Source organism: Oncorhynchus nerka, linkage group LG14, assembly GCF_034236695.1.
Source record: "Oncorhynchus nerka isolate Pitt River linkage group LG14, Oner_Uvic_2.0, whole genome shotgun sequence".
NCBI lineage: Eukaryota > Metazoa > Chordata > Actinopteri > Salmoniformes > Salmonidae > Oncorhynchus > Oncorhynchus nerka.
The window spans coordinates 54,023,954-54,096,042 of NC_088409.1; the positions used below are offsets into that span (position 1 = coordinate 54,023,954).

Sequence of the window (72,089 nt, forward strand, 5' to 3'; positions counted from 1 at the left end):
TCACGTCTGTAGTCATGAAGTGCTTTGAAAGGCTGGTCATAGCTCACATCAACACAACTATCCAAGATACCCTAGACCCACTCCAATTTGTATACCGCCCCAACAGATCCACAGATGATGCAATCTCTATTGCACTCAACACTGCCTTTCCCTCCTGGACAAAAATAACACCTATGTGAGAATGCTATTCATTGACTAGAGTTCAGCGTTCAACATCGTAGTGCCCTCAAAGCTCATCACTAAGCTAAGGACCCTGGGATTAAACACCTCCCTCTGCAACTGGATCCTGGACTTCCCGGCAGGCCGCCCCCAGGTGGTAAGGGTAGGTAACAACACATCTGCCACGCTGATCCTCAACACAAGGGCCCCTCAGGGGTGCTTGCTCAGTCCCCTCCTGTACCCCCTGTTCACCCATGACTGCATGGCCAGGCACGACACAACAGTGGTAGGCCTGATCACTGATAACGATGAGACAGCCTATAGGGAGGAGGTCAGAGACCGGGCCGTGTGGTGCCAGGAAAACAATCAATCAATTATTTATTTATTTATTTTCTTACATCAGCTGATGTCACAAAGTGCTGTACAGAAACCCAGCCTAAAACTCCAAACAGCAAGCAATGCAGTTGTAGAAGCATGGTGGCTAGGAAAAACTCCTTAGAAAAGGGCAGAACCTGGGAAGAAACCTAGAGAGGAACCAGGCTATGAGGGGTGGCCAGTCCTCTTCTGGCTGTGCCAGGTGGAGATTATAACAGAACATGACCAAGATGTTCAAATGTTCATAGATGACCAACAAGGTCAAATAATGATAATCACAGTTGTTGTCGAGGGTGCAACAGGTCAGCACCTCAGGAGTAAATGTCAGGACAGTTGTGAACAGGGCAAGACAAAGCCTATTCCGCCTCAGGAGACTATATTTGGCATGGATCCTCAGATACTCAAAAAGTTCTACAGCTACACCATAGCAACTGCTCGGCATCCAAACGCAAGGCACTACAGAGGGTAGTGCGTACGTCCCAGTACATCACTGGGGATAAGCTTCCTGCTTTCCAGAACCTCTATACCAGCCCCTGTCAGAGGAAGGCCCTAAAAATGATCAATGACTCCATCCATCCTAGGCATAGACCGTTCTCTCTGCTGTCGCACGGCAAGCGGTACTGGAACGCCAAGTCTAGGTTCAAAAGGCTTCTTAACAGCTTCTACCCCCAAGTCATAAGACTCCTGAACAGCTAATCAAATGGCTACCCAGAGTATTTGCATTGGCCCCCCCCTTTTACGCTGCTGATACTCTCTGGTTATTATCTATGCGTAGTCACTTTACCTCTACCTACATGTACATATTACCTCAATTACCTCGACTAACCTGTGCCCCACATTGACTCTGTACCGATAGCCAACCTATATGGCCTTGATACTGTTTACTGCTGCTGTTGAATTATTTGTATTGTTTTAACTTAACACTCATTTCTCAAAAAATGGCATTGTTGGTTAAATGCTTGTAAGTAAGCATTTCACTGGAAGGTCTACCCCTGTTGTATTCGGCGCATGTGACAAATAACATTTTTATTTTATATGGGGAGTTTCTCCCATTCTTCTCAGCAGATCCTCTCAAGCTCTGTCAGGCTGCTCAGCTATTTTGAGGTCTCTCCAGAGATGTTCGATCGGGTTTAAGTCCGGGCTCTGGCTCCGCCACTCAAGGACATTCGCAGACTTGTCTCGAAGCCACTCCTGCGTTGTCTTGGCTGTGTGCTTAGGGTTGTTGTCCTGTTGGAAAGTTAACCTTTGGCCCAATCTGAGGTCCTGAGCGCTCTGGAGAAGGTTTTCATCAAGGATCTCTCTGTACTTTGCACCGTTAATCTTTCCCTCGATCCTGCCTAGTCTCCAATTCCCTGCCGCTGAAAAACATCCCCACAGCATGATGCTGCCACCACCATGATTCACCATAGGGATGGTTCCAAGTTTCCTCCAGACATGACGCTTGGCATTCAAGCCAAAGAGTTCAATCTTGGTTTCATCAGACCAGAGAATCCTGAACTCCAAGCAGGGTGTCATGTGCCTTTTACTGAGGAGTGGCTTCAGTCTGGCCACTCTACCATAAAGGCCTGATTGGTGGAGTGCTGCAGAGATGGTTGTCCTTCTGGAAGGTTCTCCCATCTCCACATAGGATCTCTGGAGGTCTGTCAGAGTGACTGTCAGAGTGACCATCGGGTTCTTGGTCACCTCTCTGACCAAGGCTCTTCTCCCCCGATTGCTCAGTTTGGCCGGGAGGCCAGCTCTTGGAAGAGTCTTGGTGATTACAAACTTCTTCCATTTAAGAATGATGGAGGTCACTGTGTTCATGGGGACCTTCAAAGCTGACAACATTTTTTGGTACACTTCCCTAGATCTGTGCCTCGACACAATCCTGTCTCAGAGCTCTACGGACAATTCCTTTGACCTCATGCCTTGGTTTTTGCTCTGACATGCACTGTCAAATGTGGGACCTTATATAGGCAGGTGTGTGCCTTTCCAAATCATATCCAATCAATTGAATTTACAACAGGAGGACTCCAATTAAAAAACATCTCAAGGATGATCAATGGAAACAGGATGCACCTGAGCTCAATTTCAAAGGGTCTGAATACTTGTGTAAATAAGGTATTTCTGTTTTTAATTTTTAGTGCATTTGCAAACTTTTCTAAAAACCTGTTTTCGCTTTGTCATTATGCGGTATTGTGTAGATTGATGAGGAACATTTTTATTTAATCCATTTTAGAATAAGGCTGTAACGTAACAAAGGGAAGGGATCTGAATACATTCCGAATGCACTGCATCTCTATATTTACTGTAATCTTTCTGTTAACCCTGTCTAACCCTGTCGTTGCAAAGTCATGTCTAGTCCATCATTAGCGATGAATAGGTCTAAACTGGATCTAACTGCATAGATGTAGATATGTGCTCTTCAGTTAATGAGACAAGACAGAGGTGAAATCAGTTGCAGTTCAAAACATCCTGTTAGATTTTCACAACGCAGTACCCAGGATGCTCCATCTCTGAGAGGCAATCATCCATCCAGCATACTCCCTGCAGCACAGCAATCACTAGTCAGAGCAGCACGACTTCACAGCTCACGCTGGAGGTAAATGGCAATGGCTGATCTAGCAATCACATGGAAAGCTCTGACACAAAGTCCATTAAGAGCCTTTCAGGCCGCCTGATCACAGCTCGGGTGTGGAAACTTTTCAATAATGCAGTGTCTGGCAAGCCTTCTTCACTCAGTTCATTAAAGGGCCCCAGTGTTGGAACACACACCACCACTACTACTTTATTTGAACATGCCAATCACTGGGGCTCAGGCATGCCTTAGGGTGATAGCAGGCGAGGAAAAGGGGAAAAGTCGCTTCAGAGATCAGAGGAAGAGGGATATACACTGGAAGGAGGCAGGCACTTGCGAGGCTAAGGGAGGCCTATCCCTGTCCTCCCCTGATGGTTTGTATTAGGGCTGTGCAGAGATTATACAGTGTTTCCAGTTGTCCCTCGAGGTAAGTGCTTGTCAAAAGTTGCCGTTGATGTGAATTAAACTTGAGGAGAATCAATGTCACAGACCATTCAATGTTGCGTAAATCTTAGACAACACAGTGGAGGCCTGACTGTGTCATCATCACGGATGGAGGGGAGGACATTCAGATTGACAGTGACAGGGGATAGTACATGTATGGTTGGTATTGGGGTCATTGAAGGTGATATAGCATCTGAATAACAGGATTTTGAAGACTCAGGGTGCTGTTTGAATTGGGGTCCTGGGGACCTCCTTAAAATGTGACACATGGCCAGGGACTGGATGCTGGTTGTAGGAAACGTCTAGTATTTACAAAAAAATTCTAAGGGACAGCCTGTTACAGGGTAAGGATGATGAAAGAGAAAGGTAACTATTCAATCGGCTCTGGCACAGATGAACCATGGCTAAAGTGTAAATCAAAGTACCCAGAATAACACAGTAGCCTGTGATGGGACGCATAGTGTGACGACAGAATGTGTCTGAATGCCAAACAAATTCAGACAAGGTATACAAAGGCACATTACTTGGTCAGAAAAAAACAACGACAAGGTTGTGGGTTTAAGTCCCACAGGGATGAGACAGACATTCTAAAAGTGTATGCTCTCATTGTACTGCAAGTCCATTTGGATTTTAAGGAAACGTCTGGTAAGTGTCATCACTATCCTACCAGTACAACAATGGGGTTCTGTGTGTGACCGCTGGTACAGCTCTATTCTTTACTATTGTTGGTGGTATCAGGCCAGACAGCCAGGGTATACTTTCAGTGCAGTGAGGAGCCATTTTATGGGGTAGTGATGAGGGACTTGATATGTCAAGACAGGTAGCTCGTGGGGCAGAAAATCTTGAGGGTTCAAGATTACACATTAATTATGGGATGAGGCATCCCTTTTACACTGAAGACATAACTATTTATGCGCTGTCATCAGAAACTGTGGCTTTGACCTTATGTAGAGAGACTAACCACAGTCTCTGATAATGGTTACCATGGGACTAATGACATTATAACATCCTACGAGATGGGGCCTGTAGATCAAGCTGTGTCATGGCACATAAACCATAGACTAGGCCTAGGGGGCTTTGACACTAAAGACTTGCTCTTGATTTGTCTTTTTGAAATGGATAGATATATTGTATTCGATTTTTCACAATAATGGAAATAAAGTAATATTCAAACATGTTTTGTGTGTCCCACTATGGTTTCCTGCAAAGAGAACATTAGAATCATCTGCAGAAAACATTGATATGGAATAGCGCGAGTCCCTATTTTTTAGTTGGAACTACATAATTGCCATATTATTTTTTGCTGTGTATTTACAGGAAAATAATGAACGCCCTCTCGACCAATCATAATAGAGTATTCAGCCTAGTAGTGGTATAACGATTTTGCATTGTACTATTATATTAGTTATTTATACAGTATTACATTATATAAACAGTATATAGAGTACCAAAGAATAACACATTTACATAGCACAGCACGTCTCATTACTTCATTTATTGGACATAGTTTTTTTGTTGTTGTCAAACTTACATTTCATGAGAATCCATATAAAGGAGCATTGCAACATGCATCAAATTTTCATTGCAGGCATTTAATCACATAGAACAGGTTTATAAAAAGCATTTACAGCAAATGTAAATAATAATTGCTTAAAAACCTTATTCATGGTCCTTCCGAGCCAGATAGGAACAATTGTCACGTGGTGGATGTAAGTTGTTTTGGTATAATAATAATAATTAAATGTATCACAAACATGTGCCTGTCTTGCCAAGTGGACCAGTGAGAAAACCATGAGTCAAAATGTTTCATCTCTATGCAACACACATTTTATTCTGTGGGTGGTTTAAAGCTGCAGAGCTCATAGATGGATGACCAGTTTAATATGATCAGGTTTAATACTGAGATGAACACTGATTTGTTGATATCTAGTTGTTCTTTGCAGGATTCAGCCATGATCAAAATACATCATATACACAGATTAAATAGGTGGTTTGCTTTAGTGTTTTTAAGCACATCTTCTTGTGTTTTCTTTACATTTCCTGGAGTGGACAGTTCTTAAGTGACAAGCACGATGGTTAAGACCAACATGACATTTCCAAGAGACAGTTCATTGATAAAATACATTATTCCTCGATATACATTCATGTGGGAGATCATAAGTCCACAAAATAATCAAACTAAAGTCCCCAGGTCTTCATGTGTGGCATTTACTCAGTCTCTCCATTTCTCAAAAGATCATCACTGAGACTTATGGTCACGTGCAGAGTCCTCATGTGGATGAGGTATATTTTAGTAGGCTATAAGTTATGCTTTTCTTCATTTCAGCTCCCTGCTGAAAATGCCAACCTTAGCAATGCAGGATCTTGATGAAAGCTTTTCTGAACTCTATATTGAAAGTGGTGTATATGATGGGGTTCACCGCACTGTTCACATACCCCAGCCACGTGAAAGCATTATACATCTCCGCAGGAACCTTGCATGTGGTGCAGTGGGTGTTCAATATATGAGTGATGAAAAAAGGTAGCCAGCATATGATAAATACACCTAAAGAGAGAGAGAGAGAAGACAAAATGTGAAGAGATCGGAGAAACCCTGGTACTGGATTGATGCTGACATTGAATCATGTCCTGAAGTTAAACTTGATTAAAAAAAGTCCTTCTGATGTATGAAAGTTTAAAACGGTTTCCTTTTGTTGCAACATTGTCTGCCTCGTTGCCTGTAAGCTCTTTACAAGTTAAGGATTACTAAGGGACTATAATATACCTATACAGGCCATCAGAAAGCTACAGCTAGTAAAATAAATATATCAGCTACATTTTATTGAGTTCTCTTACTGCTTATGACGTGTGAAAGGAAAATAGACTTTACCCCAATGTTTATATCCCTCCTCTCTCCTGAAAAGTTCAACAGTACCTTCAAAGTGGTATTCATGTTAACAACTTACCAAGGACTATGGCTAACATTTGAGTGGCTTTCTTTTCCTTCTGTTGGGAGATCTTCCTCTTACTCATGAGAGTGGGTTGCTGCTTGATAGACGTCTGGGTTTTGCCGTTGGGTAAGGCCTCGGTCTGAAACACTTTAGCCACTTTGGGCACTTCCGCCAGTATGTCCTTCGAGTCACTGTTCTTCTCCACTTTGAGGGAGCCCTCAGGCGGGGAGGGGGACACGGAGGTGGGGCTGGTGTTACCCTTGGTTGGCGGGAGGAGCTGGTGGCTGACAGGCGTGGTGGTAGCAGTGTCCACATTCTTCTGTTTCTGAGGGTTGCAATTGGTCCTCTCGTCCAACTCCATGTCGTCCCCTTCGTGGGCCACCTCTTTGATGAAGATCTGCTGACAGAGATCAACAACAATGTAGTAGTAGTAGTAATACTATTAATAGAGCAGTAACTTATTTATCTTGCTTATGGGGAGAAATGGGAACGATAGAGGAGACACTGCATTAACTGCCTTTGAAAGTAAATACATTTCCTTCTGAGAGTTACTCTGTAAAAAATAGCACAACAAATACTTGACGCACCACTTTTTTCTTGTTGACAGGAAAGCTCCCATTAGGTTTCACAATCACAGTGCACAGACTCACATCTCCTGGGTGACTGCACTTCTCCTGAAACAACAACAGGGGAAAGAAGCCGGCACACAGTCACTGCACATGCACCAAATGGTCTCCGAGTCGCTCTTTGAGAGGGCACAATTCTAAAGAACAAACTGTAATTCTATTGAGCGTACACCGTTATTTGATTCCCATTCGAATCATTACATCCATAACACTCAATAGGGCAGAAATAAAAAGTCCACGGAGTTAAACTGACAATATTGTTTCAGAAATAGTTTATTGACTCTCAGTATAAAAGTGATGAGGACTATTTTTCTTGCAATTGCCCAGTACCTTGTGAATTTATTTTCTCTTCGCTCTCCCTTCCCCACACCAAGACAAAAGCATGCATGTACATGAGTAATGTACAGGGGTGAGAGAAACACGTCTTCTTTTCCTGTATTGATCCACTTTAATGTCACTAAAATCAATATCCAGAAAAGGTCACTTAAAAGGCACATCATAATTACTGTTGCATTTCAGGTCTCCTCCTAATCTAGTAGACCAATGTAACATGGCCAAGTGGGATTTGTCGCGTGAAATGACCAATTACAGCACAATATGTTGCTAACAATCTCATTGCACAAAAGATAACCATCTTAAAAACACCTTAGGATAATTGAGTGTGCCCTTTTCATCCCAGCTAGAAAGCTATCTCGTGTGTATTTCTTGCCCCCTCTAACAAGATCATTATCTACAGTTGAAGTCAGAGGTTTACATACACCTTAGCCAAATACATTTAAACTCAGTTTTTCACAATTCCTGACATTTAATCCTAGTAAAAATTCCCTGTTTTAGCTCAGTTAGGATCACCACTTTATTTTAAGAATGTGAAAGGTCAAAATAAAAAGAGAGAGAATGATTTATTTCAGCTTTTATTTCTATTATCACATTCCCAGTGGGTCAGAAGTTTACATACGCTCAATTAGTACTTGGTAGCATTGCCTTTAAAATTGTTTAACTTGGGTCAAACGTTTTCGGTAGCCTTCCACAAGCTTCCCACAATAAGTTGGGTGAATTTTGGCCCATTCCTCCTGAGAGAGCAGGTGTAACTGAGTCAGGTTTGTAGGCCTCCTTGCTCACACATGCTTTTTCAGTTCTGCCCACAATTTTTCTATGGGATAGAGGTCAGGACTTTGTGATGGCCACTCCAATACCTTAACTTTGTTGTCCTTAAGCCATTTTGCCACAACTTTGGAAGTTTGCTTGGGATCATTGTCCATTTGGAAGACCCATTTGCGACCAAGCTTTAACTTCCTGACTGATGTCTTGAGATGCTGCTTCAATATATCCACATAATTTTCCCCCTTCATGATGCCATCTATGTTGTGAAGTGCACCAGTCTCTCGTGCAGCAAAGCACCCCCACAACATGATGCTGCCACCCCCGTGCTTCACGGATGGGATGGTGTTCTTTGGCTCCCCCTTTTCCTCCAAACATAATGATGGTCATTATGGCCAAACAGTTCTATTTTTGTTTCATTAGACCAGGGGACATTTCTCCAAAAAGTACGATCTTTGACCCCATCTGCAGTTGCAAACCGTAGTCTAGCTTTTTTATGCCGGTTTTGTAGCAGTGGCTTTTTCCTTGTTGAGCAGCCTTTCAGGTTATGTCGATATAGGACTCATTTTACTGTGGATATCGATACTTTTGTACCTGTTTCATCCAGCACCTTCACAAGGTCCTTTGCTGTTGTTCTGGTATTGATTTGCACTTTTCGCACCAAAGTACGTTCATCTCTAGGAGACAGAACGTGTCTCCTTCCTGAGCAGTATGACAGCTGTGTGGTCCCATGGTGTTTATACTTGCGTACTATTGTTTGTACAGATTAGCGTGGTACCTTCAGGCATTTGGAAATTGTTCCCAAGGATGAACCAGATTTGTGGAAGTCTACAATTTTATTCTGAGGTCTTGGCTGATTTCTTTTGATTTTCCCATGATGTCAAGCAAAGAGGCACTGATATTGAAGGTAGGCCTTGAAATACACCCACAGGTACACCTCCAATTGACTCAAATGATGTCAATTAGCCTATCAGAAGCTTCTAAAGCCAGGATATAATTTTCTGGAATTTTCCAAAATGTTTAAGGGCACAGTCAACTTAGTGTATGTAAACTTCTGACCCACCTGAATTGTTATACAGTGAATTATAAGTTAAATAATCTGTCCATAAACAATTATTGGAAAAATTACTTGTGTTATGCACAAAGTAGATGTCCTAACCGACTTGCCAAAACTATAGTTTGTTAACAAGAAATTTGTGGAGTGGTTGAAAACGAGTTTTAATGACTCCAACCTAAGTGTATGTAAACTTCCGACTTCAACTGTATGTGTTTGGCCTCATGTCTGGGAAGAGCAAACACTTTATGGACAATATTTTGCTTCCTCCTGTAAGATTACATTCTCCAAAAACACATGACGTGTTGTTGACAAAGTATTTCATTGAATTGGCTCTCCTAAGTGTTTCGAGCTCTTCATTTTTGAAAAACATGATTTGCAGCCTAGTCACCTTTAATGTGACGCCTGTGTCGCGGTCGCCTGTCCCTTGACACGGGCGCTTTGTGTTGACCCGTTTTCGCCGCTTGCGAAGCACCACATAAATTTGCACGTAGACCAGCAGAGTGATGATGAAGGGAATGTAGAAGGACACAATGGAGGAGTACACCACAAAGGCCGGGTTGGCGATGATGCACAGGGACTCGTCGCGAGTCGCTAGGGAGGAAAACAAAATGACAGAAAACAACAATACTAGTCAAACGTACAGTGGCAAGAAAAAGTATGTGAACTTTGAAATTACCTGGATTTCTGCATAAATTGGTCATCAAAATGGATCTGGTCTTCATCTAAGTCACAACAATAGACAGACATAGTGTGCTTAAACTAATAACACACAAATTATTGTATTTTTCTTGTCTACCCTAAATACATATTTTAAACATTCACAGTGTAGGTTAGAAAATGTATTACTTCTCCAAAAGCTAATTGGATCCAGGAGTCAGCTAACCTGGAGTCCAATCAATGAGACGAGATTGGATATGTTGGAGCTGCCTTGCCGTATATATAAAAAATAAATACAATTTAAAAAATAAAAAAGTATTATTTACTTAAAATCTGAAATTACCAATAGAAGCTAGCCAGAAGCTAGCCAGTTTACTGTCTAACGTTAGTATTCAGCTAACCACGGTTTGTGGTCATCAGCTATCCTTTAGCTCGAAAAGCTATCACCAGTTTTGTACAACGCGACTCAGACCAGAACATACCGGACCTATTTTTCTCTCCATATCCCCGGATTTCAACCGCAAGCTCTGGACATATACACCTGTATCTCGCAGCTAGCTAGCTGCTATCCATGTGACTATTGGCTTACGTCGATCCCGGAGCAAACATCAATTATTCCGGAGCTAGCCAGCTGAAGAGTTCAATCAGCCACTCCTGGGCTACAATCACCTAACCGGATCCATTTTACTGCCGATGCGGAGCCCCACCGGGTCTTCACGATTGGACTACCGACATTATCTGCCCGAGGGAGTTATCCAACTGGCCCCTCCGTCACAACATTACATGAACACCCATCTGCGGCCCGCTAATCGTTAGCTGTCTTATCGGCTGCTATCTGAATAGGTCTATCAGACAATTTTTTCTTGGGTCACTATAACTATTTTGCCAATTGGATTGATCCCCTCTACCACACGGAACCCCCCTAATCTACTGACGGAAACACACGAGGTGGCTAAAAACAGACCTTCATCCTATGCTAGCTTGCTACCGATGGCCCGGCTAGCTGTCTGAATCGCCGTTACCCCAACCAACCGTACTACTCACTGGACCCTTATGATCACTCGACAAAAGCATGCCTCTCCATAATGCGAATATGCCTTGTCCATTGCTGTTCTGGTTAGTGTTTATTGGCTTATTTCACTGTAGAGCCTCTAGCCCTGCTCATTATACCTTACCCAACCTTTCAGTTGCACCACCCACACGTGCGATGACATCACCTTGTTTCAAGGATGTTTCTAGAGACAATATCTCTCTCATCATCACTCAATACCTAGGTTTACCTCCACTGTATTCACATCCTACCATACCTTTGTCTGTACATTACACCTTGAATCTATTTTATCACCCCCAGAAACCTCCTTTCACTCTGTTCCGGACGTTTTAGATGACCAATTCTCATAGTTTTTAGCCGTACCCTTATCCTACTCCTCCTCTGTTCCTCTGGTGATGTAGAGGTGAATCCAGGCCCTGCAGTGCCTAGCTCCACTCCTATACCCCAAGCGCTCTCTTTTGATGACTTCTGTAACCGTAATAGCCTTGGTTTCATGCATGTTAACATTAGAAGCCTCCTCCCTAAGTTTGTATTATTCATTGCTTTAGCACACTCTGCCAACCCGGATGTTCTAGCCGTGTCTGAATCCTGGCTTAGGAAGACCACCAAAAACTCTGAAATCTCCATTACTAACTACAACATTTTCAGACAAGATAGAACGGCCAAAGGGGGCGGTGTTGCAATCTACTGCAAAGATTGCCTGCAGAGTTCTGTCCTACTATCCAGGTCTGTAACCAAACAATTTTAACTTCCACTCTTAAAAATCCACCTCTCTAAAAAAAGTATCTCACTGTTGTCGCCTGCTATAGAGCCCCCTCTGCCCCCAGCTGTGCTCTGGACACCATATGTGAACTGATTGCCCCCCATCTATCTTCAGAGCTTGTGCTGCTAGGCGACCTAAAATAGAACATGCTTAACACCCCAGCCATCCTACAATCTAAGCTTGATGCCCTCAATCTCACACAAATTATCAATGAACCTACCAGGTACAACCCCAAAGCCGTAAACACAGGCACCCTCATAGATATCATCCAAACCAACTTGCCCTCTAAATACACCTCTGCTGTTTTCAACCAAGCGATCACTGCCTCATTGCCTGCATCCGTAATGGGTAAGCGGTCAAACGACCTCCACTTATCATTGTCAAACGCTCCCTGAAACAGGCGAGCAGGCCTTTCTAATCGACCTGGCCGGGGTGTTCTGGAAGATATTGATCTCATCCCGTCAGTAGAGAATGCCTGGTTATTTAAAAAAATGCCTTCCTCACCATCTTAAATAAGCATGCCCCATTCAAGAAACTTAGAACCAGGATCAGATATAGCCCTTGGTTCTCTCCAGACCTGACTGCCCTTAACCAACACAAAAACAGCCTATGGCGTTCTGCATTAGAATCGAACAGACCCCGTGATATGCAACTTTTCAGGGAAGCTAGAAACCAATATACACAGGCAGTTAGAAAAGCCAAGGCTAGCTTTTTCAAGCAGAAATTTGCTTCCTGCAACACAAACTCAAAAACGTTCTGGGACACTGTAAAGTCCATGGAGAATAAGAACACCTCCTCCCAGCTGCCCACTGCACTGAGGATAGGAAACACTGTCACCACCGATAAATCCACTATAATTGAGAATTTCAAAAAGCATTTTTCTACAGCTGGCCATGCTTTTCACCTGGCTACCCCTACCCCGGTCAACAGCACTGCACCTCCCCACAGCAACTCGCCCAAGCCTTCCCCATTTCTCCTTCTCCCAAATCCAGTCAGCTGATGTTCTGAAAGAGCTGCAAAATCTGGACCCCTACAAAATCAGCCAGGCTAGACAATCTGGACCCTTTCTTTCTAAAAAATGATCTGCCGAAATTGTTGCAACCCCTATTACTAGCCTGTTCAACCTCTCTTTCGTGTCGTCTGAGATTCCCAAAGATTGGAACCAGCTGCGGTCATCTCCCTCTTCAAAAGGGGGACACACTCTTGACCCAAACTGCTACAAACCTACATCTATCCTACCCTGCCTTTCTAAGGTCTTCGAAAGCCAAGTCAACAAACAGATTACCGACCATTTCGAATCCCACCATACAATCTGGTTTCAGAGCTGGTCATGGGTGCACCTCAGCCACGCTCAAGGTCCTAAACGATAGCTTAACTGCCATCGATAAGAAACAATACTGTGCAGCCGTATTCATTGACCTGGCCAAGGCTTTCAACTCTGTCAATCACCACATCCTCATTGGCAGACTCGATAGCCTTGGTTTCTCAAACGATTGTCTCGCCTGGTTCACCAACTACTCTGATAGAGTTCAGTGTGTCAAATCGGAGGGCCAGTTGTCCGGGCCTCTGACAGTCTCTATGGGGGTGCCACAGGCGTCAATTCTTGGACCGTCTCTCTTCTCTGTATACATCAATGATTTCGCTCTTGCTGCTGGTGAGTCTCTGATCCACCTCTACGCAGACGACACCATTCTGTATACTTCTGGCCCTTCTTTGGACACTGTGTTAACAACCCTCCAGGCAAGCTTCAATGCCATACAACTCTCCTTCTGTGGCCTCCAATTGCTCTTAAATACAAGTAAAACTAAATGCATGCTCTTCAACCGATCGCTGCCTGCACCTGCCTGCCCGTCCAACATCACTACTCTGGACGGTTCTGACTTAGAATATGTGGACAACTACAAATACCTAGGTGTCTGGTAAGACTGTAAACTCTCCTTCCAAACTCACATAAAACATCTCCAATCCAAAGTTAAATCTAGAATTGGCTTCCTGTTTCGCAACAAAGCATCCTTCACTCATGCTGCCAAACACACCCTTGTAAAACTGACCATCCTACCGATCCTCGACTTCGGCGATGTCATTTACAAAATAGCCTCCAATACCCTACTCAATAAATTGGATGCAGTAGTCTATCACAGTGCCATCCGTTTTGTCACCAAAGCCCCATATACTACCCACCACTGGGACCTGTACGCTCTCATTGGCTGGCCCTCGCTTCATACTCGTCGCCAAACCCACTGGCTCCAGGTCATCTACAAGACCCTGCTAGGTAAATTCCCCCCTTATCTCAGCTCGCTGGTCATCGTAGCAGCACCCACCTGTAGCTCGCGCTCCAGCAGGTATATCTCTCTGGTCACCCCCAAAACCAATTCTTCCTTTGGCTGCCAATCCTTCCAGTTCTCTGGTGCCAATGACTGGAACGAACTACAAAAATCTCTGAAACTGGAAACACTTATCTCCCTCACTAGCTTTAAGCACCAGATGTCAGAGCAGCTCACAGATTACTGCACCTGTACATAGCCCATCTATAATTTAGCCCAAACAACTACCTCTCCCCCTACTGTATTTAATTATTTATTTAGCTCCATTGCACCCCATTATTTATCTACTTTGCACATTCTTCCACTGCAAATCTACCATTCCAGTGTTTTACTTGCTATATTGTATTAACTTTGCCACCATGGCCTTTTTTTGCCTTTACCTCCCTTATCTCACCTCATTTGCTCACATTGTAATATAGACTTATTTTTCTACTGTATGTTTGTTTTACTCCATGTGTAACTCTGCATTGTTGTATGTGTCGAACTGCTTTGCTTTATCTTGGCCAGGTCGCAATTGTAAATGAGAACTTGTTCTCAACTTGCCTACCTGGTTAAGTAAAGGTGAAAGAAAAAGAAAAGAAAAAGAAACTCACAAAAATTGAGTTTGCTATTGTCATGACTGTCCTGACCAGGTAAGGTTACAGGAGACCACAACCCTACAGATTATCTCTCAACCCCAATAGAGGAGGGGTCTGAAGATGTGGGGGGTTTTATGACCGCTCACACCCCTGGTAAATCTCAGGCCACAGACAAATTCCTTTGTCCTGTTACTATGGAGAACCAGCCTCAGAACATTAAACATGAAATAAAGGGACTTTGGAACAATGGTTTCCGTCAGCAACAATGGTGGTCATGACGATAGATGGAATATGAAAATGTATGACATTTTTGTTTTGTTATTAAAGGTTAATAGATGATGTTATTATGAAAACATTGTAACGTGAAGAGTTTTCCTAGTAGATGTTTGATGTTTATACATTGTACGTTGTATGGAAAATTTCCAAATCAAAGAGAATGTTTTGGGGAAGATGAAATGTTAAGTTAGTTGTCTAAAATAATATAAAATAAAATCTAGACCTTGCCTCGTTTACTTGGTACGCCCAGAGAATTGCCCTAAAGACGGTTACGCCCACTTCTGACCCAAGGGTATAAAACCTGTGAGTATAGAAGACTACGTGACCCAAGCTGTAGCAACGTCTAAAAAGTCAATGAACCCAGAACGCAACGCAAGTTTGAAGACAAAGAAATCATTTTCTACCCAAGCTACGGATGAGTAGCTGTGTCTAAGCGGGTGAATTCAAGTCAAACCACCTAGCCTCCATCTCCCATCGAATCGTGGTATCTAAAGGGTTTCATTCCTATGCTGTTAGCTCTGAGCTACAGAACTGTGTCCTCAGAAGACCCCTTCCAGAGCAAAGGGTGAGGGAACAGACTCCTAAGCCAAAAGGACACTGACATCGGGAGGACGATCAGTGAGGTGCGCCGGAGTAGTGCGTCATCGAGCAGTCTGGACGGTCCATGCAGAGAATCTTCGGAGATCATCCCCATGTAATTACATCATTATATTCTGACCCATAAGAGCGGCAGTTTGGGGCAAGGCTAGGGTTAAAATAGCATAGCTGACAAATTCACCCAAATGTATATTTCTCTCGTGTACTTTATTTTTTCTCTCTCTCTTTGAAATCCCCATTTTGGGTAACACGCGCCATAGTGTGTTGGCCCGTTATTCTAAGTTCTAATCAATAGCCTATAATGTGTTTTGTCTATGTGTATCTTTTATCATCATTTTAGCTTTTTAGTAAATAAATATTCAACTAAGATTGGTGTGGTACGAACTCATCGTGCAGATTCACTGGCTATACGACGTTCAGAACGAGATTGGTAGAGGCAACTGGTTAATTAGCGGCCGTTGTAAAATCGATATTCTAATATTCTTTGAGTTCATTTGGAAAATAGAAACTCAATAAAAACTAGTTTTCCTATGGTGTCCCAGGTTAATGAGTTAATAATTTCTTGATTCAGTTAATCACGCAATTAGAGACTTTAATCATTCGATGAACAACAGTCGTCACATTATCTAATACAACGTCACGACACTATTCACAAGAAGCATTGCCTGATGTGAACCATGCCTCCAACAAAAGAGAGCTCAGAAGACCTAAAATTAAGAATGGTTGACTTGCATAAAGCTGGAAAGGGTTACAAAGGTATCTCTAAGAGCCTTGATGTTCATCAGTCCACGGTAAGAAAAATTGTCTATAAATGGAGAAAGTTCAGTACTGTTGCTACTCTCCCTAGGAGTGACCGTCCTGCAAAGATAATGGCAAGAGCACAGTGTAGAATGCTCAATGAGGTTAAGAAGAATCCTAAAGTGTCAGCTAAAGACTTAAAGAAATCTCTGGAACATGCTATCATCTCTGTTAACGAGTCTACGATATGGAAAACACTAAAGAAGAATGCTGTTCATGGAAGGACATCACAGAAGAATCCACTGCTGTCCAAAAAAACAATTTTTTAAGTTTGCAAAAGTGCACCTGGATGTTCCACAGCGCTACTGGCAAAATATTCTGTGGACAGATGAAACTAAAGTTGAGTTGTTTGGAAAGAACACACAACACTGTGTGTGGAGAAAAAAAAGGCACAGCACACCAACATAAAAACTTCATCCCAACTATAAAGTATGGTGGAGGGAGCATCATGGTTTGGGGCTGCTTTGCTGCCTCAGAGCCTGGACAGCTTGCTATCATCGAAGGGAAAATTAATTTTATCAAGACATTTTGCAGGAGAATGTTAGGCGATCTCTCCACCAAATGAATCTCAACCAAAGTTGGGTGATGCATCAGGACAACGACCCAAAACACAGATGTAAATCAACAACAGAATGGCTTCAACAGAAGCTCAGTCAGAGTCCTGACCTCAACACGATTGAGATGCTGTGGCATGATTTCAAGAGAGCAGTTCACACCAGACATCCCAAGAATATTGCTGAATGCATGTCTGATCAGCAACTGCAGAAAACATTTGGTTGAGGTCATTGCTGCCCAAAGCGGGTCAACCAGTTATTAAATCCAAGGGTTCACATAAGTTTTCCACCCCAAACTGTAAATGTTTACACAGTGTGTTCAATAAAGACATGAAAACGTATAATTGTTTGTGTGTTATTAGTTTAAGCAGGAATGTCTGTCTATTGTTGTGACCTAGATGAAGATCGGATACATTTTTTGGACCAATTTATGCAGAAAGTCAGGTATTTCCAAAGGGTTTACATACCTTTTCTTGCCACTGTATGTAAGGAGCCTTGCACGAGCGAACAGGAACAGCTCATTTGAGCAATAGTCATTCTCTGTAGCATGAAGCAGCTTGATGTATAAGTACAACCCCTGGACAGGACACTATTCTATTGCAGTCTTATCCCCAATGTACCTCCTTAATTCTGAGTGCCAAGCTGAGACGCATCGGGTACCATATAAACAGGGTGTGGTATTACTCAGCCGATGAGCGGTCTCCCAACCTTTCAATCTCAGGGTGGGTACTCTAACCACAAGGCAACGGAGTTGGTCAAAACAGTGCAAAATACATCAAATTGACATTTTGAATGAATATACAGTCGTGGGCAAAAGTTTTGAGAATAACACAAATATTAATTTCCACAAAGTTTGCTGCTTCAGTGGCTATTTGTCAGTTTTTGTTTGTCCACCTGCCTCTTGAGGATTGACCACAAGTTCTCAATGGGATAAAGGTCTGGGGAGTTTCCTGGCCATGGACCCAAAATATTGATGTTTTGTTCCCTGAGCAAGGTGCTCCATCATGCTGGAAAAGGCATTGTTCATCACCAAACTGTTCCTGGATGGTTGGGAGAAGTTGCTCTCGGAGGATGTGTTGATACCATTCTTTATTCATGGCTGTGTTCTTAGGCAAAATTGTGACTGAGCCCACTCCCTTGGCTGAGAAGCAACCCCACACATGAATGGTCTCAAGATGCTTTACTGTTGGCATGATACAGGACTGATGGTAGCGCTCACCTTGTCTTCTCCGGATACCCCAAACAATCGGAAAGGGGATTCATCAGAGAAAATGACTTTACCCCAGTCCTCAGAAGTCCAATCCCTTAACTTTTGCAGAATATCAGTCTGTCCCTGATGTTTTTCCTGGAGAGAAGAGGCTTCTTTGCTGCCCTTCTTGACACCAGGCCATCCTCCAAAAGTCTTCGCCTCACTGTGCATGCAGATGCACTCACACCTGCCTGCTGACATTCCTGAGCAAGCTCTGTACTGGTGATGCCCTCATCCCGCAGCTGATTCCACTTTAGGAGACGGTCCTGGCGCTCGCTGGACTTTTTTGGGCGCCTTTTTTGGGGGGATTCAGTTCATTTGCATGGCAAATAGGGACTTTGCATCTAATTGCAATTCATCTGATCACTCTTCATAACATTCTGGAGTATATGCAAATTGCCATCATACAAACTGAGGCAGCAGACTTTGTGAAAATTTATATTTGTGTCATTCTCAAAACTTTTGGCCACGACTGTACTCTGTGTTTGAAAGAGGAGCATTCAAACTAACCACCACACTGTTAACCCCCATTCACAGCAGTCATACAGTTTAGTATTACATATCATTGTCAAATTGAGTCTACTCCTTAGTGCCATGAAAGCCAAAACACAGTGGAAGCACAGAGCAATAGCACAGATTACAGTGCAGCAGAGCAAGGTAGCTCACAGTTCCTGCTATTACCTGTGTTATTTAGGCCGAACAACAGGGGGCATGATATTGCAAAGGACAGAACCCACACCACTGAGATCATAACAGTGACTCGTCTTCTGGAGCTGTAGCGTGTGTTGTACAGCATGGGCATGGCGACTGCTGTGTATCTGTTGTGGAAGGAAGCAGATGGGGGAAAAGACAAGGGAAAAACACAGTAGGAATAGACAAACTGGCTTTTCTACTGTGCAGACTACACGTGGAGTAACAGACAACATCTTTCTCCATCTTCTTTTAGTAGGTACATCAGGGATGTATGGGTAGAAAAAAGGTGGGTAAACTCTGACATGATGGGAGACGACTAACATACAGTAAACGCAAAAAAACTCTAATTTAGCATAACAGGTAAATGCTATTCAGGAAATAAAACGGTGCTTAATGTGCATTAACCCTTGTGCATTAAATGTGTTTATATGAATTAACCCTCCACTACATCCCTGGTAGGGAACCTTATCAATTAACCTCTAGCCTGCTGTGTGACCTTATTAGTGAGTTAGAGAATTTCTACTTCCTAAGGATGTCAACTAACAGACTTACTTTATTGATTTCATTGTAATTTGGTTTGGAACCTTAAGGTACGAAGCCGAAGGCGACTTAAGCACTTAAAGCTATAATCCTTAGTTGCTAAATACATTGGACTTAGAAATGAATGATATCAAGCACCAGTCAAAAGTTTGGACACACCTACTAATTTAAGGATTTCTTTATTTTGACTATTTTTTACATTGTAGAATAATAGTGAAGAAATCAAAACTATGAAATAACATATGGAATCATGTAGTAACCCAAAGTGTTAAACAAATGAACAAATATTTTATATTATTCAAAGTAGCCACCCTTTGCCTTGATGACAGCTTTGCACACTCTTGGGATTCTCTCAACAAGTTTCATAAGGAATCCAACAGTCTTGAAGGAGTTCCCACATATGCTGAGCACTTGTTGGCGGCTTTTCCTTCACTCTGCGGTCCAACTCATCCCAAACCATCTCAATTGGGTTGAGGTCGGGTGATTTTGGAGGACAGGTCATCTAATGCAGCACTCCATCACTCTCCTTTTTGGTGAAATAGCCCTTACACAGCTTGGAGGTGTGTTTTGGGTCATTGTCCTGTTGAAAAACAAATGATAGTCCCACTAAGCGCAAACCAGAAGGGATGCCGTATCGCTGCAGAATGCTGTGGTAGCCATGCTGGTTAAGTCTGCCATAAATTCAAAATAAATCACAGATGGTGTGGGAGTGCTTTGCTGGTGACACTATCACACCTCCTCCTCCATGCTTCACGGTGGGAACCACACATGTGAAGATCATCCGTTCACCTACTCTGCGTCTCACAAAGACATAGCTGTTGGAACCAAAAATCTCAAATTTGGACTCATCAGACCAAAGGACAGATTTCCACCGGTCTAATGTCCATTGCTCGTGTTTCTTGGCCCAAGCAAGTCTCTTCTTCTTATTGGTGTCCTTTAGTAGTGGTTTTATTGCAGCAAGGCCTGATTCATGCAGTCTCCTCTGAACAGTTGATGTTGAGATGCGTCTGTTACTTGAACTCTGTGAAGCATTTATTTGGGCTACAACCTGAGGTGCAGTTAACTCTAATGAACGTATCCTCTGCAGCAGAGGTAACTCGGTCTTCCTTTCCTGTTGCTGTCCTCATAAGAGCCAGTTTCACCATGATGGTTTTTGCGACTGCACTTGAAGAAACTTTAGAAGTTCTTGAAATATTCTGGATTGACTGACCTTCATGTCTTAAAGTAATGATTGACTGTAATTTCTCTTTACTTATTTGAGCTGTTCTTTACATAATATGGACCCAAATAGGGCTATCTTCTGTATATCACCCCTACCTTGTCACAACACAACTGATTGGCACAAACGCATTAAGATGGTAAGAAATTCCACAAATTAACTTAACAAGGCACACCTGTTAGTTGAAATGTATTCCAGATGACTACCTCATAAAGCTGGTTGAGAGAATGCCAAGAGTATGCAAAGCTGTCATCAAGGCAAAGGGTGGCTACTTCACATATAAAATATATTTTCATTTTGTTTAACACTTTTTTGGTTACTACATGATTCCATGTGTGTTATTTCACAGTTCTGATGTCTTCGATATTATTCTACAATGTAAAAAATATAAATAGTAAAGAAAAACCTTGGAATAAGTAGGTCTGTCCAAACTTTTGACTGGTACAGTACATAATAACCATTGATTCTTGAAAAATATAATAATAATAATATTGTGAGCTTAGTTCCATTGTTGTACCACATCAGAACACAACATTAGCTTGTTTTACTGCAATGTTTGTAAACAATTTAACTATAAACACCATATAGCTTCAAATCACAGTAAAACTGTACATTTGATATCATGGAGCGACAGTCCTTTCATCCATAGCTCTGTCTATGAATTTGAGAGTGGTTGTTGTTTCAATTAAGGACTAGCTTTATGGGTACTCTTTATTCAATATTACAGATCACATGACACAGGACTATATAGGACTATTCTATATAGGACTATTCTCTTACTCTAAAATAAGTATCTGCAGTATAAACAACTCCAAGATTTTCTGCACACATACTGAATGTGCAGACATTTTGTATTCAAATACAAATTACTTCAATAAATATTTAAATCACCTCTGAGTTATGTATTCACATAACCAAGGTGGTGTTCTGAACATGCATTTGAGTGACACGAAAATCAGTGAAGTGGAAAATCATTCAAAATGAAAAGTGGCATACTGCATAGTCCATAAATAATGGCATTGGTATTCAATAGAAAGTACCAGCTGGGTTATGCAAGTAGGCCTTTTAGGCCCAGACTCCAATGAATTTGCTTAAAGATTTTCACTGCAAATCCACAACGGCACCTGCCTCCAGCCACGATTCAACAATTTCAAGAACACTTACCGATCAATGCTGATGGCACAGAGATTGAGGATGCTTGCAGTGCACATCATGACATCTAGGGTGACAAAGATGTCACAGTGGATTTTACTAAACCTCCACTCTCCCACCACCTGAAAGAAAGATGTTCCAACATTTAGAGACAACAGAAATATTTGTTTTATCCCCCTTAAGCACAGACTCAAACACTGACTGTTTTTCAGTTGCAGTTTAGTCAGATACTAAAAAGCACACCTTACATGTTCCTGAATAAATGTTCTTATCTTTTCAGCTGTTCTCAAGAATCTTCCAATGCCTGCTCCATTCACTATCAAACAATTCTAAAAACCTGTTTTTGCTGTGTCATTGCTGGGTATTGTGTGTAGATTGATGAGGGGAAAAACAATTTCCATTTTAGAATAAGGCTGTAACGTAACAAAACGTGGAAAAAGTCAAAGGGTCTGAATACCTTCTGAAATCAATGTATATACAGTATATACACATAGTGTATGCTGATCTTTCCATGACAGACTGACCTGGTGAATCCAGGTGAAAATGATGATCTGCTATTGATGTCCCTTGTTAAATCCACTTCAAATCAGTGTAAATGAGGGGAGGAGACAGGTTAAAGAAGGATTTTTAAGCCTCGAGATAATTGAGACATGGATTGTGTACATGTGCCATTCAGATGGTGAATGGTTAAGATACAAGATGTGAGTGCCTTTGAACGGGGTATGGTAGTAGGTGCTAGGCACACTGGTTTGAGTATGTCAAGAACTGCAACGCTACTGGGTTTTTGACGCTTAACAGTTTCCCGTGTGTATCAAGAATGGTCCACCACCCAATGGACATTCAGCCAACGGCAGGCCAGTTGTCGAAAATGTGTCATTGATTAACAAGGACAAAGGAGGCAGACACAAATTGTGCAGAGCAACAGAGGGGCTGTTAGTCAAGAACAACATTGGTGCCCAAAGACCCATAAAAGAAAGCACATATCATTGTACATTGACACAAATGGGTTATGGCAGCGGATGACCTGACAGAGTTCCACTTCTTTCAGCAAAAAACAAGACTGCGGTTGCAGTGGGCTCAGGAACGAAAACACTGGAGAATTGGAAAAACATTGCCTGGTCTGATGAATCTCGGTTCCTGCCGTTTCAGGCAGATGGGAGGACAGGGGAATGGAGAAAACCACATGAGTACATGTATCCATCACGAAGGGTGTCAACGTTGCAGGCTTACGGTGGTGGTGTGAGGTGTGTTTTTAATGGCACACATTGGGCCCCTTCATAAAGGTGGAGCAATGTTTGAATGACACAGGATATCTGAACAACATTGCCATCAGGTACATCCCAGCATGGCAGCTAGAATTGTCCAGAAATGGTTCCACAAACATGACAGTGAATTGAGCTTATTGCAGTGGCCTGCCCAGTTACCAGATCTCAATGCAATTGCATCGGTGGAATGAGATGGAACAAGGTATTCACTACTAGCCAACTTGACACAACTGTGGGAAGCATTAGAGTCAACGTGGTCCAGCATCCCTGTGGAACGCTTTCGACACCTTGTAGAGCCCATGCCCCGACAAATGGAGTCTGTTCTGGAGGGAAAAGGGAGGAATTGCAACTCAATGAGGAAGGTGTTCCTAATGTTTGGTATAGTCAGTGTATATTAACTCAGTGCCAAGTTTATTAGGTACAGCCAACTATTACTGGGTCCGATCCTCTTTTGCCTACAGAAGTTATCACTTTTCTATTTATTCCTTATGTTATTTTTATTTATATATTTGTATTTTTTCTACTATTTCTCTTTTTTTATTATTATTGTTGGGAAGGGCCCATAAGTAAGCATTTCACTGTTGTTTACGTAGCACATGACAAATACAATTTGAACAGCCTTAATTCTTCGGAGCATGGGTTGATTCTATTTTCAAACATTTCTCAATTGGTATCAAAGGGACCTAACGTTTGCCAGGAAAACATTCCCCACACCATTACACAACCAGCATGTACCATTGGCATCAGGCAGTATGGGGCCATGGACTCATGCTGCTCGCGCCAAATTCTGACTCTGCAATCAGCATGACGCACAGGAACTGGGATTTGTCAGACCAGGCAATGTTTTTCCACTCCTCAATTGTCCAGTGTTGGTGATCTCGTGCCCACTGGAGCCCCTGATAGGAGTGGAACCAGGTGTGGTTGTCTGCTGTAATAGCCCACAAGGACCGACGAGTTGTGCATTCCGAGATGCCGTTCTGCACACCACAGTTGTATTGAGCCGTTATTTGCCGGTTAGCCTACACGATTCTTGCCATTCTCCTTCAACAAGCTGTTTTCGGCCCATAGGACTGCCGCTGACTGGATGTTTTCTGTTTGTTGCACCGTTGTTGATAAACCCTAGACATTGTTGTGTGTGAAAAGCCAAGGAGTCTGGTCGTTTCTGAGATACTGGAACCGGCGCAGCAGGCACAGACGATCAATACAGTACCACGCTCAATGTCTCTTAGGTCACTCAAATTTGCCCATTCTAAAGTTCAATCGAACAGTAACAGAATGCCTTGATGCGTGTCCGCCTGCTTTATATAGCAAGCAAATCGGGTTTTACCTAATAAACTGGCCACTGAGTGAATGCATGTACACACACAACTGGTAAACAGTTTTAGAACACGTTTTAGAACTGAACTCATTCAAGGGTTTTTCTTTATTTTTACTATTGTCTACATTGTAGTAAAGACATCAAAACATATGGAATCATGTAGTTAAATCAAAATATATTTATATTTGAGATTATTCAAATAGCCACTTGATGACAGCTTTGTAGATACTCTTGGAATTCTCTCAACCAGCTTCACCTGAAAGGCTTTTCCAACAGTCTTGAAGGAGTTCCCACATATTCTGAGAACTTGTTGGGTGCTTTCCCTTCACACTTTTTTGGTTACTACATGATTCCATATGTGTTATTTCATAGTTTGATGTCTTCACTATTATTCTACAACATAGAAAATATGAAAAATAAAGAAAAACCCTTGAATGAGTAGGTGTCCTAAAACTTTGACTGGTAGAGTGTGTGATATATATATTGTAGCAGGCTCAATAACGCACCAGTAGCACAACTAGAACGCAAATAGGGAGTTTATTAGGGATTTTTATACACTGGGGAAAAGGGTGGGAATTCAACTATTTCACAGTCCACAAACCGGTCTCGTTGTCCATTCCGTTCTCCAGGGGTAATCCTAAAACTCAGGTCCTCAGCCAATCCTGTTTGGTACACAAGGGGGGTAATCAGACAGTCCGGGTCACAACGGGTTAACACACAGATATTGCTCTCTCTTCTCCCACTCTTCATCACGCACGCTTTGCTATCCATTCTCTGCCCCTTTGTGCCGGCTGCTTCCTATTTTATCCCCAAGCACTCCCTGGCTTAATGATCCACAGTCTCGCCTCGTTGGGGCAGGAAGTCCATATAAGACTTGGGAGTGGAGCCAGCGGGCTGCAAGATATCTCCCTTCAATAACCACTCCCCTCACCTCTCCCTGCTGTCTGCCCCACACACACCCCAGCTCCGACCGGGAGGGAGGGGCGGTCCAGCTCCCTAGAGCATCTCTTCTGGAGAGGGCATCGGCATTTCCATGGGCTGCACCTGATCTGTGGATGACAGGGAAAGCAAAGGGCTGTAAGGCTAGGAACCAGCGGATGACCTGGGCGTTACTGTCCTCATTCGGTGACATACAAACCAGTGGTCCATGGTCCATTATGAGGGTGAAGTGCCGTCACAATAAGTAATACTTCAGCGTTTCCAGTGCCCACTTGATCACTAGATATTCTTTCGCCACAGTGGAATATCTTTGTTCCCGCAGCAACAGCTTCCAGCTAATGTACATGACTGGTGTTCCTCACCTTCTTGTAGCTGTGACAGGACGGCACCCACCCCTGTTTCGGACACATTGGGCTGTACCACCAGTGGTTTGGAGAAGTCGAGGGTCACCAGCACGGGTCCAGAACAGAGTGCTCCCTTTAGGTCCTGGAAGACTTTCTCCATCTTCTCGGTCCACGTCACTTGAGCGGGCAGATGGCTCCTGGACAGATCTGTAAGGGGGCTGGCTAGGGAGGCAAAGTGGGGAATAAATCTCCGGTAATAACAAATCAACCACACAAACGTGCGTAGCTGCTTCTTGGTGAGGGGGCGAGGCCAGTCCCGAATCGCCTCTTTCCTCACCTGGGGTTTGACACGTCCCCTCGCAATCGTGTACCCAGGATACTCAGCCTCCCGTAGGCCGAGCATACAATTCTTTGGGTTTGCTGTTAGCACCGCCTCCCATAAGGCCTGCAGTACCACGCTCACCTATTTTAGATGTGTCTCCCACTCGCTCCCATGTATCACACTATCGTCGATATATGCCACCGCATACTCCCGATGGGGTCGGAGAACCCGGTCCATCATCCTCTGGAAGGTGGCCAGGGCCCCATGCAGCCCAAAGGACAGCTTCTTGTAATGGAACAGCCCGCCAGGGGTGGCAAAAGCAGTTTTCTCCCGTGTCTCGGGAGTTAAGGGCACTTGCCAATAACCCTTCGTCAGGTTGAGCGTGCTGATAAATCGGGCGGTCCCTAGCCATTCCATTAATTCATCAACTCAAAGCATGGGGTAGGTGTCGAACTTTGAGATTTCATTTACCTTTCTAAAAATCATTACAGAAGCGAATGGGGCCGTCTGGTTTCGGCACCAACACTATGGGACTGCACCACTCACTATGCGACTCTTCGACTATATCAGCTTTCAACATAGTTATTTCCTCGGTCCTGACAGCCTCTCTCGTTGTTTCCGGTATGCGGTCTCAACTTCACCATCCCGGGTTCGGTGATGATGCTGTGTCAGATCGGTGTGTCCTAGTTCACTGGAAAACACAACCTGGTTTTGGCAAACCAACTCCCTCAGCTCCTGCTTCGGTGTTTGGCTCAGCTGCTCCCCCAGTGGCACCTCTGCCGGCTTGGTCTCTGTGGTAACCTTCTTCGGGGAAATAGAGTAGAGTGCATCACGTGCATTCCATTTCTTTAGCAAATTCACATGCTAAATCTGGGTTAAATGCCTAAGTCCCAGCTATCTGACCCTATAGTTAACTTCACCCACCTTCTCAATGACTTCGTATGGGAACAACACTTTGTCTTCTGGCTGGAAGTCCCTTCATTGTGCCCCACTGTTGTACACCCGCGCTTGGGCCTCCTGTATGTGTTCCCGTACCAGGGAACACAGGGTTGCCATGCGGTCTATCAAGTCTTCCACGTGCTCCACCAAAAGCGTGCCTTGAGCCTGTCTAAGGTCTTCGACACCCATAGGTGAGCCCCAAGAAGGTGGGAGTGCGCCAACTGTAGGACAGATGGTAAAGGGACGGGGCACCAACAACAACTCCATACATTCATCATTCTTCTTCACGACCTGACATAGCAACTTTTTCTTTATAGAAAAATTGGGCATCGCCTCGTTGCGGCAGGAAGTCCATATAAGGCTCTGGGGTATATACATACATACACACACACACACACATACATACATACATACAGTGGGGAGAACAAGTTTTATTTATTTATTTTTATTTCACCTTTATTTAACCAGGTAGGCTAGTTGAGAACAAGTTCCCATTTACAACTGCGACCTGGCCAAGATAAAGCATAGCAGTGTGAACAGACAGAGTTACACATGGAGTAAACAATAAACAAGTCAATAACACAGTAGAAGAAAAAATAAAGAGTCTATATACATTGTGTGCAAAAGGCATGAGGAGGTAGGCGAATAATTACAATTTTGCAGATTAATACTGGAGTGATAAATGATCAGATGGTCATGTACAGGTAGAGATACTGGTGTGCAAAAGAGCAGAAAAGTAAATAAATATAAACAGTATGGGGATGAGGTAGGTAAAATTGGATGGGCTATTTACCAATAGACTGCAGCGATCGGTTAGCTGCTCAGATAGCAGATGTTTGAAGTTGGTGAGGGAGATAAAACTCTCCAACTTCAGCGATTCTTGCAATTCGTTCCAGTCACAGGCAGCAGAGAACTGGAACGAAAGGCGGCCAAATGAGGTGTTGGCTTTAGGGATGATCAGTGAGATACATTTACATTTAACATTTACATTTAAGTCATTTAGCAGACGCTCTTATCCAGAGCGACTTACAAATTGGTGCATTCACCTTATGACCTCCAGTGGAACAGTAGTGCATCTAAATCTTTTCAGGGGAGGGGGTGAGAGGGATTACTTTATCCTATCCTAGGTATTCCTTAAAGAGGTGGGGTTTCAGGTGTCTCCGGAAGGTGGTGATTGACTCCGCTGTCCTGGCGTGGTGAGGGAGTTTGTTCCACCATTGGGGGCCAGAGCAGCGAACAGTTTTGACTGGGAGGATGAGCGGGAACTGTACTTCCTCAGTGGTAGGGAGGCGAGCAGGCCAGAATGAACGCTAGTGCCCTTGTTTGGGTGTAGGGCCTGATCAGAGCCTGGAGGTACTGAGGTGCTAGCCAGACAGCTCCGTAGGCAAGCACCATGGTCTTGTAGCGGATGCGACCAACTGGAAGCCAGTGGAGGGAGCGGAGGAGCGGGGGTGACAGGAGAGAACTTGGGAAGGTTGAACACCAGACGGGCTGCGTTCTGGATGAGTTGTAGGGGTTTAATGGCACAGGCAGGGAGCCCAGCCAACAGCGAGTTGCAGTAATCCAGACGGGAGATGACAAGTGCCTGGATTAGGACCTGCGCCGCTTCCTGTGTGAGGCAGGGTCGTACTCTGCGGATGTTGTAGAGCATGAACCTACAGGAACGGGCCACCGCCTTGATGTTAGATACACCTGCTGGAGTGCGTGCTACGGGTGGGTGTTGCCATCGTGACCAGTGAACTGAAATAAGGCGGAGCTTTACATAAGATGGACTTGTAGATGACCTGGAGCCAGTGGGTCTGGCGACAACATGCCCTCCGAGGGCCAGCCGACTGAACATACAGGTCTGCAAAGTGGTGGGTAGTATAAGGTGCTTTAGTAACAAAACGGATGGCACTGTGATAAACTGCATCCAGTTTGCTGGGTAGAGTATTGGAAGCTATTTTGTAGATGACATCGCCAAAGTCGAGAATCGGTAGGATAGTCAGTTTTACTAGGGTAAGTTTGGCGGCGTGAGTGAAGGAGGCTTTGTTGCAGAATAGACTCTAGATTTGATTTTAGATTGGAGATGTTTGATATGAGTCTGGAAGGAGAGTTTACAGTCTAGCCAGACACCTAGGTAGATGTCCACATATTCTAGGTCGGAACCATCCAGGGTGGTGATGCGAGTCGGACGTGCGGGTGCAGGCAGCGAACGGTTGAAAAACATGCATTTGGTTTTACTAGCGTTTAAGAGCAGTTGGAGGCCACGGAAGGAGTGTTGTATGGCGTTGAAGTTCGTTTGGAGGTTAGATAGCACAGTGTCCAAGGAAGGGCCGGAAGTATACAGAATGGTGTCGTCTGCGTAGAGGTGGATCAGGGAATCTGCAAAGAGCAACATCATTGATATATACAGAGAAAAGAGTCGGCCCGAGAATTGAACCCTGTGGCACCCCCATAGAGACTGCCAGAGGACCGGACAACATGCCCTCAACACTAGCCACTTTAAACAATGCTACCTTATATAATGTTACTTACCCTACATTATTCATCTCATATGCATATGTATATACTGTACTCTAGATCATCGACTGCATTCTTATGTCACTAGCCACTTTAACTATGCCACTTTGTTTACTTTGTCTACATACTCATCTCATATGTATATACTGTACTCAATACCATCTACTGTATGCTGCTCTGTACCATCACTCATTCATATATCCTTATGTACATATTCCTTATCCCCTTACACTGTGTATAAGACAGTAGTTTTGGAATTGTTAGTTAGATTACTTGTTGGTTATCACTGCATTGTCGGAACTAGAAGCACAAGCATTTCGCTACACTCGCATTAACATCTGCTAACCATGTGTATGTGACAAATAAAATTTGATTTGATTTGATTTGATTTGAACCGAGGCTACTGAGTCTGCCGATAAGAATATGGTGATTGACAGAGTCGAAAGCCTTGGCCAGGTCGATGAAGACGGCTACACAGTACTGTCTTTTATCGATGGCGGTTATGATATCGTTTAGTACCTTGAGCGTGGCTGAGGTGCACCTGTGACCGGCTCGGAAACCAGATTGCACAGCGGAGAAGGTACGGTGGAATTCGAGATGGTCAGTGACCTGTTTGTTGACTTGAAGACCTTAGGCAGGGCAGGATGGATATAGGTCTGTAACAGTTTGGGTCCAGGGTGTCTCCAATCCTTGGGGATCTCAGACGATATGAGAGGTTGAACAGGCTGGTAATAGGGGTTGCGACAATGGCGGCGGATAGTTTCAGAAATAGAGGGTCCAAATTGTCAAGCCCAGCTGATTTGTACGGGTCCAGGTTTTGCAGCTCTTTCAGAACATCTGCTATCTGGATTTGGGTAAAGGAGAACCTGGAGAGGCTTGGGCGAGTAGCTGCGGGGGTGGGGGGGGGAGCTGTTGGCCGAGGTTGGAGTAGCCAGGAGGAAGGCATGGCCAGCCGTTGAGAAATGCTTGTTGAAGTTTTCGATAATCATGGATTTATCGGTGGTGACCGTGTTACCTAGCCTCAGTGCAGTGGGCAGCTGGGAGGAGGTGCTCTTGTTCTCCATGGACTTTACAGTGTCCCAGAACGTTTTGGAGTTAGAGCTACAGGATGCAAATTTCTGCCTGAAGAAGCTGGCCTTGGCTTTCCTGACTGACTGCGTGTATTGGTTCCTGACTTCTCGGAACAGTTGCATATCGCGTGGACTATTTGATGCTATTGCAGTCCGCCACAGGATGTTTTTGTGCTGGTCGAGGGCAGTCAGGTCTGGAGTGAACCATGGGCTATATCTGTTCTTAGTTCTGCATTTTTTGAACAGAGCATGCTTATCTAAAATGGCGAGGAAGTTACTTTTAAAGAATGACCAGCCATCCTCAACTGATGGGATGAGGTCAATATCCTTCCTGGATACCCGGGCCAGGTCGATTATAAAGGCCTGCTCGCAGAAGTGTTTTAGGGAGCGTTTGACAGTGATGAGGGGTGATGGTTTGACTGCGGATCCGTAGCGGATACAGGCAATGAGGCAGTGATCGCTGAGATCCTGGTTGAAGACAGCGGAGGTGTATTTGGAGGGCCAGTTGGTCAGGATGACGTCTATGAGGGTGCCCTTGTTTACAGATTTAGGGTTGTACCTGGTGGGTTCTTTGTTGATTTGTGTGATAGAGGGCATCTAGCTTAGATTGAAGGACTGCCGGGGTGTTAAGTATTTAATACACTGCCAATTTTGCAGGTTTTCCTACTTACAAAGCATGTAGAGGTCTGTCATAGGTACACTTCAAATGTGAGACGGAATCTAAAACAAAAATCCAGACAATCACATTGTATGATTTTTAAGTAATTCATTTGCATTTTATTGCATGACATAAGTATTTGATACATCAGAAAAGCAGAAAAACATAATATTTGGTACAGAAACCTTTGTTTGCAATTACAGAGATCATACGTTTCCTGTAGTTCTTGACCAGGTTTGCACACACTGCAGCAGGGATTTTGGCCCACTCCTCCATACAGACCTTCTCCAGATCCTTCAGGTTTCAGGGCTGTCGCTGGGCAATACAGACTTTCAGCTCCCTCCAAAGATTTTCTATTGGGTTCAGGTCTGGAGACTGGCTAGGCCACTCCAGGACCTTGAGATGCTTCTTACGGAGCCACTCTTTAGTTGCCCTGCCTGTGTGTTTCTGGTCATTGTCATGCTGGAAGACCCAGCCACGACCCATCTTCAATGCTCTTACTGAGGGAAGGAGGTTGTTGGCGAAGATCTCGCGATACATGGCCCCATCCATCCTCCCCTCAATACGGTGCAGTCGTCCTGTCCCCTTTGCAGAAAAGCATCCCCAAAGAATGATGTTTCCACCTCCATGCTTCACAGTTGGGATGGTGTTCTTGGGGTTGTACTCATCCTTCTTCTTCCTCCAAACACGGCGAGTGGAGTTTAGACCAAAAAGCTCTATTTTTGTATCATGAACTCCTCCCATTCCTCCTCTGGATCATCCAGATGGTCATTGGCAAACTTCAGACGGGCCTGGAAATGCGCTGGCTTGAGCAGGGGGACCTTGTTTACACTGCAGGATTTTAATCCATGACGGCATAGTGTGTTACTAATGGTTTTCTTTGAGACTGTGGTCCCAGCTCTCTTCAGGTCATTGTAGTTCTGGGCTGATCCCTCACCTTCCTCATGATCATTGTTGCCCCACGAGGTGAGATCTTGCATGGAGCCCCAGACCGAGGTTGATTGACCGTCATCTTGAACTTCTTCCATTTTCTAATAATTGCGCCAACAGTTGTTGCCTTCTCACCAAGCTGCTTGCCTATTGTCCTGTAGCCCATCCCAGCCTTGTGCAGGTCTACAATTTTATCCCTGATGTCCTTACACAGCTCTCTGGTCTTGGCCATTGTGGAGAGGTTGGAGTCTGTTTGATTGAGTGTGTGGACAGATGTCTTTTATACAGGTAACGAGTTCAAACAGGTGCAGTTAATACAAGTAGTGAGTGAAGGTACGGTGGAGAAAAACTAACGGGTATATGAGAGCCGGAATTCTTACTGGTTGGTAGGTGATCAAATACTTATGTCATGCAATAAAATGCAAATTAATTACTTTTTAAAAAATCATACAATGTGATTTTCTGGATTTTTGTTTTAGATTCAGTCTCTCACAGTTGAAGTGTACCTATGATAAAAATTACAGACCTCTACATGCTTTGTAAGTAGGAAAACCTGCAGAATCGGCCATGTATCAAATACTTGTTCTCCCCACTGTATGTATGTATGTATGTATGCCTGTATATAAATAAACAAACAAACAAACAAACACGGCAAAAAAATAAACATCCGCTCACTGTCAACAGCATTTATTTTCAGCAAACTTAACATGTAAATATTTGTAGGAACATAAGGTTCAACAACTGAGACATAAACTGAACAAGTTCCACAGACATGGGACGAACAGAAATTGAATAATGTGTCCCTGAGTAAAGGGGGGAGGCTCAAAAACAAAAGTAAGTCAGTATCTGGTGTGGCCACCAGCTACATTAAGTACTGCAGTGCATCTCCTCCTCGTGGACTCCACCAGATTTGCCAGTTCTTGCTGTGAGATGTTACCAAACTCTTCCACCAAGGCGCCTGCAAGTTCCCGGACATTTCTGGGGGGAATGGCCCTAGCCCTCACCCTCCGATCCAACAGGTCCCAGACGTGCTCAATGGGATTGAGATCCGGGCTCTTCGCTGGCCATGGCAGAACACTGACATTCTGGTCTTGCAGGAAATCACGCTCTGTCTTGGGTGTCTCACAGTACGGACATTGCAATTTATTGCCCTGGCCACATCTGCAGTCCTCATGCCTCCTTGCAGCATGCCTAAGGCACATTCACACAGATGAGCAGGGACCCTGGGCATCTTTCTTTTGGTGTTTTTCAGAGTAAGTAGAAAGGCCTCTTTAGTGTCCTAAGTTTTAATAACTGTGACCTTAATTGCCTACCATCTGTAAGCTGTTAGTGTCTTAACGGCCGTTCCACAGGTGCATGTTCATTAATTTGCTCCATGTGTAACTGTGTTGTCTGTTCACACTGCTATGCTTTATCTTGTCCAGGTCGCAGTTGCAAATGAGAACTACCTGGTTAAATAAAGGTGAAATAAAATAAAAAATAAATAAAGATTGTTTTTGGTTCACTGAACAAACATGGGAAACAGTGTTTAACCCCTTGACAATGAAGATTGTGAAGTTATTTGGCTTTTTATGAATTATCTTCGAAAGACAGGACCCTGAAAAATGGAAGTTAATTTTTTGCTGAATTTATACATACATAATATTACACACACACACAAGTTTGGGGTCACAGACATTTTTTTGTCCAAAATAACATCAAATTGATCAGAAATACAGTGTAGACATGGTTACTGTTGTAAATGACTATTGTAGCTGGAAACAGCAGATTTTTTATGGAATATCTACATAGGCATAGAGGCCCATTATCAGCAAACATCACTCCTGTGCTCCAATGGCACGTTGTGTTAGATAATCCAAGTTTATTATTTTAAAAGGCCAATTGATCATTAGAAAACCCTTTTGCAATTATGTTAGCACAGCTGAAAACTGTTGAGTATCTGGAGCATCAGCATTTGTGGGTTCGATTACAGGCTCAAAATAGCCAGAAACAAAGTACTTCCTTCTGAAACTAGTAAGTCTCTTCTTGTTCTGAGAAATGAAGGATGTTCCATGCGAGAAATTACCAATAAACTGAAGATCTCGTACAACACTGTGCACTACTCACTTCACATAATAGTGCAAACTGGCTCTAACCAGAATAGAAAGCGGAGTGGGAGTCTCAGGCGCACAACAGAGCAAGAGGACAAGTACATTAGTGTGTCTAGTTTGAGAAACAGAAGCCTCAACTGGCAGCTTCATTAAATAGCACCAACAAAATACCAGTCTCAACGTCAACAGTGAAGAGGCGACTCCGGGATGCTGGCCTTCTAGGCAGAGTTCCAAAGAAAAAGCCATATCTTAGACTGGCCAATAAAAATGAAAGATTAAGATGGGCAAAAGAACAGACACTGGACAGAGGAACTCTGCCTAGAATGCCAGCATCCCGGAGTCGCCTCTTCACTGTTGATGTTGAGACTGATGTTTGAATTTAAGCTTACGGACAATGTCAAATGTGATATAGCGAAGCACCCGAGTGAGTTGGGTGCGCAATTACGCAGGTACTTTCCCGAAACGGATGACATGCCCCGCCTCCAGTCCACTTACCGATATCTGAACAAGAGAGCCTAATCCAAATTGCAACAATCGGTTCTGTGAAAATGTAATTTAAATTAGAAGCCACTGCCAGATTTCTGGATTTTTTATGAATTTATTTGCAAATGGGGGAAAATAAGTATTTGGTCAATAACAAAAGTTTCTCAATACTTTGTTATATACCCTTTGTTGGCAATGTGCATCCTTTCAAGCACACCCTTCTCATTAACCTGTAGTGAGTTATTGACAATTTCCGATGAACAAATAAGGTTTTATATGTAAGATGGTTAATAAAAGAGCAAAAATGTTGATTATTTGTACATTATTATTTGTGCCCTTCCCACCAGCCGGGTTGTGAAAAAAACTCACACTCATTCGTATGTTTAATAAATCTATTGTATAGTGCGTGTGTGGCAGGCTTACAATGATGGCAAAAAACAACATTTGAGGGTGCGCTGACCCTTGCATTAGAGGGGGTAGGCAGCTGGAGGTTGAATGTTTGAAGAGGTACGGGACTATAACAAATATGGGAACTACTGTTCTAGACGATTCGGTGCTTTGAACTTTGTGGCAACAGTTTGGGGAAGGCCCATTCCTGTTTCAGCATGACAATGCCCCAGTGCTCAAAGCGAGGTCCATACAGAAATGGTTGGTGTGGAAGAACTTGACTGGCCTGCACAGAGCCCTGACATCAACCACATCGAAAACCTTTGGAATGAATTGGAACGCCAAGTTCCAGACCTAATCACAAAACCTTACTAATGCTTGTGGCTGAATGGAAGCAAATCCGCACCGCAATGTTCCAACATCTAGTGGAAAGCCTTCCCGTAAAAGTGGAGGCTGTTATAGCAGCAAAGGCAGGGACCAACTCCATATTAATGCCCATGATTTTGGAATGAGATGTCAGACGAGCAGGTGTCCACATACTTTTGGTCATGACAGAGAGAGAGAGAGAGATTTTAATAACCGTAGCCGATGCTTCTACTTCATTCCCAAGAGCCTGATGAACCCATTCATATTCACAAACCACCTCCACATGAACAGGGCTGCCATGGTCTAGCTACTAGCTAATATCCCCGCATGACTGACAGTGCGCTTCGAAGCCTGCCCATCGTGGCAGATCCTAAGCCTTTCCCCTGCACCACTACTGAGAGTGGTGCTTTGCTTCTCACTCAATCATATTGGAGTCGTCAAGCTCAGAGATATCTGCATCTCACCTTTTTCTTTTTTTAAACCAGAACTGCAAAGCCGCTCTCACAGAGACCTGTCTGATTAATCTCTGTCCTGAGGCAGTGTGTTATTAATTATGCCAAACTCAGGCTTGAAGAGGGTTATGTCTTTGCTCCTGGTTGTCAGTCTGCAGCCCTGCCAGTGATTAAAGAATGATCTGACAAACCTAATGAGAGACTCTTTATACCAGGCTCCACAAATCAGCCTCCTAACACACCTCCCAAACTGGTAGGAATGGAGATCATTATGAACACCCATAGACATCAGGGTAAGGGCTTATTGGAAACATATATCTACCTTCACCATGATATAAGTGATGCTGGAAAATGTTGGATCGATTTGGTCGGTGACTGCCCTGACATCGTAAAAATAAAACGTAGCGAGAAATCCAATTGCTATGTTAACGTCAACTGCGGCCCGATACATATTTTCTGATTTAGTCCTGACGTTTTGTTTTTCTCATTTTGCGCCGGATTGTACATTAGAGCTCGCACTTTCTCAGAAATGTCAACATTTCGTTTGCCATCTGCACAGACACTTTGTTTAACATACTGTGAGGCTGGCTGGGAGGAGAGAGGCTAAGCATCTTTCCCAGCTGCTCATCAAAGCCAATAAACATCTGAAGACCTAAGGTCATCTAGCATATGTCAAGAAGAGGCTCTTAATATACCACATTTGGCGTGGTCGAACTAAGGCATAACATATTCATAATTAATGCAAATGTAGCATTTAGTGAGAAAGGGCAACAGTGCTCCTGCAGCAGACTGTGACCAACACATTACCACAGCTTGTTGTTAGACTAGGAAGATAAATGAACCTGAACAAGATCTCAGCAAGATGAAAACAAATAGACAATGGTCACGCAGCAAATGACAATGTTCTCCCGGGAGAGGGACGATAATCCAAAACACGGCATTGTAATAAAAGATCAACGTGTTTATTTTCGTTGTGTCGAAGCATAATCCTACATGACATCTCTTTTCTCTGCTAGAAATCGAACGTTTCATGAGTGTGAATCATCCCAAAAAATCCACCAGTTTCACTTAAGGGCAGTGCTTATTCTCATGCTAACACTAAGCCCTTGTTATGTTGCCAAGCTGCAGCCTACTGCATAAGAGGCACAGATTTTAATTTGTGCCATTTCCATAGCATTGTAAAGGCTGGTTATGCTACTATTAGTCGGTAAGACAAATAAAGGGATTTGTGCACAACAAACCATCAAATCTCCTTAACTTCTTGTTAAACCTGTACTAATCCACACAACCTTAAACTTGGTATCCTTTGTAATACAATTGAGAGGCCCGTTTGAAGGGAGCTGAGGGTCACTGTGGAAAGGTTGTGTAACGAGTTAGCCTACTGTATGTGGCATTTCTCAACTTTTAGTCAGATGTAGCCTAGCGGTTTAGAGCGTTGGGCCAGTAACCAAAAGGTCGCTGGTTTGAATCCCCGAGCCAACTACGTGAAAAATATGTCAATGTGCCCTTGAGCAAGGCACTTATCCAGAGCAATTTACAGGAGCAATCGGGGTTAAGAGCATCTGCAAAATGACAAGATTTTTAAATGTAAGTTGACCAGAGGAGAATTATTGGTGTTTTCTTGGATGCTTAGAGCAAGAGATCAAGTCACAGTTTTTCTCCCAAGCACACGACAGACTATAATTTTAGAGTGTAACTTAATAGCCCTGGTAAATCAGGAGGCAGGCTCATTGATACACACATAGGAGGATTATTTCGCTGCAGTCTTGGATAGCCTCTCACGTCACTGGCCAAAGACCACGGTAAAAAAATAACATCCTAACACAGCGAGGTAAAATAAAGAGTTTTTCCTCCGAAACCTGTACTACTTCCTGCTCTCAATTGATTTGCTGGAATGAGGTTATTGTATTGCTGCCCAAGGCTACCATTCTGCTGTTTTACGTCGCAAATGTCACTGGGCATTGATTCAACCTTGTGGTTTACACAGCACACACCTAGATCACACAAGACAGTTTTAAAAGTCACATCACAAGATAATACATAATAATTCACCAATGTTGTCTAACCTAGCTATAGCTGGGAAAGAGTACACTACCATTCAAAAGTTTGGGGTCACTTAGAAATGTCCTCGTTTTTTGAAAGAAAAGCACATTTTCTGTCCATTAAAATAATATCAAATTGATCAGAAATACAGTGTAAACATTGTTAATGTTGTGAATGAATATTGTAGCTGGAAACGGTAGATTTTTTAAAATGGAATATCTACATAGGCCCATTATCAGCAGCCATCACTCCTGTGTTCCAATGGCAGGTTGTGTTAGTTAGCCTTTTAAAATTATAAACTTGGATTAGCTAATTGATCATTAGAAAACCCTTTTGCAATTATGTTAACACAGCTGAAAACTGTTGTCCTGATTAAAGAAGCAATAAAACTGGGCTTCTTTAGACTAGGTGAGTATCTGGAGCATCAGCATTTGTGGGATCGATTACAGGCTCAAAATGGACAGAAACAAAGACCTTTCTTCGGAAACTCGTCAGTCTATTATTTTTTTCTGAGAAATTAAGGCTATTCCATGCAAGAAATTGCCGAATTGCAGAAATTGAAGAAACTGAAGATCTAGTACAACACTGTGTAATACTCCCTTCACAGAACAGTGCAAACGGCTCTAACCAGAATAGATAGAGGAGTGGGAGTCCCCGGTGCACAACAGCGCAAGAGGACAAGTACACATTTATAAATTATCTTTGAAAGACAGGGTCGTTTCTTTTTTTTGCTGAGTTTAGATAGCTTTGTAGGTACAGTGCCATTTATTTTCATAATGTGAATTTATTAATTTCCTCACTTTGCTCAAACTTAATTGTCTGACCTCCTGTATACAGTAGACATTTGATCAACATTACAGCCTATTTGCTACAGTGATAACTTTTTCATTGAGTGACTGATTAAACTGTCAGTTATAATATGCAATACTATCTTAATTATTATCTATTAAATTCCATAATTACATTGTATGGAACCATAATTACTTACATATTTTCTTGTTGACAGGGAAACATTTTTGATGGATTTAAACTTTAATATTTTATTGCGTGGTAAATTGGCATCATAAAATGCAATAACATTTATGTACTTTTTTTAAATGGCAGAGCTATTATTTCTCATGCACTTTTAAGCCACGCAGAACATTTTATTTGTAATATTTAAATTGTATTTATTACTCATTTAGTTCAAATGAACATCTTTAACCAGTTATGTGGAGAAGATACACAATGAAAACAGACACACATTGCATTCACATTGTTCCAGCAATGGTAGTTGTTGCCTTTATCCTTTCTGTTTGTGTAATGCTCATTGCTTCAATGACCGACATCTTGGGAAAGCTGTTGCATTACCAGACCTTTAATAAAGTAGCACTGTGAATATATTATTTTCAGATCAATAATGTGGCCCTAAAGGTTTGTTTTCATTTTGGAGGACTGAGGAGGGTCAATGCAAGGGCAAAATCCAAGAGGAAGGGTAAAAGGAACCCTGATTGGCATAAGCGTAATCAAACAACCTCTTGTTTATGTGCATTTGTTTTGCTTCAGCTATGTATGCAATTTGCTGTGCAACCTCATCTGAAAGAATACTACACTGCACCTTTAAGCCTTTAGCCAATGACAAATGTGCATGAGTGTACAGGAAGCCTACCTCCAGCAACCACAGGGTAAAAAACGAAACTATCTTTAGCTTCAAGCCTTTCTGCCAATTAAAAAGCATGCGTGGGTGTGTAGGTAACCTACCTCCAGATAGACCACCCAGGGCATAACCAAGGTGGCCACCAGCAGGTCAGCCACGGCCAGGCTGACGATCAGGTAATTGGTGGTGGACTGGAGGGCCTTCTCCCTGGACACGGCCATGCACACCAACACATTGCCAAAGACGATGACGAGGATGAGCAGCGTCAGGAGCATGGCATAGTAATTGTACGGGTGCTTCTGCCCACTCTCCGTGTCATTGAAGCTCCCATTCCCATTGTCCCAGAAACTCTCATTGTAGGCATACTGTGTGAGGACATCCATTAGCTGTGAGTGACGAAGGCCGAGAACGGGCCCTGAAATGGACACAAAGAAAAAGAGGTAATTAAAGCTAAATATGCAAATTATAAGAGCTGTGTGTGTGTGTGTGTGTGTGTGTAAAATACATAAATTGGGGATTGCGCATTTACTTGATTGTCTTCATCTCTCTGTACGTGTGTGCATTTTTTGTGCGTACGTGTGCGTGCATTCGTGTCTGTGTGAATGCACGCATCGGTGTGTACGACGGTGTGCGCCGTACATGAGGAACTTTCTTTCGACTCAGCAGCCGAGAGGTTGGCTCTGGGATTCTATCCCCCTCTCTCTCTCCCCCTTCCTCACGTGCTCCTGCCTACCTGAAAGCATTGCACCGGGGACCCAGGCCTGTGCCTTTACCCTGCAGATGCCCTGTGCTGTCTGATCTCATTTATTTGCCCACTCCAATTCTTTATTTATGAGAGATTGTTCTCACTGCTGTCCTGAAAGCTTGTGTTTGAACTGGTTGTCCTTGCAGTGCTCACTGGGGCAGTAACAGCATCCAGCCGTATCCCTGCAGCGCATCATGTACGCTTATTCCAAGATGAGAGATCGCTCATTGCTACTATCATTGCTAGCCGTTGCTACTATCTCCCAATCGCATACACAGAGTTCAGGGTGTGCTAGGAGGTTGAAGTCAGGGGGCTAATCCTGAAGGTCGTACAGATAAAACTAGTGGATTGTGTCAAGGTATAACCAGACATTCAGGCCCTATGGTTCACTAGGAGCTAAAATGAATAAGCCAAGCCAGATATGACCATTGATTGACAATCCATGGATTTACAGAATTTTTTGTTGTTTTGAAAACCATACAGATGCAATATCATACGTTCTATTGAATTATATTGCTGATAACCTTTATAAGAAACACAGTGTGTTTCTAGTAGTGTCTCCTCTCCGGCATCGTTTGACATCAAATGACTCCATATCCAATCATAAACTGACCGCATAACCTTGACCTACATCATCCATGAGCAGGTGACCTGCCATGAAGTGCTGACCTGGATGAACACTCAACGACCCCTGTCTAACCACAAGCATCCATACACCTTGCATAGCCTGCTATGTCTTACTCCCATAGCAGCACAGATGACTGGAGCCTAGATAGAAGATGATGATTGGAATGTGTGTATATATATGGAATACAAGTGTGTGAGAGTGGGAAAAACCTCCAGTAGATACCAGCTGTTCGGGGAAAATGCCAGATGGGCTGATCTTTAGCCCAGTGGGCCTGCAAAATGTTTATTTTATTGCCGAATTATCAATATTTGGCCAATAATGGGGCCTTGAGGAAAAAAATTGGACAGTGTGGGGGCCTCAAGTAATAAAATGGTCCGGTGTGTTAGAAATGCTTGGGATGATTTCTGGTCCCAGTCTGCCCTTGTCCTAGATAGTCATTATACTGCATACCCATTTTACCTCTGTCTGGCTACCTACTGACATGCTTTCGGTAGGTAGTCATCATTTAGCCATTTACTAAGCAGGGTCATTGTACCTCTACTGTGCAGAGAAGAAAAAGCCCTCCCTGGCCTGCATACAGTAGCAATTACAGTCTCTTCCCTTTATCTTATTTATCTTCTTAGTGCAATTATTTCCTTCAAAATGGTTACATCACTAAGAATAATTACCACCCTTGCCCTCTAAAATGTGCATCTATTCCAGTTTGGAACCTTTCCCAGATAAAAAAAAAACAAGAGAAAATTGGAAAAAGTGAGAATTGATTGCATTAATAAAATAGTAGAAGCTTTTCCAGATACAAAATGAATTCACTGTATCATCTTAGAAAATATTGGGTCCTCGATTTGAACAAAGACTGGGGAGTGTTTCCAGAGTAATAATGATCTAACATTTCTCAGGCTCCAACTCAAAGTACGACCTGCAACAAGGCTCTTTCAAGGTCCAAAAGAATATGGCTCACAAATTGTTTTTCGAATCCAAGAGGTGTTGGGTTTAGTGAATCAAATAACAGCTGGTCAGAAATGGCTGAGTAACTCTTTAAGCCTCCAAGGGGATGTTTGAACACGAGCAGCACTCCATCACTCTATAAATGTTTACAGAGGAGATTTGCAGGTCACATATTTTACAACTCGGGAAATTGTTAGTTTACACTTTGATGAATGCTGCAAACATTGACCAAGAAAAATGCTCAGATGTTTACGATTTACACTTCTTACGATTGATACTAAATGTGTCCGGTGAAGGCTTATTAATTCCAATACACTGAGAGCTAAGATTTAAATTGTGGCCATATCGTGGTAGGACAACATAGGAATAAAAGGCGTTCACTTCTGATAGTATCCGACTAATTAAATATTTATAAATCTCCTGATGGATTCAAGAAGACAAACAAAGTTCACACCAGCTGAACTGACTCATAGATTCCATAAACTGCAATGTAAGCATTGGAAACCAATAGCCTTTTAATAAACACTTAACTTTAGACATGCTATCAGAATATAACAGAAGCAAGGTACTAATTCTGCTGATTTTAGCTAGTAGCTACTCAAATAAAGTAGTCTGGGAAGCTGTGGAGCATCTGCCTTCTGGAGGCATCAGAGAAGGGGGACGTTAAGCGAGCCTCTAATGACCTCATTAGGTTGTGGGGAAGCTCTTTCCTAACACCTAGCCACGCCTCTGCTGAGATTCTCTGCCTACTTTCCTACTCAGCTGTCTGCATAGGAGGCCCAGGTGAAGCTCATGCTTGTAGGTAAAGCCCTACCTGAAGCAGCTAGCAACAGAGAATGACAGAAAACAATCCATTGAATTCTGCCTTGAACCTGTTTGAGATGTTTGCCATGGGTTTGTGAATAACATAGGTCGTTTTTTGTTACTAAAGAATTCAATTTGTGTATGTAGTCACGCTGCTACTATAAAATGTCCCTTTTTGCTTTTCTGATATGGTTTTCCCTTTGATCAGTTGTATCGCTTTGCCATTTTTTTTTTTTCTATTGTCCCCGATGCAAGTTCAATAAATACCCAACATTCTATGGTAAAATCATTGCATCTTGTGACTTTGACATCAACTCACTCAACGGTCTTGCAATATTTGATGAAAAGCACACTAACAATTGTGCTTGATGCCACAGTGTTCTCCAGAAGTCACACCAAAGACACAAAAAAACAGAACACAGTAAGTGTTTATTGCGCGGTCTGTACTAAAAGCAGCAACATCATTTCAGCCATTTAGTTTCTTACTTGTTTCTGATTGAAAAGTTCTGTTATCGAAATCCCTAATTTGTGTAGGAAAAACATTCCCTATTCTCTCAACCGTTGCTCTCTTTACGTGAAACATGTAAACATCCATGCATGTAACCAATAGGGCCTGACCTATAGCCTATCATAAACACATCAATTAATCACGTGGCAGAAAAAATGGATGCAGAGGACATACTCTAAAACGGGAAAATGTTGACTAGCTGCTCAGGAGGGAAAGGGGAAATCCGATCTGTGGAAGACATTTGACTTAGTTGTGGAAACTATTGGAGATCAAGAGAAAGGAGGGTATAGGAGCAAGAGTTGAGTGAGTATTATGTGTGCCGAACAGTTGCTTTTAGGTTACAATATTATTACTTTTTCTGACCATTTGGAACAGTGTAATCACCAAATACGTGTACCAGAGAGTGTTCTTACAGGGGGAAAAATGATATATAAAAGCCTGTATTACATCACACATTCATGAATTGCTGTTTTTTCATGTTCAGGCTAATTATACAAAGCTCCCCTTGTTATTGAATTGTAAAACTAAAATGCTTGATTGCATTTCAAAGCATGAATGTCTCGTATGTTGTGTGATGGCATGAATAAATGAATGAATGATACAGTAGCCTATATATTGAAATATAGGCCTAAGTTACGGCATTAAGACTAAACAGGACACGCACTTAGGCCTACAGCTCGATGGTGGTTATACAAAGCTACTACACAAAGCTTACTAATGATTAGGACATTATTATTATTATTATAATAATAATGATAATCATAATAATAACAACAATAAGGAGATCAAGAAAAAGGAGGGTATAGGGGCGAGAGCTGCGTGCATATTATGTGTGACAAACAGGTGCTGTTAGATTACAATATAGTTTTTCTGCATGTTTGGAACAGAGTTAACACTAAAATCAATAAGTACTAACAGTTTTTTTAATTTTTTTAAATGTAAAGCCTTTATTGCAGTATAGCAAAGATTTTTAAAAACTGACGAATCGGTGAAATTTCTTGATCCAACATTTTGCAGTTGCATAAGGCTTGGTGCTCACGGAATTAGTAGGCTATTAAACAAACAAACACTCAAAGAAGCAACAGAATCAAGATCTGTCTTATTTATGTAGATATATACAGTCGGGCAAAAAAGTATTTAGTCAGCCACCAATTGTGCAAGTTCTCCCACTTAAAAAGATGTGAGAGGCATGTAATTTTCATCATAGCTACACTTCAACTATGACAGACAAAATTAGAAAAGAAATCCAGAAAAATCACATTGTAGCATTTTTAATGAATTTATTTGCAAATTATGGTGGAAAATTAGTATTTGGTCACCTACAAACAAACAAGATTTCTGGCTCTCAAAGACCTGTAAGTTCTTCTTTAATAAGAGGCTCCTCTGTCCACTCGTTACCTGTATTAATGGCACCTGTTTGAACTTGTTATCAGTATAAAAGACACCTGTCCACAACCTCAAACAGTCACACTCCAAACTCCACTATGGCCAAGACCAAAGAGCTGTCAAAGGACACCAGAAACAAAATTGTAGACCTGCACCAGGCTGGGAAGACTGAATCTACAATAGGTAAGCAGCTTGGTTTGAAGAAATCAACTGTGGGAGCAATTATTAGGAAATGGAAGACATACAAGACCACTGATAATCTCCCTCGATCTGGGGCTCCACGCAAGATCTCACCCCGTGGGGTCAAAATGATCACAAGAAAGGTGAGCAAAAATCCCAGAACCACACGGGGGACCTAGTGAATGACCTGCAGAGAGCTGGGACCAAAGTAACAAAGCCTACCATCAGTAACACACTATGCCGCCAGGGACTCAAATCCTGCAGTCCCAGACGTGTCCCCCTGCTTAAGCCAGTACATGTCCAGGCCCGTCTGAAGTTTGCTAGAGAGCATTTGGATGATCCAGAAGAAGATTGGGAGAATGTCATAACTTTTTGGTAAAACTCAACTCGTCGTGTTTGGAGGACAAAGAATGCTGAGTTGCATCCAAAGAACACCATACCTACTGTGAAGCATGGGGGTGGGAACATCATGCTTTGGGGCTGTTTTTCTGCAAAGGGACCAGGACGACTGATCCGTGTAAAGGAAAGAATGAATGGGGCCATGTATCGTGAGATTTTGAGTGAAAACCTCCTTCCATCAGCAAGGGCATTGAAGATGAAACGTGGCTGGGTCTTTCAGCATGACAATGATCCCAAACACAACGCCCGGGCAACGAAGGAGTGGCTTCGTAAGAAGCATTTCAAGGTTCTGGAGTGGCCTAGCCAGTCTCCAGATCTCAATCCCATAGAAAATCTTTGGAGGGAGTTGAAAGTCCGTGTTGCCCAGCAACAACCCCAAAACATCACTGCTCTAGAGGAGATCTGCATGGAGGAATGGGCCAAAATACCAGCAACAGTGTGTGAAAACCTTGTGAAGACTTACAGAAAAGGTTTGACCTCTGTTATATAACCTTTGTTGGCAATGACAAAGTATTGAGATTAAGTATTTGGTCAATAACAAGTTTTTTTCCACAATAATTTGCAAATAAATTCATTAAAAATCCTACAATGTGATTTTCTGGATTTTTTTTCTCATTTTGTCTGTCATAGTTGAAGTGTACCTATGATGACAATTACAGGCCTCTCTAATCTTTTTAAGTGGGAGAACTTGCACAATTGGTGGCTGACTAAATACTTTTTTGTCCCACTGTATATGGTTGATTTATAAAGCCAGGCACATTTAAAAGTTAGGCTATTGATTATAGATCTCCTCAATTTGGAGACAGGCTAAAGCAAGGGCCGTTTCCTTGTCTCTGCTGCTGCTGCTTCCGCCCAATATGTTGGTTAACTTTGCTGTTATGCACATAGCAACATAGGGAAATAAGCTAATTCTACCGCTCACTGAAGATTGTCCGCGGTTCTGAAACAGCGACCATATCCAACGTGGGAGAAACCCCATTTGTCCTCCATGCTAGGTAACGCTCCGCCTTATATCTCAGTTCACTGGTCACGATGGCAACACCCATCCGTAGCACGCACTCCAGCAGGTGTATCTCATTGATCATCCCTAAAGCCAACACCTCATTCGGCCGCCTTTCGTTCCAGTACTCTGCTGCCTGTGACTGGAACGAATTGCAAAAAAACAACAAAAAAAAAAATCGCTGAAGTTGGAGACTTATCTCCCTCACCAACTTCAAACATCAGCTATCTGAGCAGCTAACCGATCGCTGCAGCTGTACATAGTCTATTGGTAAATAGCCCACCCATTTTCACCTACCTCATCCCCATACTGTTTTATTTATTTACTTTTCTGCTCACCAATATCTCTACCTGTACATGACCATCTGATCATTTATCACTCCAGTGTTACTCTGCAAAATTGTAATTATTCGCCTACCTCATGCCTTTTGCACACATTGTATATAGACTCCCCCCTTTTTTTTCTACTGTGTTATTGACTTGTTAATTGTTTACTCCATGTGTAACTCTGTGTTGTCTGTTCACACTGCTATGCTTTATCTTGGCCAGGTCGCAGTTGCAAATGAGAACTTGTTCTCAACTAGCCTACCTGGTTAAATAAAGGTGAATATTTTTTTTTTTTTTTTTTAAATAACATTAGATTTATTGCACCATTATTTTTTACATAATATAAGCATACAGTTTCAGTATCACGTCTTAGAGTGATGGACTGTTCCATCCCCGTGGCCTCCACAATGGATTAGTCCACTGAGACAGGCGCGATTCAGACGCGTGTCTTGTGCACCATGAAGAAATTATTGTGACTGCTCGACTAAAAAAAAAAAATCTCAGTCGACCAACAGCCTATCGACCAAACAATTTACCAGTCTACTAAATGGAGTCAGGCCTACCCTGTATATAGTATGCTTTCTTACTTATCGTGTTTTTCATATTTCTTATTATTGCTCATGTTTTTTTCTAGTATTACATTGTTATTGATCATTGCGTTGTTGGGTTTTGAGTGTGCAAGAAAGACATTTCACTGTATGTGACATAAAAACTTGAAAATGTAAACTTGAAAATCTGTGTGTAAGACAGTTCAATCAGAGAGATCAAGGACTAAATTATGAAAAGGGGAGCCTATGGAGAGTATGAATCCCACACAGGAGCAATTACAGAGATATTATTCATTTAACAACACTAAACCCTTTAATGAATGCCTGTGATGTTGAGGTTATGGGCCAAGGTCTAAATGGGTACATGCTATTTCCAGATGTAAATCTTTAATAAGAACATATTTGATTGGACCATTATTTTGTATGTATCAAAGCCCACAGTAATGGTCACACAGTAAGGTTTTGTGCCAGTTGGGGGAACATTTCTAAACTGCAGTTAAAAAGCTATTTAAACTATACACACTCTAACCCACACTGTGTAGTCTAACATTGAGATCTTATTGAAACATTTCCAGACTAACATCACAAAAGAGAGGATCTGCACTTCAAACCTGGGTAAATGTTGTTCCCTACACACCTCGGGGTCTGTCAATGTCACCAACCATCTGTTTGCACCAAGGCTTAATCTAAAGCTAGTCATTCTGACTAAATGTCTAAGGGGACCAGCCCACATCTAGTGCCACATTCACAGTTAATGGTCCTTTGACTGAACAGCCGTACACAAGCCTAAGATCACCATGCGCAATGCCAAGCGCCGGCTGGAGTGGTGTAAAGCTTGCCGCCAATAGACTCTGGAGCATTGGAAACGCGTTCTCAGGGGGGAGAAATCACGCTTCACCTATTGGCAGTTGGACACGCAAAAACTGGTTTGACGGATGCAAGGAGAACACTACCTGGCCGAATGCATAGTGCCAATTGTAAAGTTTGGAGGAGGAGGAATAATGGTATGAGGCTATTTTTCATGGTTTGGGCTAGGCCCCTTAGTTACAGTGAAGGGAAATTTAAATACTACAGCATACAATGACATTGTAGATCAGTGGTCACCAAACTACGGCCCGCGGGCCGGATACGGCCCGTCAGCACATTTGGCCCGGCCCTCTGAACAATAGGAATTTTTTTCCTATTTGGCCTCCAGAAAAAAAATCCTAGGCCCGGCCCTGTCAAAGAGAGAACGGAATAATGGCGAAAAGGTTAGGTAAGAGAAAAATTGATTCAGAATGCAGGGTATTTAACCTGCAGTGGACAAACATTTTTTTTTTTTGTTCAATGCAAAGAAAAGGCTGTTTGTCTCATCTGTCAAGAGACGGTGGCGGTATTCAAAGAATACAATCTTCGCCGACACTATGAATCCCGTCACAAAGACAAGTACGATAGCTTGCAAGGCCAAATACGAGCAGACAAACTCTCAAAGCTAAAAAGCGGACTACTATCTCAGCAGAATACATTTGTACGCCAAGCTCAGCTGAACCAGGCATCCGTTCGGGCCAGCTTTCGGGTTGCTAAACTGATAGCAAGAAGCGGTAAGCCTTTCACTGACGGAGAGTTTGTTAAGAAATGTATGGATGCTGTCGCGGAGGAGGTGTGTCCCGAGAAGAAAGATGCATTTAATGCCGTAAGTCTGTCGACGAGTACAATCACCAGACGCGTTGAAGAAATCGGGAGTAATGTATATGCCCAGCTGCAGCAGAAGACGAAAGAATTCGAAAGAATTCTCATTTTTATTCGTGGAGTTAGCGCAAACTTTGAGATATGCGAGGAGCTGGCAGCCCTCCAAAGTCTCAAAGGGACTACAACGGGAGAGGATATTTTTGACAAAGTGTGCCAAACCATGGAGAAGTTGGACCTGGACTGGTCAAAGCTAGCTAGCATCACGACTGACGGGGCTCCTAGCATGGTGGGCGAAACTCGCGGTCTAATAGGACGCATGAACCGGGAGTTGGAAAAAGGGGTCTCACCGCCCCGCTACGAGTCCACTGCCTAATTCACCAGCAAGCACTGTGCTGCAAAGTGTTGAAGTGGGATTCTGTAATGAAGGTTGTGGTGTCGTGCATAAACTTCATCAGAGCAAAGGGACAAACACAGGCAGTTCCAAGAATTCCTGTCTGAACTGGAGTCTACGCACGGAGATGTGCTGTACTACACAGAGGTCCGATGGCTGAGCCGGGGCAGAGTTTTGAGGCGTTTTTACGAGCTGCTACCCGAAATTAACGCATTTCTTCATTTAAAAGACAAAACGGTCCCAGAGCTGATCGACCCAGAATGGAAATGGCACCTCGCATTTTTAACAGACGTGACATAAATACTTAACAGCCTTAACTTGCAGCTTGCAGCAACAAGGCGAGGGGAAACTCATTTGCGACATGTATTCACACATAAAAGCATTTGAGGTGAAATTAGCGCTGCTTTTGGAACAAGTGAAAAAGCGCAACTTCGTCCATCTTCCTGCTACCCAAAACCTGTCGACAGAGAACCCAGCGGTCCCGTTCCCAGCTGAAAAGTGCGTGGAAGCACTGGAAATGCTGAAGGCGGAGTTCGGTGTGCGATTCAGTGAACTACATGTTCATGCAAAAGAAATCCGTCTTTTTCAGAACCCCTTTGTTGCCGACATTGATGAAGCCCAGCCTTCATATCAGTTTGAGTTGGCTGAGTTACAGAACTGTGATGTTCTGAAAGACGCATTCAAGCCCAACAGTCTCATTGACTTCTATGCCGCCCTCCCAAACGACACATATCCAAACATCAAAAAACACGCAATGAAAATGTCCACAGTTTTTGGCAGCACGTATATCTGCGAGAAAACCTTTTCTCTCATGAAACTGCTGAAAACCCCGATGAGATCAAGATTGACAGATGAACATTTGCATCAGTGCTTGAGACTGGCTGTAACTAGAATGGAACCTGATATTCAACTTCTCACCAGCCAGATGCAGGCCCACAGTTCACACTGATGAACATACATAGGTAAGCTCACTTTTCTGACTTGAATGAGTCATTCTGAGCATAAACAAATATAATCATAATAAAATCTACTGGGATAAAATCCATCTTTACAACCATACTGGTAGTGAAATGTATTGTGCTGTGTAGGTGCTGTATCACTTAGTTCAGTTTCTCAACCTGCTTCTTTTGTGGTTTTCACAGGGAAGTTGATGAGAGAGAGCTGCAAACAGCGGTGTCTACAAGCCTACTGGAACCTACAAAAGGATTATAAGGAAGGAACACAAGAACTTTAAGAGACTGCTCATATGTGTCAGAGAGATTCTGCTCTGACAACTGAGCTGAACTTTTATCTGTTAAGATTGTGCATGGCACGACAGAAAGTTAATGTTCCATGGCTTTTTTTTTCTATGAAGAACCCAGAGAGAGTTATTTAGTTATTATTTATTTCCTGTTTTTTTCTGTGAAGAACTCAGAGAGGGTTATTTAGTTATTATTTATTTCATTAATAGTGTTATTATTTGTTTCCTGACTTTTTTTCTGTAAAGAACCTGGAAAGGGTTATTTGGTTATGTGTGGCTTTCTGGAAAACAATACATTTTTTAAGCTCCCCTACGATCGTCACACTTTTTCTGTTACAAACTGACACCGGCCCCCCATCAGAGAAGGGAAAAGTTATGTGGCCCTCACAGGAAAAAGTTTGGGGACCCCTGTTGTAGATGATTCTGTGCTTCCAACTTTGTGGTAACAGTTTGGGGAAGGCCCTTTCCCATTTCAGCATGACAATGCCCCTGTACACAAAGCGAGATCCATACAGAAATGGTTTGTCGAGATTGGTGTGGAAGAACTTGACTGGCCTGCAAAGAGCCCTGACCTCAACCCCATCGAACACCTTTAAGATTAATTGGAACACTGACTGCGAACCAGGGATAATCACCCAACATCAGTGCCCGACCTCACTAATGCTCGTGGCTGAATGGAAGTCCCCACAGCAATGTGGAAGGCTATTATAGCAGCAAAGGGGGGACCAACTCCATATTAATGCCCATTATTTTGGAATGAGATGTTTGACTAGCAGGTGTCCACATACTTCTTTGTTATGAGTGAGAGAGAAATTTTTACATATAGCCTATGCTTCTACTTCATTCCCAAGAGCCTGATTAACCCATTCTTATTTCACAAACCACCTTCACTCTCCACATGAACAGGGCTCCCATGGTGTAGCTACTAGCTAACATCCCGGAATGACTGACAGCCCGCCCATCATGGCAGATCCTAAGCCATATCAACACTGAACCCTTTAATGAATGCCTGTGATGTTGAGGTTATGGGCCAAGGTCTAAATGGACACATGCTATTTCCAGATGTAAATCTTTCATCTTTAATAAGAACATATTTGATTGGACCATTACTTGTATGTACCAAAGCCCAGAGTAACGGTCACACAGTAAGGTTTTGTACCAGTTGGGGGAACATTTCTAAACTGCAGTTAAAAAGCTATTTAAACTATACACACTCTAACCCACACTGTGTAGTCTAACATTTAGATCTTATTGAAACATTTCCAGACTAACATCACAAAAGAGAGGTTCTGCACTTCAAACCTGGGTAAATGTTGTTCCCTACACACCTCGGAGTCTGTCAATGTCACCAACCATCCGTTTGTACCAAGGCTTAATCTAAAGCTAGTCATTCTGACTAAATGTCTAAGGGGACCAGCCCAGTTCTAGTGCCACATTCACAGTTAATGGTCCTTTGACTGAACATGTTGCCACATTGAGATGTTGTTGAGAGATTTCATGTCACTCAGGCACTTTTCTTCTCTCTCTTTTTTGTGCACAATAGTCTGTTATTTGGACAATCGTTGTCTCGAACTTGTAGGGAGCTTAACATGCATCTTTTTGTATTTAAAAAAAAAACCTGTGCAGTGGTGTGTATTCATGGCTGCCAAGAGAAGCCAGGCTTCCCCTAAACATTTACAAATCGTTTCTGTGTTTCATGAATTTCCTTCAATTCGCAAGAAGCGGAATGTATCTCACCGGAGAAAGCGTCCGAGCAAACAAAACAGTACCCCTCTGTCTCAGTATGTGTAGCCCATCCATCTGATGCGGTCTGGTCAAAAAGGGTATGATATTGTTGCCATTCATAGCATTGGATGCACAGCAAGCTAGCGATCATTTGGCCTCCTTAGATAAAACAATAATTTTCCAATCAGAGTTGAGCTAATCTGAGTGAGCTCATCTTTGAATGTTACTGGCGCACAAAAAAAAGTGTCAATGGAAGCCCGTTTGGATTTGGCTTCATACCAATCACGTCACACCAGAAGCTAAACGTCATTGACAGAAAACACTTGCATCAGGTTGTGTCGTAGTCCTCTGGTGGCTGCATACGGGACCCTATTCCAACTAAACTACTGAAAGAGCTGCTTCCTGTGCTTGGCCCTCCTATGTTGAACATAATAAACAGCTCTCCATCCACCGGATGTGTACCAAACTCACTAAAAGTGGCAGTGAAATAGCCAAACTTTGACCCATAATTTTTTTTTTTTATTAAAAAAAAAATGGGAATCTCCCATTCCTCAAAAGAAAAATTGAAAAAGCTGTTGCGCTTCAACTCACTACCTTCCTGAAGACAAACAATGTTTTAGACCCCATCATAGCACTGAGACTGCACTTGTGAAGGTGTTAAATTACCTTTTAATGGTGTCAGACAGAGGCTCTGCATCTGTGCTCCTAGACCTTCGTGCTGCTTTTGATACCATCGATCACCACATACTTTTGGAGAGATTGTAAACACAAATTGGTCTTCACAGACAAGTTCTGGCCTGGTGTTGATCTTATCTGTCGGCTAGATATCAGTTTGTCTCTGAAGAGGGTTTTTCCTCTTACAAATCAAATGTAAATGTTGGTGTTCTTCAAGGCTCCGTTTTAGGGCCACTATTGTTTTCCCTATATATTTTACCTCTCGGTGATGTTATTCGAAAATATAATGTTAACTTTCACTGCTATTCGGACGACACACAGCTGTACATTTCGATGAGACACGGCGAAGCCCCAAAATTGCCTTCCCTGGAAGCCTGTGTTTCAGACATAAGGAAGTGGATGACTGTAAATGTTCTACTTATAAACTCAGACAAAACAGAGATGCCAGTTCTAGGTCCCAAGAAACAAAGATCTTCTGTTGAATTTGACAATTCATCTTGATGGTTTTATTGTCGTTTAAAAAAAACTGTGAAGGACCTCGGCGTTACTCTGGACCCTGATCTCTCTTTTGACGAACATATCAAGACTGTTTCAAGGCCAGATTTTTTTTAATCTACGTAACATTGCAAAAATCAGATACTTTCTCCAAAAATGATACAGCAAAATGAATCCATGCTCGTCACTTCTAAGTTAGACTACTGCGATGCTCTACTTTCCGGCTACCCGGAAAAAGCACTAAATAAACTTCAGTTAGTGCTAAAAACACGGCTGCTAGAATCTTGACTATAACCAAAAAATGTGATCATATTACTCCAGTGCTAGGCTCTCTACACTGGCTTCCTGTTAATGCTAGGTCTGATTTCAACGTTGTACTGCTAATCTATAAAGCATTACATGGTCTTGCTCCTACCCATCTTTCCGATTTGGTCCTGCCGTACATACCTACATGTATGCTACGGTCACAAGACGCAGGTCTCCTTACTGTCCCGAGTAATTTCTAAGCAAACAGTGGAGGCAAGGCTTTCTCCTTTAGAGCTAAATTTTTATGGAATGGTCTGCCTATCCATAGGAGAGAGACTCGGGCTTGACCTTTAAGCCTTTATTGAAGATTGTCTTATGGTCTTCAGTAGGTCCTATTATTGAGTGTAGTCTGGCCCAGGAGTGTGAAGATGAACGGAAAGGCACTGGAGCAACGAACCGCCCTTGCTGTCTGCCTGGCCGGTTCCCCTCGATCCACTGGGATTCTCTGCCTCAAACCCTATTACAGGGGCTGAGTCACTGGCGTACTGGTGCTCTTCCATGCCATCCCTAGGAAGGGTGCGCCACTTGAGTGGGTTGAGTCACTGACGTTATCTTCCTGTCTGGTTTGGCGCCCCCACCCTTGGGTTCGTGCCGTGGGGGAGATCTTTGTGGGCTATACTAGGCCTCGTCTCAGGGTAGTAAGTTGGTGGTTGAAGATATCCCTCTAGTGGTGTGGGGGCTGTGCTTTGGCAAAGCGGGTGGGGTTATATTCTGCCTGGTTGGCCCTATTCGGGGGTATCGTCGGACGGGGACACAGTGACTCTCGACCCCTCCCGTCTCAGCCTCCAGTATTTATGCTGCAAAAGTTTGTGTCAGGGGGGCTAGGGTCAGTCTGTTATATCTGAGTATTTCTCCTGTCTTATCCAGTGTCCTGTGTGAATGTAAGTATATTTTCTCTCTCCCTCGCACTCAACCCTAGTACCATGCCTCAGAACTACCTGGCCTGATGACTCCTTGCTGTCTCCAGTCCACCTGGTCGTGTTGCTGCTCCTTTTTCAACTGTTCTGCCTGCGGCTATGGAACCCTGAACTGTTCACCGGATGTGCTACCTTGTCCAAGACCCGCTGTTCTCAACTCTCTAGAGACAGCAGGAGCAGTAGAGATACTCTGAATGATTGGCTATGAAAAGCCAACTGACATTTACTCCTGAGGTGCTGACCAGTTGCACCTTCTACAACCACTTTGATTTATTATTTGACCCTGCTAGTCATCTATGAACATTTGAACATCTTGGCCATGTTCGGTTATAATCTCCACCCGGCACAGCCAGAAGAGGACTGGCCACCCCTCATAGCCTGGTTCATCTCTAGGTTTCTTCCTAGGTTCCGGCCTTTCCTAGTTTTTCCTAGCACACTTTGTAACATCAGCAGATTTAAAAAGTGCTTTCTAAAAATGTCCGAAACATGAACTTGCTTGACCATACTGTAGGTTATGTAACTGTTTGTTGCATGCAATATATTTTCTGGACTTGAATTTATTCTGCCACTGTGTCTTCTTATTGTCTCGGCCTTAGGGCTAGATATAGATATATATAACAGTGCCAAGGCATATGAACTAACAGGCGAACGACACAATTATCACAACACATAGGTTGTAATATAGATTTTTTTCCTGGCTTGGCTTCACTGGTGATTTTACCCACGCACTGCTCCTGTACCTGTGATACTTTATCATGCCAGCCAGAAGTAACCATAGAGGACACCCATATGAATGTGTGTGTGTGTATGCCTGTGTGTATTGTTGTGTGCACGTGTTCGTATGTCTGTGGAGAGAGCTTTGACAATTTAGCCTGACTGTGACTAAAAGGAGTTAAACGTCTCCCAGGGGAGCATTGTCTCTTTATAATCCTGCAGTGGATGAGAGAGAGATAGAGGGGGAGAAAGGATCTCTGCTTCTAAGAACCCAAAATAACCAAGACTGCTTACTTATGATAAGGCAAGGATTTCACCGTGGACCATTTGTTTAGATAAGGTTTGTCAGGGAGCATTTAAAATCAAGTTTGATGCCAGATGTATGACGTTTTGATCAGCTTAGGATAAGAGTTCAAAAGGGACTAAGGGCCAACTAAAGGTTTATACGGTCCCTCCCTTCTGACCTTCTCCTCCAATGGGTTTTGAGGAGAAATGAGAGAGGACGTGAGGAGTATGCAATTGAAATCTTCCCTATGTTATCATGTAAAAATGTACTCCTCTGTGTTTCAATAAGAAGAGTTGTTATCCAGACAGTATACAGTAGATGGTATTTTGGATGCAACAAATACTAGGGATACTGTACATCAGACCTGGGTTCAAGTAGTATTCATTTTCTATAAAATAATTGAGCTGTGCTTGATTGAGCTTGTATGACACATTGCAACCAATGGAATAAGTCTTAAAAGTGTATACCCACCCAACTGGCAGACAATCAAACACTCATTATTTTAATTTGGAAGAAAACAAATGCTATTTGAACCCAGGTTTGTCTGAACATATGACACATGCCATAAATACCATTTAAAATGCATAACATTTTCATTCCTGGTCAGACACTTTACACCCCCTTCATCGTGTTGGCCCTTATAGCCCCTTAATGACCAGACAGATGCACTGTGTCAGTGTATGACTAACCTGCACCATCATAAGCAGACCATACATTTTATTGGTTTTTGGACTTAATTGCCTCCTCCATTTCCAGTCCTTTCTGTTAGCATTGCTTGCAAGAGATGTCCGGCAGTTGACACACTCAGGAAAAGGTACTCGAAGTGGGAATATCAGTTCAGTTGTTTACCAATACAATTAAATGATTGACATGTAAAAAACCCCAATGTCACATAACGTCTACCCACACCAGAAAATGATGTCTTAATGTGTTATTATTTTAAGGTTGTGGTTATTGAAACTGAAGGTATGGAAACATGAGCCATGATGTATTGGCAGACTACAGTACTATTGTGGTGGTGTCTCAACTATTCAAATGGAGGTCTTCATAAATCATGGGAGACAGCTAGCTATCTGCAAGGGGGAAATCTGCTGAAGCCTACAGTCTACCTCCAAACAAACCAAACATGACTCAAGCGTGTAAACAAAGCTAGATTGTTCGAATCCTTCTCATTTAGAAAATAAGGTAGGCAACGTGCACCCTCCTGGGTTTTGCCCTAGTACTTCACAGTGGATTCAAATAACCAACTCATAGTCAAGCTTTGATTACTGAGTTTGGGAAACCCCTGATCTGTAGGGTAATTGCAGCAGCTTGGATTGCCATCAGCAGCACAAGAGTGAGATACAGTACAGAGTAACCAGAGAGGATCGTATTGAGATGGTATGGGGCTATAGGCTTCCGACCTGCCAGTAAGCAAGACAATGGACAGCACACACACAGAAATAATCATAAGAGTAGCATAACATAGCTTGATCAGACGCAAAATCACTGCAATTCAGTTGTAACAACAGTTGCTATTTTCTGTGGCTTAAATTATTATTGCACACAGTGTGTCCATTTATTCCTGTCTCTCCGCAGTTTGCATTTAAAGATGTTTCTCTGCAGTTGGAGAGTATTGAGTCATTTTAATTTGTCACCAATCAGGCTAATTAGGTATTTCTCAGTAATTGTGTAATTGTTTTAAATATGTTCCAAAAGCCTGCTGGCATTTTATGCTAAAACAGTGTTTGGTCCCTCACAAGTAAATTATTATATGAGCAATGATGAAAATAGCAATTATCATCATCTTTTGTCATGAGTACGACTGTCGGCTGTGGATTCCACCTTGTTATTTTTATCATTGCTCATATAATAATTTACTTGAGGGATTAAACATTGTTTTAGCTAAATTAGATATATATTTTAAAAAACGGATTAAAAAAAAGACCTTATGGAACAGCAGAGATTGTGAAGAGACACACACACACACAGGCACAGACATGCACACACGCACGATAAAATACACACATACAGATGGATTTTGTGTTGTAGATATGTGGTGGTAGTAGAGTAATGGCCTGAGTGCATACACTTGTTGTGAAATCTGTTGTGAAATCTACGTTGTTGTATAATTGCCTTAATTTTTGCTGGACCCCATAAAGAGTAATAAATACAACAATAAAGTAGAGTAGAGTCAAAACAAAACCCCTTACATGTGTACAACCCTCATTGATTTAGGTGTAGCCTACTGTATGTAACAGTAGTTTATATTCTAAGGCAACACATTTAAGACATATTAAAGATGGTGTTGCTGCTCTCAGGAGGCTGTTGATAGGAACAAGAAGCCGCATAAGATAAACAGGCAGTTCCCTCACAGGATCACAAAAACACACGGTCACTGGGGCACACTAGACCATAAACATTCAATAAGTCTTTCAATTACTTACTAGTGGTGAGTGTGTACATAATCACATGTTTGCTTTGCGCCATCATCAAGGCCTTTGAAGAAAACCAATATGCAACCTTTTCATGTTCCATCACTGACATATTACACAGAAATCATCCTTAAATCCACAAAAATTCACTTTGATGCCGAGAGCATGCTTGCAAACAAACACACAAACTTAAACAAGCAGATAAATACATATTTATGCATGCACAGACACCCACGCAAAAACACACAACGCACGCAGGCACTCACGCACGCAAATGTCATAGCCTAGAGCACATCGTTTAGTTGATCATGAAATTATCACTGCCCTACAGCATATGCTCAAATTCAATAAAATTACTCAATACCTCATCGATTTCTCAAATTCAGCCGTGCGCAAATTGTTACCAATTGAAAACTTAAAAGGAAGAAGCATTAATTACATGAAAAAAAACTATTATGATCTTGAAATATCACTTTAAGCAACTGGATCTAGTCTACACTTTCCTTTATAGTGCAGGTATCGGGTAGTCTATCTTAAATGTGGACAATTTCACCTCTAGAGCGTTAGACCTGTGTTCATTAAGATGTCAGAGCAAGATATGCTCTTACCTTCACGCCATAAGTTTGATTGAATCACTGCTCTTACAGGGATCCGTCTTTTAAATCCAACGATATCCAAATTTACCGCGTTTGAAGTCCTCTGTTTGGCTTGAACATTTTTCTCAAAGTTCTCAAATTGTTCATCGAGTCTGGTTGTTCAGAAGCAAATGATAAGTTGCTCCACCAAATGCACTGCCATATGGTCTGACGAACGCTCTTCACAAAAACATTTTTTTTTTTTTTTTACGATATCCTACTCAAGTTCATATCATTTTGGTTTGTTGAAAACCTTAGGTAAGATTCAGGCTAGCATCATTACCGCGCGGTTGATAGAGTGTGTGTGAGAGCAGCGGAATATCCGTCTCCCACCTGCACCGTTTACGCACTATGCACGAGGTAACCTTCAACGCTGGCGGTGGAACAGTCGCTCCAACTATAACGAGCAGAACAGACTGTAAAATTAAGGCGGGGCTAGTTCTTAAACCTTTGGGGGGAAAAGCATAAGCGCATTTTTCTCTTTAAAAGACACAGTTATCTTGAGTTTATGTAGTCTGCCGGACATATCTGTATTATTTTAATACGAACGACAGTGGAATTGTTGGCCCGCCTACTGGTGGGGAAAATTCGATTGAGAATATTTTAAGGAGATGCCTCTTTAAATATATGTTAAGGAGTCCCAAAAGGCATTATGTTAGACAATGATAGAGATGCCTGCAAGTTGTTCATCGTTATCCATAAATTAAGCAATTGAATATGTTCATGTAAAGGTGTGAATCAAGTTTTACATGACCAATGATCTGTTCACACCTGAATTGAGAGACAATGACAAACATTTATAGGTAGTGGGTGTCTTGGATCACAAGGTCAACATTCATATTTCATGTGAAAATAAAAGTGCTCGTTTACCAAACTGTGCCAGGCATTTACACATTTACATTCCTAAAAGGGAGCAGGTGAGTGTTTCCACAAAGTTGAAAAGTTCAGTGCATTCCTAAAACCCCTTTAGAGAACCATGCTCCAGTCATATACTGTACTTACACATGCACGCACGCACGCACGCACACACACACACACACACACACCAATTGATTTCTAATATGCCACTCTTACAGTAAAATACGTTTTACCAACCCATAGGATTACAGAGATGCTAACATGTAGATGATATGGATGTGCTGTATTTTGAATACCTATGTATTTACATTTAAGTCATTTAGCAGACGCTCTTATCCAGAGCGACTTACAAATTGGTGCATTCACCTTATGACCTCCAGTGGAACAGTAGTGCATCTAAATCTTTTCAGGGGGAGGGGGGGTGAGAGGGATTACTTTATCCTATCCTAGGTATTCCTTAAAGAGGTGGGGTTTCAGGTGTCTCCGGAAGGTGGTGATTGACTCCGCTGTCCTGGCGTGTGAGGGAGTTTGTTCCACCATTGGGGGCCAGAGCAGCGAACAGTTTTGACTGGGCTGAGCGGGAACTACTTCCTCAGTGGTATATTTTTCCTACATACATTCAACTACAGTCTCTCTATCCAGATACCCCCAAGCATCTATTTTTTGTAGCCTTTACTGTACAGTAGGAAGAAACTAAATCCACCAAAAATGTCTCAAATTTCCAATACGTCATCATGATACCTAAATGCTATTCATCAAGTTTATTCTGCTGATCTGTGTTTGTATATGTATTTATATGTGTATTGTAATAATTGTTGGTTCACTAATGTTTTTATTACCACTATGTACCGCCCTTCCACAGGTGTGGGCAATTGTAATTATCACCTATTCACCTGCTTATAAAAAAAACAATGGCTTCCGCACATCTCTGATGAAGGCATAACTGCCGAAACGCGTTAGCCTGCCCGTACAAACAATAGAAAGGTGAATTGAAGTGATGTCTTTTTGTCCATTTTTTTAAAGAAACGTTTTGGAGTGCCGCAGTTTCCCCAATGTTTCTTGAACTTGGGATTTTATGTGAAGTTAACACATACAGCGTAGCCTTTGCTTACGAATACAATGACTGGCATATAATATTAGAACACGTGAGGTGTGACTTGAGTGAGGTGTGAGGTGTGAGTCTTCACTTCATTAAACAGTATAGTAAGTTTGACAAATTTGCAATGTTTTACTCCCAGTGGCAGAAATGTGCTCCTCCACAGTTGCAACAACTGTGCTTTGCAGACATCACATCAGATACTATACTGATGACAGTAAATCAAAAGGCCCAAATACGTACAGCCACTGAACTGAACTCGAACTGGCAAACATATTACCAAGGAGGCAGTTGAGATCATTTGTGCCATTTTTTTAATGTAGATGACATAATGCTCTCGGGACCATTATGTATGCAGCACTGCAATCCCACTATAGAACAATGACATCTTAAAATGTTCATGACAGAACAAGCACATGATCAAACAGATTGTGTCAAATCAATCACAATCACCCAATAGAATATAAAGTAGAAAAGAGAGGAAGAAACCATTGCCTCTATACGATATCCATCCATCTCCCATGGGGTGTAAAGGACAGAGAGAACAGAGGTGGGCTGCGCCCCTAATTGCACCCTGTTCGTTATGTAATGTTCTACTTTTGACCAGGACCCATAGGGCTCTGGTCAGAACTTAAATAGTGTACTATATAGAGAATAGGGTGCCATTTGGGATGCACACATGATCAGAAACACCTCATGGGTTTGAATGTCCTTGTCATGACAAGAACAGTGTTCCTATCAATCCGCCTGTCTTCTCCAGTCACATCCCTGGCCATGGGGACTAACAGCTCACACCCGCCATAGTGCCACGGGGCTACCATTAAAGCTAGGCACTGCCACCAACAACCTCTATTAACTTGGGCTGATGAGATGACAACTGTAGATTGCAAAAAAATACATCACGGTAACTTCTAATTTCAAGCATCAGCTCCTTATTTATTTATATAATTTTTGTTTATATATATATTTAGGGATGTTGTATGCTTATTGGATAGAGCGATACAAGAGCTGAAAGGTCGGAGAAACAGTGCTGAGAGAGTAGTGGGTTGGATTTTAGGTCATGCTGGCAGCTGTACTTTGTACATGTGCTCCAGAGGCAGAGGCTTAGACCACTACACCACTCCAAGCCTCTACTTGGGTATATTCTTTAGTACGAACCAGCAAAATCCTGCCTGATATAGAATGTAGGGATCATCATTATTTATAATTATTTTTCTATTGAACAGTTCAATCTGCCAGTCCGACTGACATGCATCTCCTTATTTAATAACGGACACAGCTACAAAGTCTAACTCCAGGCAATTGTGATGGACTGATTCTCATTATATCTCTTGGCTCAAAGCCTGCCTGTCTAGTCACAAGGGACCGTAGGAACTGTAGTGTGTCTTATGTACAGAAGGCAGGTGCTACGATGTGACAAAATAATAATGCTGCCAGGTATGCGTAAATGGCTGTAAGGGAGTCAGGTGCAGGAGAGCAGACATTGGGTAGCCAACAGTGCCTTTTATTTAGGCGAACCAGAAGCAAATGTCAAAATAAACACTAAATAACAATTCGGGTTAACATAACCCAGCGCAACAGATTAATGTGCGCATAACATGAAACAGAATAAGCAATACCACACAAAGACATGGGGGAAACAGAGGTTTAAATACACAACACATAATGAGGGAAATGAGAACCAGGTGTGTGGAAAAACAAGACAAGACAAATGGAAAATTAAAAATGGATCGGCGATGGCTAGAAGACCGTCGACGTCGACCACCGAGCACTGCCCGAACAAGGAGAGGCATCAACTTCGGCAGAAGTCGTGACAAATACAGTCCCATGAAAGGACTCATCTCTACATCTTTAGTCCAGTACTCTATCTATCTGCTGCAAATAGCTACACTGTCAGGAAATGTTATTGGCCTGGCCATATTTCATGGATGTACACTTTGCTTGAACTCTCTCATAAAGAAAGTATAATAGATTAATCAGTGCTAAATAAACGTGTCACAACTGGTAGATACCACCATATTTAATCATATATTGTTTGGCATGTATTCATGTATTGTTTGGCATATGTTTTTTGCAAGCAGCCATTTGTGTTGTGCTACACATAGGTAGAGAAAAAGAGAGACAGAGAGAGATATAGAAAAATACAGAGAGATACAGTGAGAGAGAGAGAGAGGGAGGGAACAGACTACAGAGAAAGAGAGAGAGAGAAAGAAAGAGAGCGGAGAGAAAGAGAGGGAGAGAGAGCGAGAGATGGAGAGAAACAGACTACAGAGAAAGAGAAAGAGAGAGAGAGAGAGAGAAAGAGCGAGAGAGATCTGGGCCCCGAAGACAACAAGGGAAATGTTTGAGTGGCTGCTTCCTCTTGGGACAAGAACATGATCAATAATAACACGAGCTGCTATGTACTGTAAGTGTGGGGTAACCAACCACTGTGGTTTACAGCCACATGAAGTCCCCTTCTACATAGTCATTAGATGCGTTGTTGTAGGCTGATACACTGCCTCTATCTGTCTTCATATAGAGAAGTTTAGTCTACATTAATAAAGAGGCAGAGATAAGGACTTTCTTAATAAGGCAGAGGAAGGCATTAAAACTGGTGCTGGCTAAGGGAATTCAGATTAGAAAATACTCCAATTAGTTAGAGGGGAAATGAACCACGCAAAGGAAAGAGGCGTGCTACAAACATGTTAGCCCTTGAGCCCTTTGCAATTTCAAAGTACTTGCTCACTCCGACAAAACAATTTATTTGTCTGCCATATATCAAAAGAGAAACAGGCAGCAGGTGAAAGCAAATGCCAAGCGCCGTCATTTAACGATGGTTGTTCTATTTAGTCCCTCTGTCACCTCTGCAGATTTTGTTTATGACACCATTGTCTGCGCCATTTCTCTATGTTAAAAGTCATACGGAAGTATGGGTGGTTTTGAAGGGGAGGGCTAAATGAAATATAATGCTGCAAACTGTAAAAGGAGGGGAAAAACACTAAATTATTGATAGAGCATATCTTAAAATTGTATATTTTCAGCTGTATCTCTCAATGTGTGGTGAAGGAACGCATAAATACAGGCCATTAATAGGGAAGGAGTTGTGATATATTGATGTCAACATACAGGACAGATCGAGGAAGTAATGGTTACTAAACATAATGCTCAAAGTCTTTGCTATTGAATTGGCTAATGGTAAACAGCAGGTTAACCCTTCAAGGTCCTATAAGTCATTGCATAATTTGAGCAGTTTGTGGGTGGGTGATCGAAATGAGGTTATAATACTCTTCTGTAAATTATTGTTCTGTAATAGAGGTGAAGCCTGAAACATTTTTATTCAACTGTAGGTGCACAAGTGTAACAGCTTCATTTGAATTTAAACCTATTTAGGGAGACACAGGCCATGTTATCTTTGAAGACTTCTAGTTATGCTTCCTTTGGTACAGCCGAGTTGAGCTACACGCAGCTTTGATTCAATCATTTACATTTACATTTAAGTCATTTAGCAGACGCTCTTATCCAGAGCGACTTACAAATTGGTGCGTTCACCTTAAGACATCCAGTGGAACAGCCACTTTACAATAGTGCATCTAAATCTTTTAAGGGGGGGGGTGAGAAGGATTACTTTATCCTATCCTAGGTATTCCTGAAAGAGGTGGGGTTTCAGGTGTCTCCGGAAGGTGGTGATTGACTCCGCTGTCCTGGCGTCGTGAGGGAGTTTGTTCCACCATTGGGGGGCCAGAGCAGCGAACAGTTTTGACTGGGCTGCGCGGGAACTGTACTTCCTCAGTGGTAGGGAGGCGAGCAGGCCAGAGGTGGATGAACGCAGTGCCCTTGTTTGGGTGTAGGGCCTGATCAGAGCCTGGAGGTACTGAGGTGCCGTTCCCCTCACAGCTCCGTAGGCAAGCACCATGGTCTTGTAGCGGATGCGAGCTTCAACTGGAAGCCAGTGGAGAGAGCGGAGGAGCGGGGTGACGTGAGAGAACTTGGGAAGGTTGAACACCAGACGGGCTGCGGCGTTCTGGATGAGTTGTAGGGGTTTAATGGCACAGGCAGGGAGCCCAGCCAACAGCGAGTTGCAGTAATCCAGACGGGAGATGACAAGTGCCTGGATTAGGACCTGCGCTGCTTCCTGTGTGAGGCAGGGTCGTACTCTGCGGATGTTGTAGAGCATGAACCTACAAGAACGGGCCACCGCCTTGATGTTAGTTGAGAACGACAGGGTGTTGTCCAGGATCACGCCAAGGTTCTTAGCGCTCTGGGAGGAGGACACAATGGAGTTGTCAACCGTGATGGCGAGATCATGGAACGGGCAGTCCTTCCCCGGGAGGAAGAGCAGCTCCGTCTTGCCGAGGTTCAGCTTGAGGTGGTGATCCGTCATCCACACTGATATGTCTGCCAGACATGCAGAGATGCGATTCGCCACCTGGTCATCAGAAGGGGGAAAGGAGAAGATTAATTGTGTGTTGTCTGCATAGCAATGATAGGAGAAACCATGTGAGGTTATGACAGAGCCAAGTGACTTGGTGTATAGCGAGAATAGGAGAGGGCCTAGAACAGAGCCCTGGGGGACGCCAGTGGTGAGAGCGCGTGGTGAGGAGACAGATTCTCGCCACGCCACCTGGTAGGAGCGACCTGTCAGGTAGGACGCAATCCAAGCGTGGGCCGCGCCGGAGATGCCCAACTCGGAGAGGGTGGAGAGGAGGATCTGATGGTTCACAGTATCGAAGGCAGCCGATAGGTCTAGAAGGATGAGAGCAGAGGAGAGAGAGTTAGCTTTAGCAGTGCGGAGGGCCTCCGTGATACAGAGAAGAGCAGTCTCAGTTGAATGACTAGTCTTGAAACCTGACTGATTTGGATCAAGAAGGTCATTCTGAGAGAGATAGCGGGAGAGCTGGCCAAGGACGGCACGTTCAAGAGTTTTGGAGAGAAAAGAAAGAAGTACAATCATAGTGAAAGTTCTCCTGTTTTCTGTTGTCTTACCCTTTTCTCACAAGGCCTTTAGAGATCCTTGAAAATCCTTTAACCTCACTAGGGTAGGGGGCAGCATTTGGAATTTTGGATGAAAAGCGTGCCCAAAGTAAACTGCCTGCTACTCAGGTCCAGAAGCTAGGATATGCATATGATTGGTAGATGTGGATAGAAAACACTCCAAAATGTCCAAACCTGTTAAAATAATGTCGGTGAGTATAACAGAACTGAAATGGCAGGCAAAAACCTGAGGAAAATCCATTCATGAAGTGCTTTTATTTTGAAATGCCTGTTTTTCCATTGAAAGCCTATTCACCATACAAAGACGTTTGACCCAGTTCACGATCTCTGTGGCTTCCTCTACATGTGGCCAGTCTTTAGGCATTGTTTCAGGCTTTACTCTGAAAAATGAGGGAGAAACATCACTTTCAACGAGTGGACAGTGGAAATTTCCAGACATGAGCCCAGCACGTGACCGGGAGCGTGCCTTTCTTGTTACTCCTTTTCAATTGACGAAAATTTTGTCCGGTTGAAATATGATCGATTATTTATGACAAAAACAACCTGAGGATTGATTATAAATGCCGTTTGACTTTTATGGTACTTTTTAGATTTTTCGTCTGTCTGTTGTATTACTGAACAAAACGCACCAACAAAACTGAGGTTTTTGAATATAAAGAGGGACTTTATCAAACAAAACAAACATTTATCGTGTAACATAAACCATATGAACCATACAAAGATCATCAAAGGTAAGTGATACATTTTAACGCTATTTCTGACTTTTGTTACTCCTCTTCTTGTCTGCTAACTGTTTGTAATGATTTGTCTGCTGGGCGCTGTTCTCAGATAATCGCATGGTTTGCTTTCGCCGTAAAGGCTTTTTGAAGTCTGACACAGCGGTTGGATTAACAAGAAGTTTATCTTTAAGCTGGTGTATAACATTTGTATCTTTTATGTATGTTTATTATGAGAATTTCTGTTTTGTTGAGTTTCACTCCCTGCAATTTCACCGGATGCTGTTTGAGACAGTGTTTTACTGAACAAAATACGCTAACAAAATTGAGGTTTTTGGATATAAAGAGGGACTTGATCAAACATAACAAACATTTATTGGGTAACTGGGAGTTTTGTGACTGTAATCATATGAAGATCATCAAAGGTAAGTGATTACTTTTATCGCTATTTTTGTTACTCGTCTACTTGGCTGGTTACTGTTTGTAATGATTTGTCTGCTGGGCTCTGTTCTCAGATAATCGCATGGTTTGCTTTCGCCGTAAAGTATTTTTGAAATCTGACACCGTAGTTGGATTAACAAGAAGTTAATCTTTAAACCGATGTATAACACTTGTATGTTTCATGAATTTTTATAATGAGTATTTCTGTTTTTGAATTTGGAGCTCTGCAATTTCACTGGATGTTGGCCAGGTGGGACGGTAGCATCCCAAACCCCCTAGAGAGGTTAACTGCTACATTCACATGAAATACATCAACAGTGTGGAATGTCTAGGGTTAACTTTGCTATTCTTCATGTGTACATCTACCAGCACTAGTTTCCCCAGGTACTGAGTGTCATGCAGACACGCATTGCTCTTTATCCTAGAATCTCCGTAAGCTGGCAACATTCAAGCTTTTCTTTGTTCAAGACCATTGCACTGTGTTCCAGAGTATGGCAACTGCACTCAGTTAAAAATGTCAAGTGAAGGCTAGTTTAGTATTCCAGAGAGACATACAAAAGGCTACAACACAACATTTTTTAAAGCTTTAACGTGCTTGCTCCGACTAGGCCTCTAACAAGGGCATCTCACTCATGACTACAAAGGTCGAAGGTTAGTGTTTATGTAAATTGTGGCTTGTGTAACATCATCACTAACCTACTTTTCGGTTTTAATAAGTTTCAACATTTTGCAAATGCATGAATTGTGCTAATCTAAAATCTATATTTACATTTAGCAGACACACTTATCCAGAGTGACTTACAGTAGTGATTGCATACATATTTGTACTGGTCCCCCATGGGAATTGAACCCTCAACCCTGTTGTTGAAAGGACTATGCTCTACCAACTGAATCACACTGCACTGAAATAACATCATAAAATCAGTTCTTAATCCAAACAGCAATTTGAACAGCCCCTCTCGACCACAGTGAAACTCCATTTCCATGCTGATGTCAAAGTTGGAGTCATTTTTTAAAGTCTCAGGCAGATCTAATTTTTCCTCTCATATTCTCTTTGGCAAATTAAACATTCCATGTGTCTACAGCATCTTCTTATATAATGCCCAGAAAGAGTAAAAGAAGGCAGAATGGACTTGGGCTATATAACTTTATGTGTGCTCAGCATTTTCAGACCATTATGCTCATCATTGTTTTACATTTCCTTGGGTTATGAATAGTCTCACCATTTCACCTCAAAAATGATGTCTCACACAGTTAGAAAATGTACTGCCATTTTGGTAAAATAGGACCACCTTTTTACGATTTATTCTGAACAAAATAGACTAGTGCTTTCTTCAGAATTCTTTACAATTTTTTTGTTTGTTAAAATATTATTTGGGTAGATCAGCTTTAATATTGCAAATAGATTGTAGCTTCCATCAATGTAATTATCTGCAGAATTTCCAATCCCCCATATATTTTTGGGGTAAATATACAGTTGAAGTAGGAAGTTTACATACACTTAGGTTGGAGTCATTAAAACTCGTTTTTCAACCACTTAAAAAATTCTTGTTAACAAACTATAGTTTTGGCAAGTCGGTTAGGACATCTACTTTGTGCATGATACAAGTCATTTTTCCAACAATTGTTAACAAACAGATTATTCATTTATAATTCACTGTATCACAATTCCAGAGGGTCAGAAGTTTAAATACACAAAGTTGATTGTGCCTTTAAACAGCTTGGAAAATTCCAGAAAATAATTTCATGGCTTTAGAAACTTCTGATAGGCTAATTGACATCATCTGAGTCAATTGGAGGTGTACTTGTGGATGTATTTCAAGGCCTACCTTCAAACTTAGTGCCTCTTTACTTGACATCATGGGAAAATCAAAAGAAATCAGCCAAGACCTCAGAAAAAAATGGTAGACCTCCACAAGTCTGGATCATCCTTGGGAGCAATTTCCAAATGCCTGAAAGTACCACACTCATCTGTACGAACAATAGTACGCAAGTATAAACACCATGGGACCACGCAGCCGTCATACCGCTCAGGAAGGAGAGGCGTTCTGTCTCCTAGAGCTGAACGTACTTTGATGCGAAAAGTGCAAAACAATCCCAGAGCAACAGCAAAGGACCTTGTGAAGATGCTGGAGGAAACAGGTACAAAAGTACCTATATCCACACTAAAACGAGTCCTATATTGACATAACCTGAAAGGCTGATCAGCAAGGAAGAAGCCACTGCTTCAAAACTGCCATTAAAAAGTCAGACTACGGTTTGCAACTGCACACGGGGACACAGATCGTACTTTTTGGAGAAATGTCCTCTGGTCTGATGAAACAAAAATAGAACTGTTTAGCCATAATGACCATCGTTATGTTTGGAGGAAAAAGGGGGAGGATTGCAAGCCGAAGAACAACATCCCAATCGTGAAGCACGGGGTGGCAGCATCATGTTGTGGGGGTGCTTTGCTGCAGGAGGGACTGGTACACTTTACAAAATAGATGGCATCATCCTAGGAACATTATGTGGGTATATTGAAGCAACATCTCAAGACATCAGTCAGGAAGTTAGAGCCTGGTCGCAAATGAGTCTTCCAAATGGACAATGACCCCAAGCATACTTCCCCAAGCATACTTCCAACTTTGGAAGTATGCTTGGGGTCATTGTCCATTTGGAAGACCCATTTTCAACCAGGTTCTAACTTCACAAAGCCCTGACCTCAAACCTGTAGAAAATCTGTGGGAAGAACTGAAAAAGCGTGTGCGAGCAAGGAGGCCTACAAACATGATTCACTTACACCAGCTCTGTCAGGAGGAATGGGCCAAAATTCACCCAACTTATTGTGGGAAGCTTGTGGAAGGGTACCCAAAACGTTTGACCCAAGTTAAACAATTTAAAGGCAAGGCTACCAGATACTAATTGAGTCTATGTAAACTTCTGACCCACTGGGAATGTTATGAAATAAATAAAAGCTGAAATACATAATTCTCTACAATTATTCTGACATTTCACATTCTTAAAATAAAGTGGTGATCCTAACTGACCTAAGACAGGGAATTTTACTAGGATTAAATGTCAGGAATTGTGAAAAACTGAGTTTAAATTTATTTGGCTAAGGTGTATGTAAACTTCAGACTTCAACTGTATATAACATTCTATTGGTTGCATATAATTTGAATGGAAACATTTTAAGTTTTGAATCTGGCATCGTGTTGCGTGTCAATTCATGTGCCATGGAATCGGTACATCGAAAATCTCTTCCCAACCATTTAGCAATCAATATGGCACAGCTGGTCATTTTTGGTCCTTAAATGAAACTGGTACGTATTTTTTTTAATCACAATTTTATTTAACCAATTTTGATCTTTCATGCTGGACTGACAGACAAGTTCCGTACTTTTCCCGCCTTCCACATGCCTCTTCCATTTTTGTGGTAATGCTGCAATTACTTTGTTGTAATTTTGGGTAGAGCAGACATTTCCATATATTTGTATTAGCTGCATGTGTGACAACTCCATCAGTCCCATTTCTGATATCATTTACAAAGATTATACCTTTTAAACATTTTTTTTATTTAATTGAATTGATGTTTTTATCAATGAGAATATTTGAGTTTAACCACAATATTTGTTGTATTATTTGTTCTGTATTTTCTGCTGTATTAAACTGAAATCGCAACCAACTTTGTATGGCTTGTTTAAAAAATAATTATATTTTGGAGATTATTTTGTTTTCTAATCACCAAAAGTGAGAGGTTGTAATCTGAATAAAGGGGAAAGGGCCATTCTTGAACATGGGGTGAGACATTCTTACTAATTTGCTGGAGAATCAGTCGGATTTAAGTGTAACTTTTGTATGACTGATGCCTTTAGTGAGAGGTCTAATGCTTTAGTATTTAATCATTTCTGCCCTCCGAATTCATATTAATTATATAAATAGGCCCTTTTACTTTTGTCTGGCTTGCCATTCCAAATAAAATAGAATCTTTTTTGCTCATATAATTTTCAAAAACTGGTCGCTAGGTGTAGGCAAAACCATAAGCAAATAGGTAAACTGTGATATGACTAAAGAGTTAATCAGCTATTTTCCTTTCCATGGTAGCAAGATCTTATCTATTTTTTCTAACTTTCTATTAAAATGTATTGGATTGAGATCATATCTGTTTCACCTGTCCTTGTAATTGTCTCCACCCCCTCCAAGTGTTGCTTGCTTTCCCCAGTGTATTTATCCCTGTGTTTCCTGTCTCTCTGTGCCAGTTCATCTTGTATGTTCCAAGTCTACCAGCGGTTTTTCCCTTACTGCTGCCTTTGCTATACTCCTTTTTCTAGTCCTCCTGGTTTTGATCCTTGCCTGTTCTGGACTCTGTACATGCCTGCCTGACCATTCTGCCTCCTTGACCTTGAGCCTGTCTGCCACTCTGTACCTCCTGGACTCTGAACTGGTTTTGACCTTTTGCCTGTCCACGACCATTCTCTTCCCTACTCTTTTTTGGATTATTAAACATCTTAAATTCCAACCATCTGCCTCCTTTGTCTGCATCTGGGCCTCGCCTTGTGTCATGATCATTTATTTCTTTCGGGATATGTATACTACATCCCGGTCAAACCATTTTATTGGTGAACTACGTGGTAACGTAAAAGTTGTATTTTTTGTGATCCAGTATGTAATATACACTTATCATAATTTGGTTTTAACCCAGAGAGGTTAGAGGCTGTGGAGGGATTCTGATTGTGGATTTAAAAGAGCATGAATCATCAGCGTACAATGACACCTTTGTTTTTAAACCTGGGATTTCTAATCTCTTAATATTATTGTTGGATCTGATTTTAACAGCTAACATTTCAATGGCAATAATAAATAGACATGTCGATAGTGGACAACCTTGTTTAACTTATCTTGACAGTTTAAAACCATAACTTTAACCCCTTTTAAAAGAGATTCTCCAAACTTTAACAGCTTCTACCCCAAAGCCGTAATACTTCTGAACATCTAATCAATTGGCTACCCACACTATTTGCATTGCCCACCCCCACCTTTTACGCTGCTGCTTCTCTCTGTTATTATCTATACATAGTCCCTTTAATAACTCTACCTACATGTACATATTACCTTGACTAACCGGTGCCCCCGCACATTGACTCTGTACCGGTACCCCCTGTATATAGCCTCGCTATTGTTATCTTACTGCTGCTCTGTAATTATTTCTCGGATTTTTTTTAGGTATTTTCTTAAAACTGGATTGCTGGTTAAGAGCTTGTAAGTAAGCATTTCATTGTAAAGGTTGTATTCGGCGCATGTGACAAATACGATTTGATTTGTGGGCACTATGGTGTTGAGCACTGAGCTGTAGTCAATGAACAACATTATCACATAGGTGTTCCTTTTGTCCAGGTGGGAAAGGGCAGTGTGGAGTGTGATTGAGATTGGGTCATCTGTGGATATGTTGGGGCGGTATGCAAATTGGAGTGGGTCTAGGGTATCCGGGATGATGGTGATGATGTGAGCCATGCCCAGCCTTTCAATTTGCAAGCCTTGCCACATCTGATGAGCGTCAGAGCCGGTGTCGGAGGATTCAATCTTTGTCATGTATTGATGCTTTGCCTGTTTGATGGTTTATCTGAGGTCATAGCAGGATTTCTTATA

General features: G+C 42.3%; 1 protein-coding gene and 1 long non-coding RNA gene across 2 annotated transcripts; one reads left to right on the forward strand and one right to left on the reverse strand.

Annotated features, from left to right (window-relative positions):
* Positions 1-5,015: 5,015 nt before the first annotated feature.
* LOC115141482 (D(2)-like dopamine receptor) lies at positions 5,016-58,753 on the reverse strand. Its single transcript, XM_029680377.2, has 8 exons — positions 58,350-58,753; positions 39,546-39,856; positions 21,710-21,819; positions 18,775-18,911; positions 9,635-9,837; positions 7,053-7,139; positions 6,481-6,862; positions 5,016-6,080 (listed from the first exon to the last, which is right to left on the reverse strand). Exons 2-8 carry the CDS (start codon positions 39,822-39,824, stop codon positions 5,884-5,886), a joined length of 1,395 nt encoding a protein of 464 aa, XP_029536237.1. The 5' UTR covers positions 39,825-39,856; positions 58,350-58,753; the 3' UTR covers positions 5,016-5,883.
* Positions 49,318-50,518, forward strand: LOC135574995 (uncharacterized). The gene is made up of 2 exons (XR_010465671.1): positions 49,318-49,931; positions 50,112-50,518. It is a non-coding gene; the product is annotated as an uncharacterized LOC135574995 (long non-coding RNA).
* Positions 58,754-72,089: the final 13,336 nt, after the last annotated feature.

Excerpts from the sequence above, each read along its gene's own strand:
- LOC115141482 (XM_029680377.2), bottom strand. The coding sequence starts at position 39,824 with ATGGATGTCCTCACACAGTATGCCTACAATGAGAGTTTCTGGGACAAT. Across the intron at positions 21,820-39,545 it reads CCTGGGTGGTCTATCTGGAG|GTGGTGGGAGAGTGGAGGTT; the intron begins GTAGGTTACCTA and ends TCTTTCTTTCAG. Across the intron at positions 6,863-7,052 it reads CTGTCAACAAGAAAAAAGTG|ATCTTCATCAAAGAGGTGGC; the intron begins GTGCGTCAAGTA and ends CTCTGTCAGCAG.